We start from the raw sequence: 66,594 nt of genomic DNA, 5'->3' as shown, positions 1-66,594 counted from the left end.
ATCATTTAAAGAGTACACCTCTTGCACAGAATTACCCCAAAACTGTGCTTCTTTCATTATTTTTCTACCTTTTAATTATTCCTTATGTGGTGTGATGTGGAGGTTGCATAGGAGAACAGGTTTTTTTTGGGACAAAGAAGGCCAAGGAACAGATCCCAGGTCAGTGCAAAGGCCCAAAGGAAGCCAGAATCTTTATGTGTGTGCACTGACACACACTGTCACCTGCATTTCCAGTCTCTGCAGTCCCAACAGTGCCGCAGAGTCTGGAGTTCTGAACTCTCTCATCTGCCCTGTTTGACACGTGTACAATGGAACTACCCCAGTCCAATGGCTGGTTTTGATTCTCTTCACAGCCTGAAGGACCACATGGGTCAGGAGACAAGCCAGGATACCCAACCAGGACTCACATACCCTTCACGTAGATTTTAGGTGTTCCCTGGCATCTCAGCAGACATGTCACACTGATATCTGGGTGCAAGGAGCTGGTCAAGTGCCTCATCCCCATTTCTGTAACGGTGGCTTTGCTGCCTGGCTGGTGTGCAGACTCTGTGCGTGGATGCTGACACCTGTTGAACAACCTGCTCTGAAAGGACGAACAAGGTGGTGTGTTCCTTCTGCAAGGGTATTAGGACAGCAAAAAAGACTCTGGGTTTGGGCAAGTGAGAAGGGATGCAAAAGTTGTGGTCAGGGCTGTTTGGGGGCACTTGTAAAGCAGCCCTGCACTTCATGTGAATTATTCCTGTGGTCAGAGAGAACCCGTGATCTTTGTCTGAATTGAAAACATGAGGGGGATGAAAGGACAGCATTATTCAGGTTTAAAGGGAGTTTGGAAGATGTCTTGACCAACCTCCTCCTCAAAACAGCATTAGACCAGATAACTCAGTGCTTTATCCTACCTTGGCTACAAAAATATTGCAGGAAATGATGCTGGATTCCTTGCTGACTTTCAGGTAACAGACCACCACTGCTCTGCCCACGTCCACAACCCTGTCCTTTCCTCATAGAAAGCAAAGAGGATGGACAGGCACAACCTGCCCTGGGCAAACCCCATCACCTTCTCTTCCAGACACCCAGAAATGGGGTCCCAGTGGACATGCTCTGGGGCACAGCCCTTACTTCCCCTGCTCACCCATGGGCCATTTTGAAAAGTGCACACACTGTGTGAGAGCTGCCAGTGGTCAGGGAGTCCCCCCAGTCTCCATGAGCTTTCCAAGATGGTGGAGAGTGGCCTCACTGTGACATGGTCCTGTTGTCCCAGCTCCTGGGATGCTGCTCCTGCTGTCCCATAGACTGGAGAGGATTGTGTTAGTTCCGGTGACCCCTGACTTGATCCCCATCTGCTACTGGTTGTTCTCCAGACTCCTGCCTTTAGTCACAGAGAACTGAGAAACAGCAATTTCTCAGAAGAAAGATTCATCCATTCAGAGTGCTGGTAGGAAATATATTTTGCGAGTAACTGGACACAATCATATATTTTACTATATATTTACCAAAGATAAATATATTTTTTTTTCCTTATGATCACGTACAAACACAGACAACACAGATCTGTTGAGATCACTGTCAACATGGCCATCTAAAAAGAGAACAGCTCAATTAACCTTTTTATCCCTCTTTCCTCCATCAGTCAAGAGTGGCCAACAGCTTCCAGCATGACTCACTGTGTACCAAGGGTTAAAAGTGGCACTGACAGCCCATGGCAGAGGATTGTTTGGTGCCTTCGACTCTCTGCAAGACACAAGGATCATCTTTCTTTATGTTGTAGGGTTTGGTAGGAGAGAAATCTAGAGAACATATAATAAAAATGGAGGGAAAAATAATCCAATTGAAAGATGTAGAGTGAAGAAAATGTGTTCTTGCAACTTCAAACATCAAATGTTGTTGGTGTTGTAATTCTCCTTTCTTTGTTTTGAATACTTTAAATATCAGTGTTTTCCCATTAGATCAAAAGGAGACTTTTCAGGATGTGCATTAAGAGCAAGAGGAGAACTTCTGATCCTGCACTAGATTTGCCTTCTCAGCACTCTCTCTGTTATCTGTGCATCTCATCTCCCTCATCCTGCAGGTATTTCCTCCTGCCCTGACTAAACTGACCATGTCTGAAGTCCCATTTCTAGCAGCTGATCTGCACACAACCCTTGTGATTGCTCTCTGGGTTTCCCTTCCTCTTACTGTTTGATCACTCAGACACTTGTCAACAGCCCAGTTGCTGCTTTCAGCCTCAGGGAGTTAAAAGCTTCCTTGTCTTTCAGTAGTCTGTCTAATTCTGTCTTTAGCCAACTCCCTTATTGTGTTTATTTTATAATTTCCTTTCCGTCTACAACATTCCTTGCATGGTTCTGCCTTGGAGAAGGTGAACCTCAGTGGTGGCAGCTTGTCCTTGGTGTACAGTTGAGGGGTGTATTTACTTTTAATCATGACTCTCATCAGTTGTATTTTGTTTGTTCAGGGGTAAAGCAAAGTCCCTCTTTGCTGTGTGCACTTGGGTCTGCAAGGAGAGCAGGTGGGAGCTGGTGCAAAGGAGATGGCACATCCAGCTGCAGACTGCGGTGACGTCTGGTGTGAGGAAAAGGGATGCAAGGCCCTGGGGGCCCATGAGAGAAACAATGGGGTTGGGGAGGTGAGGAGCAAGGTTGTCCACATGGTGTGAGACCTCAAGGGACAGCTTCTCCGGCCAGTCCAGACCTCCTTAGGAGAGATCCTGGATCAACATCAGACAATGCTGCAATCACATCTCCAAACTGAAAAGGATTAAAATACACCCTTTACAATGGAAAGACTTTTTTATCAGAAGCTTTTTGAAATCTTTCTCCATAATTACACAAAGAAAACTCTCTAATTAACTAGACAAGATTGGAAGGACATTACAAGAAGAGACATGGTTTGTTAGAGCTTTCTTGAGTGTAATGAGCCCCATGGTGCATTTGGTGCCGAGTCCTTGGACATTACTCAGGTGCTGAGAGGAGATTGCACAAACCTTTCCAGAAGTCAAAGCCAGAAGAAAAAAGTACTAAGTTCCTTGAAGTGTTAATGAGTTCCACTGAGGGCAAGTACCAGCAAAGCCTCCCCAGGGACTCGATAGAGCAGAGAATTGGAGGCCATGATGGCAGATAAAGGGAAACGTGCAGGCAGCTGAGGTGCTGAGAAAACCCTGGTTTAGTTGGATGAAGCAGAGAGGCCAAGATCTGACCCCCAGCCCCTGGGAAGGCAGATCCTGTCCCTCACACGTTGCTCAGGGCTCTTCCTGGGGCAGGGGATGTGGGCTGTGTGGTGCTGAGTGAAGGACAACGGTGTGACAGTTCCCAGCCTTACTAGGGGTGTGCAAGGAGGCCATGAGGTCTCCCAGTGCCTGAGGACAACATGTCTCCTCACAGGCCTTGGTGGCAGAGGCGATGGCCATAGCCAAGGGGACAAAGACTTGGGTTCTCCTGGTGACATCCAGCCTTGCCAGTGCCCTTTGCCATCTCCACCACAGGTTGTCCTACACTGTCCCTCAGCTGCTGCTGTTTCCCTGCAGGCTGTGGACACCCATCTGGCTTCCTCCCCTTGCTCTCACCCTGGTATTTCCATACATTGACTGATGTGTCTCCACTCTGTTCCTGGAAACACAAGTACATGGACGGATCTCCTGCTGGATGATTTCTTGTACCACAGCACTGCCCTTTGAGTGACATTTCTTCCTCCTCATGTCCAGTCTCCACGTTTTAACCTGCGATGTGTGGCAGTGTTTCTCTGCTGTAGAAAGAAGGACCCTGAAAACTACTGACCTGTCAGCCTCTTACCTGTGCCTGGGAAGATGATGGAACAGGTCCTCCTAGAAGCTGTGCTAAGGAACAAAGAATAGTGACACAACAACTTCCCCAGGCAGCCTGTTCTACTGCTTCACAACCTTTTCCATGACGAAATGTTTCCTAATATCAATTCTGAACCTTCTCTGGCACAAGGTGAGGCCATTTCCTCTAATCCTGTCACTTGCTACCCAGGAGAAGACCAACACCTCCAGCCTTGTCCCCCTCCTCTGCACTCACTGCAGCACCTCAAGGTCTTTCCTACAGTGGGGGGCACAAAACTGAACCAAGGATTTGAGTTGTGGCCTCACCAGTGCCGAGTACAAGGGGATGATCGCTGCTCCGGTTCTGCCCACTACACCGTTCTTGATGCACATCAAGCCATTGGCCTTTTTGGCAACCTGGGCACACGCAGGCTCATGTTCAGCTGCTGTCAATCAACAACCCCAGGTCCTTTTCCATCAGGCAGCTTTCCAGCTACTCTTCCCCAAGACTGTAGTGTTGCAGGGGATTGTTATGACCAAAGTGCAGGACCTGACACTTGGCCTTGTTAAACCTCAGACAAATGGCCTCAGCCTAATGAAGCAGCAGCTCCAGATCCCTCTGTAGAGCCTTTGTACCCTCCAGCAGATCAAAACTCCCACCCAATTTGGTGTCATCTGAAAACATAGTCAGGGTGCACCCGATCCCCTCATCCAGATCATTGATAAAGAGATGAGAGAGAACTGGCCCCAATACTGAGCCCCGGGGACACTACTCATGACCGGCCACCCACTGGATTTGGCTCCGTTCGCCACAACTCTTTGGGCCCGACCCTCCAGCCAGTTCTTTACCCATCAGAGATACACCATCCAGGCCACGAGCTGCAGCTTCTCCAGGAGATGCTGTGGGACACGGTGTCAAAGGCTTCACTGCAGTCTAAGGACACAACACCCACAGCCTGTGTGGCGGATTCACTCCCCACGACAGACTTTCCCTCATCTGCTCAGCGGTCACCTTGTCACAGAAGGAGATCAGGCTGGTCAAGCAGGACCTGCCTTTCATCAAGCCATGCTGATTGGGCCCCATTGCTCGTCTGTGTGTGTGACCTCACAGTCCTTTCCCAGCCGTGTTCCTGCTGTTGGCCAATCCCCTGCAGAGGCAGAAGTGACCTCACAGTGCCCTCCACACCCATTGGTTCCTACTGGACAATGAGTTCCTGAGACACAGGTGACCACACGACATCGTACACACCATCACCCTCCTTGTGGTCCAGTGTGTGAGCAGATCAAACTGAGCTGCTTTCAGCAAATGTATCTGATAGATTTCCTGTCAAGGGTTTGAGTGGAGAAATGCTCTTCAGAGGAGCTGCTGTATTTACTCTGGGGCATTTTATATCTCCAAGGAAAAGATTAATGGAATCCTACAATAACGCAGGTTGGAAGAGAACCCTGAACACCATCTCTGTCCCACTGACCTTTATGGCACCCCAAGGAATAGCTGATATCATTTGTGCTCACTTGGGTCCATCTCACCACATGCACACAGTGGACATGCACATGATGTGGGTGTTTACATCTCATCTGGACAATGAAAACAGGGACTTTTGACCTAGTGTTTCATAAAATCATAGAATGTCCTGACTTGGAAGGAGCAAGAAGGATCATGGAGTCCAGCTCCTGTCCCTGCACAGGACACCCCACAGGTCACCCCGTGTGTCTGAGGACGTTGTCCAGTCTCTTCTTGAACACTGTCAGGTTGGGGCTGTGACACCTCCCTGGGGAGCCTGTTCAGTGTCCAGCACGTCTGGGGGAAGAACCTTTTCCTCATGTCCATTCTAAACCTCCCCTGGCACATCTTCCTGCCATTACCTTGGGCTCCTTCACTAGTCACCAGAGAGAGCAGATCAGTGCCTTCCCTTCCTCCTCCCGTTGTAGGAAGCTGTAGCCACCATGAGGTCTCCTTTGAGTCTTTTCTTCAGCTCTGATAGTGAGAAACTCCTTGGTTTGCTTTCTGAAGCAGAAAGGAGAAGCCATGACCTCCATTCTCTTTCCCTGCAGGCTGCAGACACCCATCTCGCTTCCCCACCTGCTCTCACCCAGCATCTCTCCACCTTCACTGCTGTGTCTGCACCCTCACCGGCTGCTCTTTGGCACACAAACCATGGGCTGATCCAGCTCCCTCTGGGTCACCTCTTGCACCACAGCACTGCCCATCCAGTGACATTTCTTACTCCTGATATCCAGTCCTCACCTTCCAAGTAGACTTCTTTTTTCTCTTTCCTGCTTTTTCCCACTATCAAGAAAAGCTCGACCATCTCATAAACTGCCCTTCATGCAGGGAACCCCACCCATTAGGCTTCTTGTGGTCTTTTACCTGACCAGAGAGAAGTCACCTCACCATGACCTTCTAAATCCCATGAGTGCTGCTGGCCTTTCAGCTTCTCTGACAGACACGACCATGTCCCTGCCACTGTCCCGTCATGTTCTCAGGTGGGATGGACACGACAACCCGTCTCTCTTCCTGTGTAAGACCTGTGGGCCTTTGGGCAGAGGTTCTTTCCCAGCCATGTCCCTGCTGCTGGGCTGTCACCTCCAGACACAGAACTGACCCCACTGTCCCCTTCACAGTCACATGATTCCACATGGATAATGAGTGTCTGAGACTTAGCTGACCTCATAATACAGAACCCATCCATCCCCCTCCCCATAGCCCAGGGCCTGACCTGATATTAGTGTGCTTGTTGTATCAAATTAACCATACGTATTTCCCTCTAAATGTTTGAGTGGAGAAACTTTCTTTGCAGTAACTGTTGTTTTTATGTTGACATCATTTCTATCTCCTCTTCTGCCTCTTTTTTTGTTTTTCTTTTCTGCAGATATTCTATATTCAAAAAATGTGTCCAGGGGAAAGACTCATTGAATCATAGAGTCAGCCAGGTTTGAAGAGAGCCCTGAACATCTTCTTGCTTCACTCTCCTTCCCAAAGCAGGTGACCAGGTGAGGTTCTTCAAGGTCTTCGCTCAGCTTTACATCATCTGCATCACAGCACAGAAGGGAGAATAAAGACCTTCAGCAGTTTTGGCCCAAATGCTGGTCACTGGGGGATGACACACTAACTGCACAGAGGACACTGCATCACAGATGATATTTGGGCTTGATGTTTCAGTGAACTTCCCACCAAGCATCCACTTCTTCAGCACAACCTGCCTCAATCCGTCTATAAGGACACCACAAGAGACCATGTCCAAGGCCTGGCACAATTTCATACACACAACATGCCTGTCTTTCCCCTACCCATTTTGGTTCATAAGTCTCTTTCTTGTCCTTCAAGTGCCTGCAGATGGCTGCAGGAGGACTTGTCCCATTACCTTCCCAGGGACAGAGACAAGCTGAGCAGCCTGTGATTCCCCCATTCTCCTTCCTGCCTTTCTTGAAGATGGGTTTGACGCATGCCAGGACCTCCTCGATTACACTGTCATTTTGAAAACACAATCCAGAATCACAGGGCAACTGAGGTGAATCTCACTGGATCAGTGGGATTTGTTCCCAGAGTCACACACACAAATGTCAGGGTTGTGGCAGGTGTCCATAACTGAGTTGGCTTTGTGGACTCTCATCTGAGGCAGAATCATAGAACCATAGAATACTCTGATTGGAAGAGAGCCTTGGGATCATTGAGTCCAACCATAACCCAGCTCTCACACTAAACCATGTCCCTGAGAACCTCATCTAAGCCCCTTTTAAATCCCTCCTGGGATGGTGACTCCCCCTGCTGCCCTGGGCAGCCTGTTCCAATGCCTGACAATGCTTTCCGGGAAATATTTTTTTCCTAATATCCAATCTAAACCTCCCGTGGTGCAATTTGGGGCCATTTTCTCTTGTCCTATCACTTGCTACTTGGAGAAGAGACCAACCCCCTCCACGTTCCAACCTCCTTTCAGGCAGTTGTGGACAGCGAGAAGGTCTCCCCTCAGCTTCCTGTTCCCCAGGCTGAACAGCCCCAGCTCCCTCAACCACTCCTCATCACACTTGTGCTCCAGACACTGAACAGCTTCGTCGCCTCCTCTGCACTCTCTCTAGTGCCTCACTGTCCTTCTCAAGATGAGGGACCCAAAACTGAACACAGGATTTGAGGTGCAGCCACACTAGTGCTGAGTGCAGCGGCATAATCACTTCTCTAGTCCTGCTGGCCACACCATTCCTGATACAAGCCAGGATGCTGTTAGTCTTTTTGGCCACCTGAGAACACGCTGGCTCCTGTTCAGACACTGTCAGTCAACACCCACAGATCCCTTTCTACCAGGCAGCTTTCCAGACACTCTTCCCTGAGCCTGTAGTGTTCGTAGAGTTGTGACCCAAGTGCAGGACTCAGCACTTGACCTTGTTAAACCTCAGACAACCGGCCTCAGCCCCATGATCCAGCATGTCCAGATCTCTAGGTATGGCCATCTTCGTGTCCCACGTCATGAGGGATGGACATGGGGACCTCAGTTCAAGGCAGAACATCCTAGTGCTGCATTCAGGCCTTCATGGAACCTGCAGGAATAGCTGATGGCATTTGTACTGAGTCGGGTTCATCTTATGTCCATGATATGCATGCTCATATCTCATCCATACAGTGGAAACATTGGCTTCTGACTTACTCATTCAGTGTCCTTGTGTTGAGGGATGAACAACCTCTCTCAGCTGGGGTGAAGGGCCAGTGCTGGAAATGGTGGTTTTGAGGGGCTGGTCTGTGGTGACTGTGCTGGGCCAGTTTCCCCAGGTTGTCCCATGAACATGGGCACACAGCAGCCCCTGCTCTGCTGGTGCTTCAGGGCTCTCCCAGGAGGCCTGGCTGGGAGAGGACCCTGCTGTGTGCCAGCCCTGCACACTCACACACTTCAGCCCTTCACTGGTATTTTCTTCTCTGGGGCATTTGCCAGTTCAGCCCTCCCACCCCCTCCTGAATTGTGCCACCCCCTGCCCTCTCCCCAGCCGAGCCCGCAGAGCAGCCACACTGGAACTGGAACTGGTCCCACAGCAGTGGGGACCAGTGAGAATGAAGGACAGTGAGAATGTCCATCCAGCCGGCAAGCTGAGTGGGTCTCCAGCACAGGCATCTTGCAGACCCAGGTCCAGACTGGCTTCCCAGGACAGCACGAGGCATTTGGCCTAGAGGATCCTCAGGAAGGTCCTCCGGCCACAGTGCCAAAGCCACCTGCCCCAAGCTGCCACCTGCAGCAAAGGGTTTCTCTTTCCATGTTTTTTCTGCACACATACAGTGCCCCACTCTTCTCCTGGAACATCCCATCTCCCCACAGAGCCCTTTCCCAAGAGAGCTGAGCTATGCTGACCTGGCCAGCTGTTCCTGCCCCCCTTCCCACGCTCCATACAGCTGTGAGCTGGCGGTGCTGCTCTGCAGAGCAAGTGGACTGTGGTGTCCAGGGCCATGGGGTGAGTCCGCAGGCTCATGCTGGTCAGGGTGGGAGGAAGACCCAGCTCAGGGTGACTCCTGCTTACTCCCCCTCAGCACACAGACATGGCTCCTGCAGCCCCAGAGATCCCAGAGAGAGGATTCTGGGCAAACAAGGCAGTGCAGGGTCCTTCATTTCATTTAAACACACAGAGAGTACAGCTCTGCATTTACACAAAGATTATGGGTCACATAAGAAAGGTAGATATGGACATAGACATAAGATGATAAATGATTTTGCTTGTGGAGAGCATTAATAAAACCAAGAAAAGCTAAAACCAAAGAAAACAAAAAAAACCTGCAAAGCTCAGGCTGAACTGTTTATGAGTTATATTACAGATAACATGCAGAAGAAAGAGGTCAGCTCATGACTGCTTTTGGAAAGCAAACAGTCATCAGTTTCCTTATGGCATCCTTGAGCTCCTGGTTCCTCATGCTGTAGATGAGGGGGTTCACTGCTGGAAGCACCACTGAGTACAGAACTGACACCACCAGGTCCAGGGATGGGGAGGAGATGGAGGGGGGCTGCAGGTGGGCAAACATGCCAGTGCTGACAAACAGGGAGACCATGGCCAGGTGGGGGAGGCAGGTGGAAAAGGCTTTGTGCCGTCCCTGCTCAGAGGGGATCCTCAGCACGGCCCTCAAGATCTGCACATAGGACACCACAATGAATACAAAACACAGAAAAGCTAAACAGGCACTGACCACAAGCAACCCAAGTTCCCTGAGGTAGGAGTGTGAGCAGGAGAGTTTGAGGATCTGGGGGATTTCACAGAAGAACTGGCCCAGGGCATTGCCCTTGCACAGGGGCAGTGAAAATGTATTGGGCGTGTGCAGCAGAGCAGTGAGAAATCCAGTGGCCCAGGCAGCTGCTGCCATGTGGACACAAGCTCTGCTGCCCAGGAGGGTCCAGTAGTGCAGGGGTTTGCAGATGGCAACGTAGGGGTCATAGGACATGATGGTGAGCATAGAATATTCTGCTACTATCAAGAATGCAAATGAAAAGAGCTATGCAGCACAACCCAAGTATGATATGGCCCTGGAATCCCACAGAGAGTTGGCCATGGACTTGGGGACAGTGATGGAGATGAATCCTAGATCGAGGAGAGTGAGGTTGAGCAGGAAGAAGTACATGGGGGTGTGCAGGTGCTGGTCCCAGGCTATGGTGATGATGATGAGGCCGTTGCCCAGGAGGGCAGCCAGGTAGATGCCCAGGAAGAGCCAGAAGTGCAAGAGCTGCAGCTCCCATGTGTCTGTGAACAGCAGGAGGAGGAATTGGGTGATGGAGCTGCTGTTGGACATTTCCTGCCTGTGGGCATGAGGACCTGTCATAAGAGGAAAAGACAGTGACAAGTGAGAGGAGAATAAACAGGCTGTTTCTCATGGAATAGCGCTTCACCGATGGATGGAGGTTTCAGCTCATTTTTTATTTCTACCAAGTGAGAAAAACAGGTCATCACACTTTAAAATGCAGCTTGGACATTTAATTTCTATGAACACACCTCTGGGTGAAAACCCCCTAAATTGGTGTCAGAACAAAAACTGACCCACACTCCCACCCCAACCTCAGAGAGCAAGAGCACCAGGGACAGGTGGAGAAACAGAAAAGAACACTGTAGCGTTCCCGAGAAATAAAGCAAGGACAGAAAGGCAGACAAGCATGCTGTGGAACCTTCTCCTGACCCGGCTGTGCTGCTGCCACTCACATAATGACACTGGAGAGCAAGTACTTTTAGCACCTTTTTTGTTTACCACGTTCCAGGAACCCTTCACCTGGAGGTCCAGCTGCTGAGGTGGAGACTTGTGACCTGGACCCCATGGCTTTGGGGCAGAGGGTCTGCTGGGGAGGAGAGGAGACCAGGGGTTGCACTGGGAAATGTGTCTGCACTGGAAAGGATGTGAGAGACATTCCTAACTCCCACCCGCAGCATTTCAGGTCCATCTCCCTCTCCCTGCCCATGTCTGTGCTGCCTGCAGCTGTGTGTCTGTCCCTGGGTCTGCTCCCTGTCAGTGTCACGGATCCCGTCCCACCCGCTGTGTGCTCAGCTCTGTCCTGCTCACACCTCCTGGCACTGCCCAGGGGCAGCTCTGTGTGTGCAGGGGCTCAGGAGCAGCTCAGACACGTCCTAATGAGAACTGGGGTCTCAGTGTCTGCTCCAAAGAGAGAAATAAATCCCCATCTCCCACTACACACCCGGACGAGCAAGAGTGGAAAACTGAAAGCAAAGACTCCGTCTGACCCACACAGTCCCCTTCAACCCCACAAGCTCCCTGCTTGCCCTGCCGGGGATCGCTCCTTCCACCCACAGCTGCTGCCATGGGATCTCCCGGGCAGGCTGAGCACTGACCCTGGCAGGCAGCAGAGTCCCTGCCCCAGCACAGCCCTGGGGTGCAGGGATCCTGCTCTGCAGGACAGCCCTGGGCACCCCTGGGTGCTCCCCCTTCACTCATGCTCAGCAGAAGGGGCCATCATGCCCTGTCCCTCTGACAATGCAGCAGGGAAGCCCTGCTCTGGAGTGTGTTCTTCACTACAACAGAGATACTGTGAGAGAGACCTGACAGATCCTTCAAATTGTGGGATGTATCATCTTTAGATCCCTCCAGGAATCACACCACATAAGAAATAATTAAAAGGTAGAAAAATAATGAAAGAAGCACAATTTGGGGGTAATTCTGTCCAAGAGGTGTACTCTTTAAATTATTAAAACAAAACAGAAGTGAGAGAAAAAGCATTGTTCTAAGAACTTCTTTCAAGATCAAACTGCTGAGGTGTAGTAGATGCTTGGAAAAGCAAGAATGACTGTTAGGAAATTAAAGAGATTTAGGTCATCATGATCATCAGTGAGAATGAGGAGTTCCATGTTACTGTTATCAGTGATAGCACCACTGTTCACAAACAGCCTTCAGAGCATCTCCATTTTTCCTGGGCTCCAAAGCTCAGCGTGCCCAGAGTTTGACAGGATTGCTGCAAACCCCTGTGACCCAAATCTCTGCAACTGTATCTGCTCAAAAGCCTCTTACCCCAGGAAGGGGAAAACTGCCAATGCAGGAACCAACCCAGAGACCAACCTGCCTGGAGAGCCAGGACAGTTGTGCCACAAAACAGCCGCCTCTGAGGGAAGCTGGAGGTGATGGAATTGCAATGGTTTCAACCCAAATCATAGAATCATAGAATCATTTAGGCTGGAAAAGACCCTTAAGAACATGGAGTTCAACTGTAAAACAAACATTGCCAAGACCACCACTAAACCATGTTCCAAAGTGCCACGTCTCCAAGTCTTTTAAACACCTCCAGCCATGGAAGCTCCAATCCTGAGCTGGCAGGACACCATTGGCTGCAGTTGGACATAAGATACTGGTCATGGCTGTGAGTTCAGCCCTCGCTGGCAGAATGTCTCACACCCTCACTGAGGAGGGCAGGGGGCTGGGAGATGGGAGCACGTTTCAGTTTCCAGATCCCAGCACAGAGCCCAAACCATCCTGCCCTTGGACTCTGGATCCCATTTCCTGAGATGCAAAGCTGGTAGACTTCTGAGGATAATCATGTTACAGGCATGAATAGTCCTTCCAGTGTTTGTGTAATATGTCTAGGAATGTCAGTCGTATATGCTTATATTTAAATAACTGTAAAATAGTACACTGCATCTGTGGCAGCCCCTCTGGCAATGACAATTACATAGGTATTTGCACTATAAGGCTCCATACCCATTCCACAAACACACATCTAAGTGGTTCAGATGACGGGTGGTCTGGCAAACGTCACCCTTTGTGTCCCCAGGTGATGGACACAGCACATGTGCCTCTGCAGAGAGTGGCAGGAGCTGGATCCCCTTCTCGGGACAGACTCCTTCCAGGAGAGACACAGACACAGGGGGAACTCATCGGGTCTTTACGGCATTTCACTCGGCATCAGTTTTGACATATTGGGTGCTGTCCTGTGACTGCCCTTTCTGCACAAATGATCATACAAACACAACCATTTAGTGAAACATGGTCATAAAGGGGCTGTTATGGACAAGAAAGCTCACCGTGAACTCTGCAGAGAGCGAGGAAGTTTATAATAAGCAGCAGGAAGAACCAAGAAGCTCGAGGCCTCTTCTGAAGAGCGGGAGGCCTGAGCAGCCGTGATTGGCCATTGTAGGTGTGGGAGAGGGTCAGGGCATGTCAGGGAGAAGCAATGAGATGGCTGATGGCTTCAGTGAACCCTTCCAGCCATGTCTGAGCCCAGAAATGGAAAGCAGTCGATGTCTGCAGGTGGAGGAAGAACAGGAGGAAGATTTTCCTGGGAATATGGAAGGAAGAAAGGCCTCTCTTGGGCTAATCATGTATGGCAGTGCCATTTGCATGCTGTGGGCATGGCTGTGCCTGGGAGATGGGGAACGGCTGCTGCTGGGGTGGCTGTGCTCAGTCATGGCCCATGAGCTGACCCTGCTCTGCTCCTCTCTTACACTGCCCACACTGGGATGGTCCTCAGGAATCATCCATGAGCCTGGTGGATCCATGAACCTTCTGGAGTGATGGGTGCGAATCCAAATAGAGGATTCAAGCAAGTGTGTGATTGGAACATTGAGGTGATTGGTGACCATTGCCAGTCGTATGAAAGAATCTGGATGAGATGTGAGGAACTCACAGGCAATTCCAACTCTATAGAAAACCAGATACTTGCAGTTAAAGCAACATCACTTGACATAAAACTCACAACTAAAACAGAAAACACTCACACTGACCACAGGAAAAGCCTTGAAAAACATTTGAGAAAAATCTACCAGGTCCCAGGGGTGAGGGCTCAGCCATTCTGGTGATGAACAAGCATCAAGAGCTCACATGGCAGAAACTTGGGGTTTGCTTCTGCCTTTCACTTCATTGGAGATTTGTCCTTTCAGTATCTGCAGTTCAGGATCATGGCATCAGAGGGCTCATTGACTTCTAAAATGCTCTTAAATGCCAAGGCTCTGTGAATCATTTTCCTAAAGGCTTCAAGTCTGGTGTGGATGATTAGAGAGATTTCAGGAACAGCCAAACAGAGACCATTTCCATCATAAATAGCAATAAAGCCAAATTCCTTCTGTTTCCTTCCCTGCTTTCCCTTCCCTCCCTTTCCAGAACAGGTGGCATCAGCAGCTTCTAGTTCATATTGATGTGTTGCATCTCCTAATAAAGACTGAATATCTCAGAAAAGTGGGTACCAAAATCACCATGTGAGTGAGGAGACAGGTCAGGACACCTCAAGACGAGTCACACTCCTCTGGACCAAGAGGTGGGTGTTTCTGGCAATCTCAGGTGCCACAGCACAGTGATACTTGTGTTCAGAGAGCTGGTCAAGTGACTCATCTCCTGTTCTGTAATGGTGTCTGGGTGTGCTCAGGTCACCCCTGACTTGAGCCCCATCCACTGCTGGGTGTTCTCCAGACTCCTGCCTTCAGGAACAAAGTCCCAGGAGACCTTGCTGGTGAAGATGGAGGCAAAGAAGCCATGAAGAACCTCAGTCCCGTCTGATTCTACTCTTATGAAGTTCAGCAGCAGACCCACGTTCACCCTGTGTATTCTCTTACTGCAAGTGATGCTCTGTCAGCTCATCTTGCTGCCCTTCCCGTGCAGGTATCAAGTCCAGCGCAGCTTTGGCATCATCCCCACATCCATGGACAAGGTTTCTAAATTCCTCCTTTGCAGCTTCCCCTGCTCCCACCTCCTGTGTGCTGCCTTTTTACCCTGGAGGTCCATCAGTTCAGAGGAGCAGCCTCACGAGATAAATGCTTCTTTTCATGTGTCCTTGGGGAGATCATTCTTGAGCTTTGAGCAGGATGTCCTGTAAGGATTATCAGATTTCCTGAGCTCCTTCACCCTTCACACCTACTTCTATGTCACTACTTTGCCCACCAACCCCCAGTATGTCAAAGTCTTCTCCTCTGGATTCCACCAGCCTGTGCTCTGCTTCCTCCCTCCCCTCTGGTGCCTGGGGACCCCACTGCTTCCTGGTCCCGACAGATAAGGTGGACACTGATGTTCACATCCCTCACCAGGGTTTCCTTGTTTCCCAGATCCCAGTTCAGGTGAGCATCACCCTTGTTGGCCCATCAGGCAGCCATGTTAAGCAGTTGGCCCAAGATCCTTTGGACTGTTGGCAGCTGCAGCTTTGCCTGGCCAGTGAATGTCAGGGCAATTACAGTTCCCCATAGGAACGTACTCATTCACTGGTGAGTTGCTCGAGTTGCTGATAGAAGATCCATTTCTTCTCCATGATCAAGTAATTTGTAGCACACAACATGTTGTCACCCTGTAATGGGATTAAATGGCAAAGACTTGGAACTTAGGGTGATTGTGGCTGTGCTACAGTTGTCACCTCTCTAAGAAGACAACAGGAGTTTGACTGATGTCAGAGAGGGCCAATTTCATCTGCTCCAAGTTGGACCCACTCCTTGCCCAATCTGAGCCACTCAGTGATGCTGGCAGCACCTCTGGGATATTGTATTTGAGAAAGGGTTAAAAACGCTGCACAACAGCAGGTGGGAGAGAGCAAGGAGGAAATGGGAGAGAAAAGCTCTGCAGACACCAAGCTCATATCCCATAGGGCCCAGCAGGTTCCTCAGCAGGCCAAATCCTGCTCTCCTGAAATCCTGCTCTTGGCCTTGTTCTCATCTCCCAGGAGCCTCAGCTCCACTTTCCCATCCCTGACTGTTCCATCCTGACCAACTCTTTCTGGTTTGTAAGTGTGAAGTCCCACAGGGCACCTCACCCCACTGACTCCTCAGTCACCCATGTCAGGAAGATGTTGTCAATGAACTCCAAAACCTCCTGGATGGCTGGTACCTTGCAGATATTGTGATATCTCAGGTCTGCCATGAGGACACGGCCCTGGAAACATGCGGCTTCTTTCATTTGTCTGAAGGAGGCCTCATCTCATTCCTCTTCCTCATCAGTGAGTCTGTAGCTGATGGCCAGTCACCACAACACTGCCCATGTTGTTCTGCCCTCTCATGCTGACTCCTCAACCTTCAGCTGACATTGTCTGTCCCCAGGCAGAGCTCCACGCATTCCTGCTGCTCTCCCACCTGAAGGGAAGCTATCCCTTTGACTTCAGACCTCTGGCAGTATGAGTATCAGACACTCAAGACCCCACTTTTTCCCCAGGAGATGATATTTATAGTGTCCTGTAACGCCTCATGCTATTATGGTGGGAGAGACACCCTCATCAGGATAAGCCATCTACGTGCAAACTTTAATACCTGAGCAAATGGAACTTCAGTCAAGGGAGATTCCAGACCTTGTGAATATCTGGTGTTCGCCCATCAGAAATCTCTAAATTGTGACAAGATGAAATGACGAGTTCTCAGTGACCCTGAGGAGAAGGGCCTGGGCACTACAAGGTCCCCACACCAGCCCGTGGTGCACGCTCACCATGAACAAGGCAGCTGCACACGGGGCTGCATGAGGAGGAGCGTGGGGACCCAGACACCTGCAGTTCTCATCCCATTCGGTTCAGCACTGGTGTGACCCACACACACGGGTGTGTGCCAGTGTGCAGCTTCCCAGTTTGGAGAAGCAGGGAGGAACTGGAGAGTGCAGGGCTGTGCCAAGGCAGGTTCAGCACCTTGTGCACACGGTGTGGGGTGCGGAGGGACCTGGTCTGCTTTGGCCCAGCAGCGCTGGGGAGGCTGCAGCAGCGCAGGAGTAGCCTGAGAGTGCTTGAAGGGCGGTTTCAGAGGTGGTGGAGGTTTCTGCATAGTGGGAAAGAGCTTGAGAAAGAAATAATGTCCCAAAGTGCATCTGGGGAGGTCCAGGCTGGACATGAGCAGAAAGGAATGTGAAGGAAGGGCAGTGCTGTGGTGGAGCAGGTCAGCAGAGGGAGTCTGCATCAGCCCAAGGCTTTGTGCTTCAAGGAGCAGCTGGGGAGGATGGAGAGATCTCAGCAAAGGAAGGAAGATGCTCAGACAAGAGCAAGGTGGGGCAGCAGGGGGGATGTCTCCAGCCTGCAGGGACAGAGGTGCAGGGGATGCCACAGCACAGGACAGGCTGTCGTGGAGATGATCACGGGATGGAAAGAGGCTGAAAGCCCCACCAGACATGAGCTCCTTCTCCCCTTGGCTATGGCTGTTGTCTGCACCTCTGATGCCTGTGAGGAGACACCTTGTCCTTGCAGCACAGGGGCCTCATGGCCTCCTTGTTCCCAGCCAGGAACCTGGGAGGGGTGGGACCATAGTCCTGCCCTTGGCCTTGCACAGCCCCACATCACACTGTCCCAGGAAGGGCCCTGGGCAACGTGGGAGGGACAGGATCTGACTTCCAGGGCTGGGGGTCAGGGCTTGGCACGTTGATTAAGTTAACATATCCAGGTTTACTCAGCATCAGAGCCACATTTACATTGCTTTTCTTGACCTGTCATCTCTGTCTCCAGTTTTCTTCTCTGACCAGACCCCTGGGATGGTTTCTCAGTTGTGTCCCTCAGGGTGACTTTACAAGAAACTTTGGAGTTTGAATCTGACTTTGACTTCTTGAGAAGTTTCTTCACCTTCCCCCAGGGTCTGAAGTTCATGGACTCAGCACCAAACCCACCAGAGGGGTCATTAAAGCGCCTTGTGCTGCTCCTGTTCTGCTGAGCTGGGCTGGGCTCCTGGGACACAGGGAGCTCATGGCAGCGGCAGCGCTGCAGAGAGACAGCTCTGCCCAGGAGCAGCTCCTCTGCACACGCAGCAGGGCTGAGGGCTCTGCCTGGGGATCTCAGCAGACGAGCAAGGCAGAGAGAGATTAAAGGTCGTCAGGACTGGGAGGATGACTGAGAGCTCACTGGAGGAGAAACCTTTGCAGCCCTTGCCATGGTAAGTCTCTGGTGCAGGGCAGTGCAGCTGTAGCTCCTGGAGGCATCTCCTGAAACTGGCACACGCACAGCGTGTGGGATCTGTAAGGACGGGGCTCTTGTCAGGCCATGTTGAACAGCTGTGAAGCCGGGGGAGCACCTGGGGTGCCCAGGGCTGTCCTGCAGAGCAGGGTCCCTGCAGCCCAGGGCTGTGCTGGGCAGGGACTCTGCCGCCTGCCAGGGTCAGCGCTCAGCCTGCCCGGGAGATCCCATGGCACAGCTGTGGGGGGAAGGAGCGACCCCCGGCAGGGCAGGCAGGGAGCTTGTGGGGTTGAAGGGGGCTGTGTGGGTCAGGGCTGCTCAGAGCTCCAGATCCCCCCACAGACATGGCAGAGGGTCCTTCTGAACAACAACATCAACACAGGAACAGCTGCAAGGGAAGGAGTCTGTGCTTTCAGTTTTCCACTCATGCTCATCTGGGTGTGCAGTGGGAGATGGGGATTTATTTCTCTCTTTGGAGAAGACACTGAGATCCCAGTTCTCGTTAGGACATGTCTGAGCTGCTCCTGAGCCCCTGCCCACACAGAGCTGCCCCTGGGCAGTGCCAGGAGGTGTGAGCAGGACAGAGCTCTCTAGGGTTGCGGTGGCGGTGTCGGTCACTTCTTGTTCTGACACAAACTCAAGGGGTCTTGCCCCAGAAGTGTGTTCATGGAAACCTGATGCCCAAGCTGCATTTTAAACTGTGATGAACTGTTTTTCTCATTTGGTAGAAAGAGAGTATAAGCTGAAACATCCCTCCATCAGGAGGGGGTTTTCCATGAGAAATAGCCTGTTTATTTTTCCCAGAGAAATCTCCCCTAACTTGTCACTGTCTTTCGTCCTTGCACAGGTCCTCATGCCCACAGGCAGGAAATGTCCAACAGCAGCTCCATCACCCAGTTCCTCCTCCTGACATTCACAGACACACAGGAGCTGCAGCTCTTGCACTTCTGGCTCTTCCTGGGCATCTACCTGGCTGCCCTCCTGGGCAACGGCCTCATCATCACCACCATAGCCTGGGACCAGCACCTGCACACCCCCATGTACTTCTTCCTGCTCAACCTCGCCCTCCTCGACATGGGCTCCATCTCCACCATTGTCCCCAAATCCATGGCCAACTCCCTCTGGGACACCAGGGCCATCTCACACACTCGACCACAAGGAGGGTGATGGTGGGTACGATGCCATGTGGTCACTTGTGTCTCAGGAACTCATAGTCAGCAGGAAGCCAATGGCTGTGGAGGGCACTATGAGGTCATTTCTGCGTCTGCAGGGGTTTGGCCAACAGCAGGAATAGGCCTGGGAAAGGACTGTGAGGTCACACACACAAGACGAGCAATCGGGCCCAATCAGCATGGCTTGATGAAAGGCAGGTCCTGCTTGACCACCCTGGACCAAAAGAATTGTGGTGAACTGAGCCAAATCCAGCTGGCGTCCGGTCACAAGTGGTGTCCCCAGGACTCAGTATTTGACTCAGTTCTATTTAAGCTTTATCAGTGATGTGGATGAGGGGATCGAGTGCACCCTCATGAAGTTTGCAGATGACACCAAGTTGGGTGGGAGTGTTCATCTGCTGGAGGGTGGGAAGGCCATGCAGAGGGATCTGGACCCGCTGGATCATTGGGCTGAGGCCATTTGTATGAGGTTTGACCAGATCAAGTGCCGAGTCCTGCACTTGGGTCACAACAACCCCAGGCTCAGGGAAGAGTGGCTGGAAAATTGCCTGGTGGAAAGGGATCAGGGAGTGTTGATCGACAGCAGCTGAACATGAGCCTATGTGTGCCCGGATGGCCAAAAGGGCCACCAGCATCCTGGCTTGTATCAGGAATGGTGTGGCCAGCAGGAGTAGCGTGATTGTGCCACTGTTCTCAGCGCTGATGAGGTCGCACCTTGAATCCTGTGTTCAGGTTTGGGCCCTTCATCATAAGAAGGACATTGAGGCACCAGAGAGAGTGCAGAGGAGACGACGAAGCTGCTCAGTGCCTGGAGCACAAGTGTGATGAGGAGCGGCTGAGGGAGCTTTTGGATTCAGCTGAAGAACAGGAGGCTGAGGGGAGACCTTCTCGCTGTCCACAACTGCCTGACAGGAGGTTGAACATGGAGGGGGTTGGTCTCTTCTCCCAAGCAGCAAGTGATAGGACGAGAGGAAATGGCCTTAAATTGTGTCAGGGAAGGTTCAGATTGGATATTAGGAAAAAATTCTTCCTGGAAAGGGTTGTCAGGCATTGGAACAGGCAGCTCAGGGCAGTGGTTCAGTCACCATTCCTGCAGGGGTTTATAAGATTTTAGACGAGGTTCTTAGGGACACGGTTTAGTTCTAGATTTAGGTTGTGGTTGGACTCAATGCTCCTGAGGGTCTCTTCCAACTGAATTAATTCTATGATTCTCTGTTATCAACCGGAATATTCTTCTATCACATCTTCTAAGTGTTCTTCACATATCTGCCTCTTCAGCTACAGTCGTGAAACTTATCTAATTAGATGCACAAGTGTTGACTAGTAATTGTAAATGATGAAAGCACCATCACTCTGTCAGTCTGGTCTGATACCTGCCAGTCCCAGGCAAACACCTCAGGTACAACCTGGTACCCCTGGGTGCTCCCCCTGCAGTCACCCTCAGCAGAAGGTGCCATCATGCCCTGTCCCTCTGACAGTGCAGCAGGGAAGCGCTGGTCTGGACCATGTTCTTGTTTTCTACATAAGAAATACAGTGAGAGAGCCCTGACAGCTCCTGTAAATTGTGGGGTGTATCATCTTTAGGAGATCCCTCCAGGAAATGCAGCTGCATTGTCCTACAGCCAGAGACTTACCGTGTTAGAACTGTGAAGATTTGTCTCTCAATGAGCCCTCAGCAACCAACCCCCTACATTGCCTTTCCCCTCTCTGTGTCTGGCTCCTGTGCCCTCGGTGCTGCAGGCAGAGCCCTCAGCCCTGCTGCGTGTGCAGAGGAGCTGCTCCTGGGCAGAGCTGTCTCTCTGCAGCGCTGCTGCTGCCATGAGCTCCCTGTGTCCCAGGAGCCCAGCCCAGCTCAGCAGCACAGGAGCAGCCCAAGGCACTTTAATGACCCCTCTGGTGGGTTTGGTGCTGAGTCCATGGACCTCAGACCCTGAGGGGAAGCTGAAGAAACTTCTCAAGAAGTCAAACTCAGATGCAAACTCCAAAGTTTCCTGTAATATACACGGGTCCCACTGAGGGACAAAACTGAAGAACTGACCCCAGAGTTTGGTTAGCACAGAAAACTGGAGGCAGTGATGACAGGTCAGGAAAAGCAATGTAAACATGTCTCTGACGCTGAGTAAACCTGGATGTGTTTCATTAACTGAAGGACTAAGCCCTGACCCCCAACCCTGAGGAGTCAGATCCTGTCCCTCCCACGTTGCCCAGGGCCCTTCCTGGGACAGTGTGATGTGGGGCTGTGCAAGGCCAAGGGCAGGACTATGGTCCCACCCCTCCCAGGTTCCTGGCTGGGGACAAGGAGGGTGTTGGAGCTCATTGACAACATCTTCCTGACATGGGTGACTGAGGAGTCAGTGGGGTGAGGTGCCCTGTGGGACTTCACACTTACAAACCAGAAAGAGTTGGTCAGGATGGAACAGTCAGGGATGGGAAAGTGGAGCTGAGGCTCCTGGGAGATGAGAACAAGGCCAAGAGCAGGATTTCAGGAGAGCAGGATTTGGCCTGCTGAGGAACCTGCTGGGCCCTATGGGATATGAGCTTGGTGTCTGCAGAGCTTTTCTCTCCCATTTCCTCCTTGCTCTCTCCCACCTGCTGTTGTGCAGCGTTTTTAACCCTTTCTCAAATACAATATCCCAGAGGTGCTGCCAGCATCACTGAGTGGCTCAGATTGGGCAAGGAGTGGGTCCAACTTGGAGCAGATGAAATTGGCCCTCTCTGACATCAGTCAAACTCCTGTTGTCTTCTTAGAGAGGTGACAACTGTAGCACAGCCACAATCACCCTAAGTTCTAAGTCTTTGCCATTTAATCCCATTACAGGGTGACAACATGTTGTGTGCTACAAATTACTTGATCATGGAGAAGAAATGGATCTTCTATCAGCAACTCGAGCAACTCACCAGTGAATGAGTACGTTCCTATGGGGAACTGTAATTGCCCTGACATTCACTGGCCAGGCAAAGCTGCAGCTGCCAACAGTCCAAAGGATCTTGGGCCAACTGCTTAACATGGCTGCCTGATGGGCCAACAAGGGTGATGCTCACCTGGATCTGGAACTGGAAAACAAAAAAACCCTGGTGAGGGATGTGAACATCAGTGTCCACCTTGACTGTCGGTCCCAGGCACCAGAGGGGAGGGAGGAAGGCCAGCAGCAGAGCACAGGCTGGTGGAATCCAGAGGGGAAGACTGACATACTGGGGAATGGTGGGCAAAGTGGTGACATGGAAGTAGATCTGAAGGGTGAAGGAGCTCAGGAAATCTCATCAGCCCTACCGGACAGGCTGCTCCAAGCACAAGAATGATCTCTTCAAGTACCCATGAACAGAAGCATTTATCTCATGAGGCTGCTCCTCTGCACTGATGGAGCTGCAGGGCAAAAGGCAGCACACAGGAGGTGGGAGCAGGGGAAACTGCAAAGGAGGAATGGAGAAACCTTGTCCATGGATGTGGGGATGATGCCAAAGCTGCCCTGGACTTGATACCTGCACGGGAAGGGCAGCAAGATGAGCTGACAGAGCTTCACTTGCAGTAAGAGAATAGACAGGGTAATCATGGGCCTGCTGCTGAACTTCATAAGAGTAGAATCAGACGGGACTGAGGTTCTTCATGGCTTCTTTGCCTCCATCTTCACCAGCAAGGTCTCCTGGGACTTTGTTCCTGAAGGCAGGAGTCTGGAGAACACCCAGCAGTGGATGGGGCTCAAGTCAGGGGTGACCTGAGCAAACTCAGACACCATTACAGAACAGGAGATGGGTCACTTGACCAGCTCCTGAACACAAGTATCACTGTGCTGTGGCACCTGAGATTGCCAGGGACACCCACCTCTTGGTTCAGAGGAGTATGACTCCTCTTGAGGTGTCCTGGACTATCTCCTCATGCACATGGTGATTTAGACACCCACTTTTCTGACATATTCAGTCTTTACCAGAAGACGCTCCGTATCAATATGAACTGGAGTCTGCTGATGCCACCTGTTCTGGAAAGGGAGGGAAGGGCGAGCAGGGAAGGGAATAGAAGAAATTTGGCTTTATTACTATTTATTACGGAAATGGTCTCTGTTTGGCTATTCCTGAAATCTCTCTAATCATCCACATCAGACTTGAAGCCCTTAGGATAATGATGCACAGAGCCTTGGCTTTTAAGAGCATTTCCGATGTTAATGAGCCCTCTGCTGCCATGAACCTGAACTGCAGATACTGAAAGAATGAACAAACCTCTAACGAACTCAAAGGCAGAAGCAAACCCCAAGATTCTGAGGGTGTTTGGACCCCATGAAGGGCCATCACTGACACAGCTGTGAAGGAAACAACCATTGCAGGTCCCTGTCCCTGGAGGCTGGTGAAGGAAAGACTTGGAGACACTGTTTCCAGGTGGTGAGGGCCATGTGGAGGTGGCTCTGGTGCCATGTCAGCCCCTGATGCTTGTTCATCACCAGAATGGCTGAGCCCTCACCCCTGGGACCTGGTAGATTTTTCTCCAATGTTTTTCAAGACTTTTCCTGTGGTCAGTGTGAGTGTTTTGTATTTTGGGGGTGGGTTTTATGTCAACTCCTGTTGCTTTAACTGCAAGTATCTGGTTTTCTATAGAGTTGGAATTGCCTGTGAGTTCCTCACATCTCATCCAGATTCTTTCATACGACTGGCAATGGTCACCAATCACCTCAATGTTCCAATCACACACTTGCTTGAATCCTCTATTTGGATTCGCACCCATCACTCCAGAAGGTTCATGGATCCACCAGGCTCATGGATGATTCCTGAGGACCATCCCAGTGTGGGCAGTGTAAGAGAGGAGCAGAGCAGGGTCAGCTCATGGGCCATGACTGAGCACAGCCACCCCAGCAGCAGCCGTTCCCCATCTCCCAGGCACAGCCATGCCCACAGCATGCAAATGGCACTGCCATACATGATTAGCCCAAGAGAGGCCTTTCTTCCTTCCATATTCCCAGGAAAATCTTCCTCCTGTTCTTCCTCCACCTGCAGACATCGACTGCTTTCCATTTCTGGGCTCAGACATGGCTGGAAGGGTTCACTGAAGCCATCAGCCATCTCATTGCTTCTCCCTGACATGCCCTGACCCTCTCCCACACCTACAATGGCCAATCACGGCTGCTCAGGCCTCCCGCTCTTCAGAAGAGGCCTCGAGCTTCTTGGTTCTTCCTGCTGCTTATTATAAACTTCCTCGCTCTCTGCAGAGTTCACGGTGAGCTTTCTTGTCCATAACAGCCCCTTTATGACCATGTTTCACTAAATGGTTGTGTTTGTATGATCATTTGTGCAGAAAGGGCAGTCACAGGACAGCACCCAATATGTCAAAACTGATGCCGAGTGAAATGCCGTAAAGACCCGATGAGTTCCCCCTGTGTCTGTGTCTCTCCTGGAAGGAGTCTGTCCCGAGAAGGGGATCCAGCTCCTGCCACTCTCTGCAGAGGCACATGTGCTGTGTCCATCACCTGGGGACACAAAGGGTGACGTTTGCCAGACCACCCGTCATCTGAACCACTTAGATGTGTGCTTGTGGATGGGGTATAGAGCCTTATAGTGCAAATACCTATGTAATTGTCATTGCCAGAGGGGCTACCACAGATGAAGAGTACTATTTTACAGATATCTAAATATAAGCTTATACGACTGACATTCCTAGACATATTACACAAACACTGGAAGGATTATTCATGCCTTTTAACATGATTATCCTCAGAAGTCTACCAGCTTTGCATCTCAGGAAATGGGATCCAGAGTCCAAGGGCAGGATGGTTTGGGCTCTGTGCTGGGATCTGGAAACTGAAACGTGCTCCCATCTCCCAGCCCCCTGCCCTCCTCAGTGAGGGTGTGAGACATTCTGCCAGCGAGGGCTGAACTCACAGCCATGACCAGTATCTTATGTCCAACTGCAGCCAGTGGTGTCCTGCCACCTCAGGATTGGAGCTGCCATTGCTGGAGGTGTTTAAAAGACTTGGAGACGTGGCACTTTGGAACATGGTTTAGTGGTGGACTTGGCAATGTTTGACTTACGGTTGGACGCTGTGTTCTTAAGGGTATTTTCCAGCCTAAATTATTCTATGATTCTATGATTTGGGTTGAAACCATTGCAATTCCATCCCCTCCAGCTTCTCTCAGAGGCGGCTGTTGTGTGGCACAACTGTCCTGGCTCTCCAGGCAGATTGGGCACTGGGTTGGTGTCTGCATTGGCAGTTTTCCCTTTCCTGGGGTAAAAGGCTGTTGAGCAGAGACAGTTGCAGAGATTTGGATCACAGGGGTTTGCAGCAATCCTGTCAAATTCTGAGCAGGATGAGGTTTGGAGCCCAGGAAAAATGGAGATGCTCTGAAGGATGTTTGTGAACAGTGGTGCTGTCACTAGTAACAGTAACAGGGAACTTCTTCCTCTCAGTGGTGATTATGATGATGAACTAAATATCTTTAATTTCCTTCCTAACAGTTATTATTACTTTTCAAACCATCTCCTACACCTCAGTAGTTGATCTTCTTGAAAGAAGTTCTTAGAACAATGATTTTCCTCTCACTTCTTTTTTGTTTTAATCATTTAAAGAGTACACCTTTTGGACAGAATTACCCCAAAATTGTGCTTCTTTCATTATTTTTCTACCTTTTAATTATTCCTTATGATGTGTGATGTGCAGGTTGCATAGGAGAACAGGTTTTTTTGGAGACAAAGAAGGCCAAGGAACAGATCCCAGGTCAGTGCAAAGGCCCAAAGGAAGCCAGAATCTTTATGTGTGTGCACTGACACACACTGTCACCTGCATTTCCAGCCTCTGCAGTCCCAACAGTGCAGCAGAGTCTGGAGTTCTGAGCTCCCTCATCTGCCCTGTGTGACACGTGTACAATGGAACTACCCCAGTCCAATGGCTGGTTTTGATTCTCTTCGAGCCTGAAGGACCACATGGGTCAGGAGACAAGCCAGGATACCCAACCAGGACTCATATACCCTTCATGTACATTTTAGGTGTTCCCTGGCATCTCAGCAGACATGTCACGCTGATATCTGGGTGCAAGGAGCTGGTCAAGTGCCTTGTCTCCATTTCTATAATGATGGATTTGTGTCTGGCTGATGTGCAGACTCTGTGCATGGATGCTGACACCTGTTGAGCAACCTGCTCTGAAAGGGTTAACAACATGGGCTGTTCTTTCTGGAGAGGCATTAGGACAGCAAAAAATGAGATCTTGGGTTAGGGCAAAAGAAAAAGGATTGAAAATATGTGGTCAGGCCTTTTTGGGGGCACTTGCAAAGCAGCCCTGCACCTCATGTGAATTACTTCTGTGCTCAGGGAGAACCTGAGAGTTCTCCCTAATTTGAAAGCATGAAGAGGAAGGAAGGACAGCGTCATTCAGGCTCCAAGGGACCTCAGGAGGCATCCTGACCAACCTCCTGCTCACAGCAGGGTCAGACCAGATTGCTCAGGGCTTTATCCAAACACATCTTGGTCACTTTCTGGGACAGAGTGGGTGCGCACTCCTGGGAAACAGCTTCCAGTGCTGGACTGTCCTCATGACTGGAAAGTTTCTCCCTTTCTACAGCACCTTTCCAAGCCCAACCATCCAGATGGCTTTTTACCCATCTAATTGCACACTAACATAGATCATAATATCCCACCTTGGACACAATAATATTACAGAGGGTGACACTGAATGCCTTGCTGACTGCCAGGTAACAGACCACCACTGCTCTGCCCACATCCACAACCCTGACCTTTCCTCACAGAAAGCAAAGAGGATGGACAGGCACAACCTGCCCTGGGCAAACCCCATCACCTTCTTTTCCAGACACCCAGAAATGGGGTCCCAGTGGACATGCTCTGGGGCACAGCCCTTACTTCCCCTGCTCACCCATGGGCCATTTTGAAAAGTGCATACACTGTGTGAGAGCTGCCAGTGGTCAGGGAGTCCCCCCAGTCTCCATGAGCTTTCACAGATGGTGGAGAGTGGCCTCACTGTGACATGGTCCTGCTGTCCCAGCTCCTGGGATGCTGCCCCTGCTGTCCCATAGACTGGAAAGGATTGTGTTAGTTCCAGTGACCCCGACTTGATCCCCACGCACTGCTGGTTGTTCTGACTCCAGTCACAGAGGCCTGGGAGACCTTGCTGGAGAAGAGGGAGAACAAGAGGACGCAGAGATTCTCACCTCTTATTAAATTCATCAGTGTCCACACAGTGTCTTTGTTTCTCCTTTAACTGTTCCTGCAGTAGTAACAGCTCATTATGTGGCCCTTGAATTGCCTTACATGTCTGGACTGAGTTCTGATCTGGGCTGTTGCTGTGCTTGGAGGCTGCTGTCCTTGAGACGAGATGAACTCACTCCTGCCACCCTGCCTGGCAGTTCATTCCATCCGTGTCACAGCTCTGTCTGCAGCACTGACAGCTCCAGCTCCCCAGTCAGGTCCCTGGCTGAGGACATGGCCTCACATCTGGGCTGAGCCACCCCAGCTGTGGCACCAGCCCAGCTCTGACCTGCCACAAGAAACCTGGTACCAAGTGTCCAAGAGCCCATGTGTGCAAAGGTTTTGAATCAGAGCACAGACGTGACATGGCCAAAGATTGATGAATGTCTCTCTAGACCTGGGAGTGTAAAACCAGAACAAAATGCCTGAATTCCTTTAACTGAAGATATTCCTTCCCTAGCCTGGAGTGATTAGATCCTTTGGTGTAACCTTCGTGGTGTCCTGTCTAATGATGGGAAAAGACGATTCTCATACCGATTAATTTTTTAAAATGAAAAATACAATGCTGGAAAGAAGTGTCTCTGAAGAGGAGAGAGAATCAACATCACTGATTACTTCAGCTTCAAAGTTGTGCCCCTGGAGCCCCAGGGACACCTGGAGGAGCCCATAGGGGACAGAGCAAGGGACATCAAGGGCTGCTCCTGTGCTGCTGAGCTGGGCTGGGCTCCTGGGACACAGGGAGCTCATGGCAGCGGCAGCGCTGCAGAGAGACAGCTCTGCCCAGGAGCAGCTCCTCTGCACACGCAGCAGGGCTGAGGGCTCTGCCTGCAGCACCGAGGGCACAGGAGCCAGGCACAGAGAGGGAATCACAGTCTGGGCTGGGAGGATGCTGAGAGGTCACTGGAAATTAAATCCTCTCAGATATGAAGGCTGTGGCTGCAGGGCATTGCATCTGCAAATCATGGTAGGATCTCAGAAAGCTGTCACATTGCAGAGTCTGCGAGAGATGTAAGTACAGCTCTCAGAGGTTCTCTGATCAGAGGGGAGGATGTGCTGCAGAGCAGGGATTGCCTTCTGCACTGTCAGTGACAAGACGTGAATGCTGCGTTCTCCCCAGGGTGGCTGTGGGGTGTAAATGTCAATGTGCAGGCAGGGGTGCCCAGGGCTGTCCTGCAGAGTAGGGTCCCTGCACCCCAGGGCTGTGCCGGGCAGGGACTCTGCCGCCTGCCAGGGTCAGCGCTCAGCCTGCCCGGGAGATCCCAGCAACAAGGAGGGGAGAAGCTGTGGTGGAAGAAGCAAACCCTATTGGGCAGGAAAGGTCCTTCTGCTGTGGAGAGGGTGCTGTGTGGGTCAGGGCTGCTCACACATCCAGATCAAACCCAGGATTTTTCCAAGGGGATGCCTCAATGAGAAGATCAATGCAAGGATTACCAGACAGATAAGGAGCTTTGCTGAGTCTGTCTTTTCAGTTTCCTCTCACAAGGGGTGGGGGGTACAGGAAAGGATAAAATGAAAATGAGCTCTCACACTGAAACAAGTCACTGAGACAACTGAACTGCAACTCTCAGTGATCAGCACATCTGCCAGAAGGCTCATGACATCCCTTCCCCACCCCTCTGCCTGTGCACAGCACCTGCATCACCTTGGCTGGACCCGTCAGCCTTAGTCTGACCTGTCCTGTTTTCCAGCCTGCAGACAGGAAGATGCCCCCAGGCAGTGCCTATGAACAGGAAGGATCTGTAGGGCCAGGGGGAGGGCACAGAGGGTGGGATGGTCTGTGAGCACTGACAGGGAAGAGACATGGACAGGGAAACACCTCCCAGGGGAGAATCTCCAGGCAGCAGGAAAATGATCAGAAATGAGAGGAAATCAAACCGGGAGTTGTTACGGGAGGGAGAAGAGAGAAAAGTCCCTGTGACCCCCTGCAGGTCAGATCCCTCCTGTGAGCAGCCCCCTGGCCTCCTGTCCCACCCAGCAAAGCCTCTGCCCTCAGCGCCGGGGGCTCCAAGGCACGAAGCAGCTCCTGTGCAGCCAGAGCTCCAGTTCCTCTGCAGAGCACAGGGGCTGAGAGCAGCTGCCCGGCAGTGTTGGTGTCTGGGAGGTGGCTGCACAGCTGGGGAAGGGTGACGCTGTCTGAGTGCCCGGCTGCCTCTGCCCTGGCCTCTCTCACACCCACCCTCACCGCATTTTCCTTCTTGCTCCCCTGCTCTGGGTCACTGCTGTTGGGATCTTGTTCTTGCTGTCAGGCTCTCTGGGGATGGCAGTTTCAGCTGCAGAGGCACAGCCTGATCTTGGGGGTCCTTTCCTGCAGGTGTGTCCATGGGCACACGTGTCCCAGCTTTGCTCTGACCTGTGGGGCTGGGGAATGAGCTGTGTGTGTCCTGAGACCTTAGGAAAGGGTGAGACCTGTCATGGTCTGAGGAGGATCCCTCTGCTCTCAGCAGTGCCTGGTGGCTTTTCAGGGTAACATGGGAGTGTGATCAGCCTCCATCTCAGAAAGGTGCCAGCCCAGGGCAGCTGGAGCAGGACAGAGGGACAGAGCAGCTGCCCTCACTCTGCACTGACCCACAGGCACCCTCTGGTCTCGCAGGACTCGCTCTGTTCTCCCTGAGTGCAGCAGAAATGCTGCAGGTTTCTGGCACCCAACAACACTGCCCAGGGTGGGAGGGGAGAAGGAGCTGTAGAAACACCAAACCTCTCAAACTCAGTTTCTCAGGCCTGGGGGTACAGATGCTGACAGTCCCTTCTGCACCGGGAGCGGTTCCAGCTGACAAAGCTGAACCCCAGGACTGGCCCCTCCCCACCCGATCACACAGGGACAGGCTGAGTCCCAGGAGCCCCTGGGCAGAGACCCTGCTCTTCATTGCACACTCACCAAGCACAGACGAGGGCTCAGCCAGGACGTTCTCCTGGAAAAAGAAAAGTGTCTCTGTGTGTGATGGGGTGTGAGGGTCTGTGGGAAACGGTTTTGATTATTCCCAGAAAAGTCTCATCTAAACCTTCACTATCTTTTCCTCCTATGACAGGTGCTCTTGCCCACAGGCAGCCAATGTCCAACAGCAGCTCCATCACCCAGTTCCTCCTCCTGACGTTCACAGACACACAGGAGCTGCAGCTCTTGCACTTCTGGCTCTTCCTGGGCATCTACCTGGCTGCCCTCCTGTGCAACGGCCTCATCATCACCACCATAGCCTGGGACCAGCACCTCCACACCCCCATGTACTTCTTCCTGCTCAACCTCGCCCTCCTCGACTTGGGCTCCATCTCCACCATTGTCCCCAAGTCCATGGCCAACTCTCTGTGGGGTACCAGGGTCACTTCCTATACAGGATGTGCTACACAACTCTTTCTGTTTGGCTTTTTAGCTTCAGCAGAATATTTTCTTCTCACCATCATGTCATACGACCGCTATGTTGCCATCTGCAAACCCCTGCACTACGGGACCCTCCTGGGCAGCAGAGCTTGTGTCCACATGGCAGCAGCTGCCTGGGCCACTGGGTTTCTCCATGCTCTGCTGCACACGGCCAATACATTTTCACTGCCCCTGTGCAAGGGCAATGCCCTGGGCCAGTTCTTCTGTGAAATCCCCCAGATCCTCAAACTCTCCTGCTCACACTCCTACCTCAGGGAACCTAGGCTTCTTGCGGTTAGTGTCTGTTTAGGATTTGGATGTTTTGTGTTCATCATGCTGTCCTACGTGCAGATCTTCAGGGCTGTGCTGAGGATCCCCTCTGAGCAGGGACGGCACAAAGCCTTTTCCACCTGCCTCCCTCACCTGGCCATGGTCTCCCTGTTCCTCAGCACTGCCATATTTGCTGACCTGAAACCCTCATCCATCTCCTCCCCATCCCTGGACCTGGTGGTGTCAGTTCTGTACTCCGTGGTGCCTCCAGCAGTGAATCCCCTCATCTACAGCATGAGGAACCAGGAGCTCAAGGATGCCCTGTGCAAACTCATATCCCTCTGGTTTCTGAAGCAATAAACTGGCCATCTTCTTCTATACAGGAGTTTTAATGTAGCTAATTACAACCCCGGCCTGTCAACTGGATTTTCTGGTGTTGTTCATTGTTTTCTTATGGTGATAATGTTGTCAACCCCTTTCTAATTCACTGCTGGCTTTTCTTTTATAACTGTTGGCTGCTTAAATGAGCAGCAGTGCTCTCCTTGTCTCTAGAAAGAATAAAAGGCTCTTAAGTGACTTGTTTTTCACTATATCCTTCCTGCAAAGGCTTTTTGGAGCTGCAGGGACAGTTCCTGTGTGTGGGTGGAGGGGAAAAAAGCTCTGGCGTGTCAGCCCTGCCAGGGAGCAGCAGTGCTTGTTCTCCCAGAGCTGTTCTGGTTCCACTCCACACTCTCCTTCTCATCCCTGGTGTTGGTGCAAGGCCTGAGTGCTCTGGCAGCTTGGTCACCGTCCTGCTGTGTGTCAGTGCTGTGGGCGCAGGCAGGGACAGGCAATCGGCACTGCTGTGACAGAGCTGGCCTCAGTAACTGTACTTGCACAAGGAAAAGTGATCTTCTTTGGGCAGTGCATGATGGTTTATATCTTCTTGCAAAGTTTCTCTCAAGCTTATTCCTACAGAAGTGGCCACAGATGAAACATCAGTGTGCAGCTGAACAGTGTGTGTGCAGGGCTGGCACACAGCAGTGTCCTCTCACAGCCAGGCTCCTGCCAGAGACCTGCAGGACCAGCAGAGCAGGGGCTGGGCTGTGCCCCTGTGCACTGGACACCCCGTGGAAGGAGCCCCAGGTCAATCACCATGGACTGGCCCCTCACAACCTCCTTTTCCAGCACTGGCCTCTCACCCCAGCTCAGAGGTCTTTGTCCTTCCATGGAATTACACTGAATGAGTAGGTCAGAGGTTCATGTTCACATTGTACAGATGAGATGTGAGCATGTTCATCATGTATGTGAGGTAAGATGAACATGAATGAGAACAAACACCATCAGCTATTCCTTGGGGTTCCATGAAGGCCTGTGAGACAGACAGTTCATTGAGGTCCCATCATGTTGGGACTCATATTCCATAGGAAACTACCAGAATGCAGCACTGGGATGTGCTTCCTTGAACCAATGTCCACTCTTAATTATGAGGGACATCAAAGATAAATGTAGAACATGGTGACACACCACGGGGCTGAGGTGCCTCCCAGCCTTTGGGAATAGAAACAGGAGCCTAGAGAGACACTGTGACTCCTGCCTCTGTGTGTATAAAGGAAACTGTCTGTCCCTGAATATCTCAATGTGATTTAAGAGTCCACGAGGCCAGCTCAGATGTGGACACCTGACAGAACCGTGGTATTTCTGTGTGTGACTCCAAAGACAAACCCCAGCGGCACAGTGAGATTCATCTCAGCTCCCTTGGACAGGCTCATTGCAAGTGTCCCTATTTGCTACCTCTCCTTTGCTATTTTCATCCTGGGAGAATGACAGGATGCTCAGCCTACGTCTGTCCCCGGGAGGGTGACGGGCCACATTCTCCTGCAGGCAACTCCAGGCATTTGAAGGACAAGGAAGGAATTGCTGAACCCAAATGGGCAGGGGAAAGAAAAGCATGTTGAGGACATGGAGTTTTGCAAGGCCCCAGACATCATCTACTGTGGTGCCTTAGAGCAGATTGGTGAGACAGAAACTGTCCAGGGGTGTTTGTGACACACACTGTCCAATGGGGTTTGTGACACACAGACTGTCCATGGGGGTTTGTGACACACACGATGTCCAATGGGGTTGGTGACACTCACGCTGTCCAATGGGGTTGGTGACACACAAGCTGTCCAATGGGGTTGGTGACACACAAGCTGTCCAGGAGCGTTTGTAGACACACACGGTGCCCAGGGGTGTTTGTGACACACACAGTGTCCAGGGGCGTTTGTGACACTAACGCTGTCCAATGAGGTTTGTGACACACACACTGTCCAATGGGGTTTGTGACAAAAATGTTGTCCAGGTGGGTTTTTAACACACGCTGTCCAATGGGGTTTGTGACACACGGGCTGTCCAATAAGGTTTGTGACAGACACGCTGTCCAGGGCCGTTTGTGACACAAACGGTGTCCAGGGGTGTTTGTGACAAACACTCTGTCCAATGAGGTTTGTGACACACACGCTGTCCAATGGGGTTTGTGACACACACGCTGTCCAATGGGGTTTGTGACACACACGCTGTCCAGGGGCAATTGTGACACAAACGGTGTCCAGGGGTGTTTGTCACACAAAATCCTTCCAATCGAGTTTGTGACACACACGCTGTCCAGGGCTGTTTTTGATACACATAGATTCCAGTGGGGGTTGTGACAAACGCATTCCAATGGGGTTTGTGACACATACACTGTCCAATGGTGTTTGTACCACACACAGTGTCCAATGGGCTTTGTGATACACACACTGTCCGGGGGGGCCTGTTACACACACCCTGTCCAATGGGGTTTGTGACACACACAGCGTGCAATGGGGTTTGTGACACACACAAACTCCACCGCGGTTTGTAACACACACCTTGTCCAGGGACGTTTGTTACACACACACTGTCCAAAGGGGTTTGTGACACACACGCTGTCCAAGGGTGTTTTTGACACACACATTGTCCAAGGGTGTTTGTGACATACATGCTGTCCAATGGGGTTTGTGACACACACACTTTGCAATGGGGTTTGTGACACGCATTCTGTTCAGGGGTGTTTGTGACACACACCCTGTCCAATGGGGTTTGTGACACACGCCGTGTCCACTGGGCTTTGTGACTCACACGTTGTTCAATGGGGTTTGTGACATGCACACTGTCCAGGGGCGTTTGTGACACACACGCTGTCCAATGGGGTTTGTGACACACACGCTGTCCAATGGGGTTTGTGACACACACGCTATTTAGGGGCGTTTGTGACATACACGTTGTCCAGGGGTGTTTGTGACACACACAGTTTCCAGGGGGGGTTGTGACACATGCTGTCCAATGGGGTTTGTGAGACACACCCTGTCCAGGGGCGTTTGTGACACAAACGGTGTCCAGGGGGGGTTGTGACGCATACCTGTAGGTAGTTAGGGTCTGGAGGCCGGAAGATCTCGCGCTGTACAGAAAGATAGTAGCCCCTCCCTAGGTAGGTAGGAGTATGTGAGGCAAGCAGATGGACGTGACGTTGCAAACCTAAGGTATATAACGCTGTGTTACTTGTTAATAAACGCCATTTGCTTTCCACCACAGTGGCGTCTGTGTGCTGATGGACCGAGCGACCTGGGATGTGGTCGCCGTGCTGTCTCTGAACCAGGTCGTCACTGCCCACTGAGAGGCAACAGGAAGGGAAGAGAACAAAGGGACTGAGAAACAAAGCAAAGTTTAGATCAAAATGAAGAGACTGGAAAGGGAAAACATGCAGCAATGAGCTGGAGGAAGAGGAAAAGAGGGCTGAGGAGCAGGAAAGAGGATGAGAAGACAAAGAAATGGCAGAGCCAGCTGGACAGGGAAGATACAGCGAGAGGGGATGGGGCTGGGAACAGGCAAGGAAGACAGAAAGACAAACAGGACAGAAAGACATCAAGAAGGAAAAGGGGCAGTAATCTGGACAGAGATGGAGAAAGAAGCAGCAGGGAAAGGGCAGACAGGCAGAAAGACAGAGAGGGAGCAGGAGAGAGAAAGAACAATAAGGGTTGGGGCAGGATAGAGATTGGGAAAAAATCCTGGGGTGGGCAGCAAGAGGAAGAGGGAGTAAAAAAGAAGAGGGGCAGGAATAGGCGCAGGGAGCAGGACAGAGGGATACAGTGAGAAATGATGGGGCACGGAGCGGGACAGAGCAACAGACAAGAATGACGACAAAGAGAAACCGGGGATGATGAGAACACAGAGGGGTGGAGACGGAGAGGGAGATACGAGAAACCCTGCACAGAGATTCAGAAGGGTGGGGGAATAGGTGAGGAAGTAGCAGAGGGCCAGAGGGAGAAGAGATGAAGAGGAAGAAGGGCACAGCAGGAAAGAGGAGGGAGCAGGGAGGGACTGAGACACAAAACAGGGTGAAATGTCCCCAAAGGCCCAGGACTCACCGCACTTCCTGCTCTCTGCACTGCCAGGCAAGCTGTGGAGATCAGGCACTTCTGTCTGTGAGAAATGCAGTTGTGATTTTGCTGAGATGTTTGATGTTTACAGATACAACCAAATGAGGCTCGGGCTCTGAACCTGCAAAAAGGAAAAGGTGGGTAAGTTCTACATAAAAATTTTGAAACTTGTTTATGAGGTTATATTGATAGAGGGAGCTAACATTTTCAGGGTTAACCAACCACATAATAAGGGCCTACTAACGAACTAACACCCAGCGCTGTTTTGCTTATGGTCTAACGAACAAGTGTTTAAGGAATACAATTAAGGAATTGAATTAAACGTTGTTTATCCATAGAAAAAGCCTAAGTTATTTATTTCATTGCTTTACAACAAGCGATTGAATCTGCTATAGAAAAGTTCAACCCCCTCCTCTATAGCAAAGGACAAAAGAAAGTATGGATTTTTGTTGCATCTAATCCATAATGCAAGTACCAATTAAAACGTGTCTGCTGGAGTGGATATCCTGGACACGAACAGGCAGGTTCCTGGTGTTGTGCCCATGGTGATTCATCCACTGTGGCCGTGGGTGTCAGGCCTTGATACAACAGACACAAAACCTTGGGAGAGACGTGATCACAGTAAAACGCTTAAAGATAATGAGCTAGCACACTTGATTTAGTCTTTATTTAAAAATACACACGGCTGCTGTCTTTTTCCAGTTTAGCTACGATGGGCTCCAATATCTCTATTAATTCTAACTACAACACGTGACAAAAATTAAGGGGGGAAAGCTTTGTTTTTACAACAGTAAATACAGTCTAAATCGTAATTTGGGAAACAGATAAAGGGGTGTAGCAGATGAGGCACAGACTCTCTTTAAGATGCAGAGAGACATTTAATATAAACTCAGGTTTGCATTTGAAACATCACGGACCTCTGTCCTTGATGTACCGATCCTGTATCAATCCCTCTGTCCCTGATGTACCCACCGCGTATCAATCCCTCTGGCCCTGATGTACCAATCCCTCTGTCCCTGATGGTTTATGTCCCACACAGTCCTTGCTGCTTGTGTTGTTCCACCAGCGCCTGTTCTCACACTGTGACTCTTGCAATTTCTCATGGGCCTGATGTCACAACCCTGCCACATCTCCCCTTCTTTGTTTAACAATTGCAGCCATAGCAGCGTGTCACTGCACAGCCATTGCACCATTAAAGCTTTTTTCAACCATTCGTTGTGCACAAGAGAAGACACATAGTACACAATCAATAAGTACAGACTCCACATACAAACATTCTAAGCAGCAGGTTAAAGGGCCGTGTTTCGCAATTTTTGTGGCTCCCATAACTGTTACAGAATCGCTACTTAATATTCCCTGCATAGTGTTTAACACAGAATAATGAGCTCCCAGTCAACTAAGAATTCTCATTCTCTGTTCTCCAAGTCAGGATCTATATTAATATATTACTGAGCTGTCGGTTTAAGAGGGTGTAAAAACTCCGTGGGAGACTCCTCACGATCCTGTTTAATCTCAGAAGGTTTTGGCGTATTTACAGCTTTAGGCGCAGCGTGTCTAATCCCGTATAAAATGCACTGGCGATACCAATGCAACCTGTGCCCCGATATAAGGATATCAGGATCCCACCCTGGACTGACCAAGGGACAATTTTGATCTCATGTTCTCTGTGTATTCTACACCAATAGCTGTTCTTCAACAAACCTTTTACTGGTTTGCATTTCTTTCCCTGATTATCCTTTCTCAAAACAAATGGATCTGAAGGGGACAAAGACAATGCATATGTAACATTATGTATTGTGTAACATGCCTTATGTAATAGGCAATATATGATTTAAAATAGATATCTTACTACATATTACATGTAGCACATTACTATACTACAGATCTCAAAGTATACCCACCTAGACCTGTGAAGCATATTAATATTATTTACAGTGGCCACCATTAATTACAATATTCAATCAGATTCTCCCTGGTTGACGCCCTGTTGAACAGCAAACGATCCTTTTCCAATGTCAGAAAACACAGTCTGGGGGGGATTTCTCACGAATCCTCCTGCCGATTGTCCACTACCTACTTCACAATCACAATAACAGACAATTGGTGAACCCTAAGTACTGGACTATAAAATCCCCCAAGACACAAGTAACAACAACAACAAACCACTAAAGCCAGAAACAATTATACAATTGCTAAGGCACAAACAGCAAAATCATTAAAGGTACCTTTATCAAATTGCTGTTCCCTCGTTTTTCTCTTTAATTTATTGTTTTCTCATTTTCCTCTTTAATTTTTTCTTTCTTTCTTTTTTTAAGTTACCCAGTTTACCAAAATGCGCAGACGCGAATGCGCAGACCCAACGCGCTGGTGTTGCCCACGTCTCGCGCAGGCAGCGTGCCAACGTAACCAGACAATGAAAGTGCCTTATCTCATTGATGGGGTTTTACCCGCGTCCCGAGCTGGTCCGAGGAGCTGTGGTCCCTTCCAGGAATTCCCCGGTGCCGGCACAAGGTCCCAGAGATCCTGGGATCCACGGGAGGTCAGGCAGATTATCCCATCCTCGTCGCCAGAAATGATACCGAAAAGTCGTCAAACAGACTCTTTAACACTGTTTTGAAAGTGTTAAAAAGCAGGCACTTCTATTACAGTGCGCTGGGGGATCGCTCCTCTAATCGAGTGTGCGTTCCGCTTTCCTCTGGTTTTACAGATCGTGGAACTCCTCAAACAGCAAAACATGCCAACCAATGTTACAGACGTCTCGTGCTCTTTCACCAGCGCGTGCAGCAGCAACGAGAAATCTGGAATGAGCGTCTACAGAAACACGTACGTATTTACCCAATTCAGAACAATGCGTTACATCCGCTGGCTGTACTTCATTGGCAGTAACCCCTCCTGGATTAACACCCTCTGTGGATGGCGCGGGTGCCAACTGTTGGCAATCAGGGCAGGACATAAGAACGCTCCTGGCCTGATCCACTGTCATTTGAAGTTGTCGTTTTAACGCCTTTGCACTCTGGTGAAAGAATTTATGTGATCATTTAGCTTGCTCCAAGGCTTTAGGCACAGTGAGCGGCACAGCTCGTGCATCGGCCCTCCTACTGCCTTCCGCAAGTGGTCCTGGAAGGGCCACCGCGAGAGCGGGTGTGCATTGCATAATACCTATGATGTCTATGATTTATTAGAAACCATAGCATTCTCAATTCAGCCATCAAAAGAGGATTATCCTCTTCCTTAAGAAAAGAAGCTTCCAGGCGGTTAAGTATGCCAGCCGCATAATATGAGCCAGTTACAACATTCAAAGGCTTGTTACAGAACACCTCAAAGCGATCCTAACAGCTGTCAGCTCAAGAACTTGTTTGACTCTTGGTCTCTTTTTCTACCTTGTGTTTGCAGCACTGGGTATCTGAGTTTAGCCATGTAATTACAACTTTATGTGAGCGACCAGAGGCATCAGTAAATAGAGTCTTGTCGCTTACTGGTCGTTGCTGACAGCAGCATGTATTGCGAATTCTCCTTCGTTGTAGGAAGAAATACACCTTCAGGTCTACCCCATACATAGCATATAAACATTCTCTGCCTTTAATTATTGGTTTTGCATACATTTCTTTTATTATCCAAACTGTTTTCATTGGTGTGTGAGCTAGAAAAACCCATACGGCCACAGTCACCTTTCTCCCTCCTTGAGCTCTCCTGACCTGCGGTTCCACCACTGGTGTCTTCTTTCTTGATCCCTCTTGACTGGCAGGTGCCCTCCAACCCTCTTTATCCATCACTCTTCCTCATGGGTTCACCTCCTTCCTTGCTTTTCCTTTGCATGCTGCTCCCCCTGAAGAGAAACACACAGAGGACTGAGCTACACCAGCCCAAGGGCACTACAGTCAGACAGGGGCTGAGTCCGGGGCTGACACCTCCCCACACCCCACAGCGCGCCCACCTTGCCTTGGCACCAGCCCCTGGCACAGCCCTTCCCCTCAGCTCTGCCTTCCCTGCAGCACAGCTTCCGCACGTGCCCTGCTCAGGCTGGACCCCAATGTCACGAGTTAGAGATGTCACAGCTCAGTACAAATGCCCACGGTCCTCACCTGCTCTTTGGTACTTGCGGAGGGTCACGTCGCTGTGCCCCAGGGCACTGGCCTGCACGGCCCTGCCCGGCAGCGGGAGTGTCTGGAGCTGCCAGTTGGTTCTCCAGCTTTAGGGTCACCCGCAGCAGCCCGCTCTCCTCAGCTCTGCACACCCAGCCAGTTGTGCCGCCCAGGCAAAGTCAGCTTCACCCTCTGCCCTACACCTCACCTGCAAACAGCCAACTCTTCAGCTGACAACCGTCCAAAACCCACCGACAAACCCTCCAAATCTCAGCCTTTCACTTTCAACTGCTGCCTCTAGTGCATCTCACAGACAAGCCTCCAAAATCCCCTCATCCTGCAATAATGCTCCAGCACTCATCACCCGCGGGAACAACCACCACAATACCATGCAAACACCAACCAGTTCTGGCACGGAAATATCGCTTTCTCCTCCAGATCCCACCTACACCAACTGCTGACAAACACGCGCTGTCCTCACCAAAGCCAAACGCTGCAACAACCAGCGACAACTCAAATGTGCGTGTGCGGCGCAAAACCGCAGGTGTGAGCTAACGCAGAGCTGGGCTTGACAGCTGCACAGTGTGCACCCTGTGGCTTAACGTGGCCGGTCACTGCCATTCCGCCTTCTCCCTGGGAGAAGCGCATGAGCACAGGCTGCTTCAAGGCACGATGCGAACGGTTTGGATCTCCGGGTCTCTGAGGGCGAGAGCGATAAATGTGATCTGTGTGTGGCGCAGGAACTTCCCGTCCACTTGCTCCTCCATTCAGTCAGGTGCTGCAAGAGAGGGACAGACAAAGAAACAGTTAGGACCGGATTAACAACCTCGTCATCCCTGTCCCCAAACCTGCAGGCGTCCTAGGAGGCCTGATCTAAGTTTGGCTCTTCTCCCACTCTTTGCTGGAATACTTCACTGCACAAATTTCTCCCACGAACACTCTCTTAACCAGTCTGATGTGTTCATAGCTCCCAGCCCAGCGTCCATTCCTCAAGGCACCTCAGCATTTCCCTTTGAAACCAGACCTGAGTGCCATCCCGTCCTGAGCTCCCTCAGCATTGCCCCCTGCAGCCTCCCCGACGCCATCTCCTCCCCGAGGTCCCTCAGCCTTTCCCGCCAAAGCCCCCCCGATGTCACCCCCTCCCTGAGGTCCCTCAGCCTTTCCCACCAAAGCCTCCCCGATGTCACCCCCTCCCTGAGGTCCCTCAGCCTTTCCCGCCAAAGCCCCCCCGATGTCACCCCCTCCCTGAGGTCCCTCAGCCTTTCCCGCCAAAGTCCCCCCGATGTCACCCCCTCCCTGAGGTCCCTCAGCCTTTCCCGCCAAAGCCTCCCCGATGTCACCCCCTCCCTGAGCTCCCTCAGCCTTTCCCGCCCAAGCTCCTTCCGCGCCGTCCCGCCCTCAGGCTCCTCCGCCGCTCCCCCCGTTCCCGGCCCCTCCCGGCGGCGGCGGCAGCGCCGCCCCCGCCCCTCGCGCCCCCTGGCGCCGCCCCCTCCCGCTCGCCTTCCTCCCTCTGCCCTGTGGCACCACGGGCTCCCCCCTCCGCCCCACGGCCCCGCCCGAGCCCCGCGCAGCGCTCAGCCCGGGGCTCCCTTCCCTCACAGCCGCCCGCGTGTTTCCCCCTCGCCCCTTGCTCGGCCCGGCCCGGGGCCGCGCTGTTGCGGCTGCCTGCCCCTCGCCTTCCTCCTGCCCAAACCAGCCCGTCCCTCCCTCTCCAGCCTCCCCCCTCAGCCGGGACCGGGGCGGCCCCGGCCGGTCTCCCCGGTGTCCGCCCGCCCCTCGCTCACCGCCGGCCCCGCCGCTCCTCGCGCGCTCCTCCCGCCGCCGCACCGGCGGCACGCACTCCTCCGCCCCCGCACTTACGCAATGTGGCCCCGCCCATCCGGCGCAGGAGCCAATCCCGTCCGCGCCCGCCATCGGGCCCCGCCCCCCCTCCCGGCCCGGAGCCGCCGGCGGCCGCAGAGCGGCGCTGTCCGCCCGCAGCGCGGCCCCGGCCCCAGCGGGGCAGCGGCAGCGGGGCCGGGAGCGCTCGGGCTGCGCCTGACCCGGGACGGCCCGGGACCGAGGGCTCCGCCGCTGCAGCCCGTTTCGTGCCGCTTGCACCCCCGGCTTACACGGCTGCAGCCTTCCTGCTGCTTTAGCTCACACATCTTTCTTCCTTCTACCTGCACAGCAGTTCACACTCACAAACGTTCCGTGCTCGTTAGCATAAGAATATCTGCAGAAGAATCTCCAAACATTACAAAGATAGACCACGGACCACAGCTTCCTGAGCTTTCGGGTTAAAGTTCCTGTAGATCCCCATGTTTCAATCAAACAGACACCACCAGTAGAGCTGCTGCCTCTGCCATCTTTGGTCAGAAAGAAATGACAACAACAGAAAACACGTTGGCAGCCGGTGCTTTGACCAGTGAAGGTGGGATCTACAAAAGTCTGATTAAACCAAACAGCCTGAGGTCTTTATCAAGCTGCAGACCTGCCAGGCATGCTGAAATGCCTGAAATTTACTCCTGCAATATTCCACAATGGAACAGCCCTTCATCTCAAATCTCATCTCAAAGTTCCAAACCAGTACATTAACAGCTGTCACTAGGTATTAGAAGACCACTGCAAGATCGTATTGCTTTTTGAGTTCAATAAGAATTTTTCAATAAACCAAAACGCAAGCAGTTTCTGCAGTCTGTTGCTCATCCTCCTGTTCATTCCTTAGCACTGCAGCAATCGGTTTTTATACGACGTGTCAGCAGAGGCGTTTGAAAAACCCCAAACAAAACTTATTCCAGTCCACGGACCCCCTCGCTGCCCCCCCTCACCCTGAGCCCCACGATCAGCACTTGGTGTGGGAGAGGAGCACAGCTCGACATGTTGTATCTGGGATGCTGTATCTATTACGCTGTACCTAGGATGCTGTATATGGGATGCTGTATCAGGGATGCTGTATCTGGGATGCTGTACCTGGGATGCTGTATCTCGGATGGCGTATCTGGGATGTTGTATCCGGGATACTGTATCTAGAATGCTGTATCTAGGATGCCGTATCTAGGATGCCATATCTAGGATACTGTATCTAGGATGCTGTATTTGGGATGCTGTATCCGGGAAGCTGTATCGGGGATGCTGAATCTGGGATGCTGTCTCTGGGATGCACCCGACCAGGTGCCTTTGTGTGAACATGAAACAGCCGTCTATACAGAGCTCCCTTGAATCTGTCCGCGTGAGAAATGCAGGACTGGGCAACGTCGTGCAACACGCGGAACCTTGCCAACAAACGGTGCAGCTGTGCACTCACTCCAGCTTAAGCACGAATGGAACCTGCATCAAGGCACACGCATGTGGACAGACAATCATTTGTAGACACACACGCTTTCACGCGCACGGTCGTCCAAATACAGGGACGTATCTACAGGTACCCTGCAAAAGAATATTCTCGTGCAGCCACGTATGCGTGATGCAGTACGACAACCATCAACGCACACCTGTTTACCCTCAAGTACGTCAGCACGTTTCGCGTACGTCTTTCAGTCCATAGATGGGAGCGGGCGCGCTTGCGGATGTGTCCATGTGTGTGGCCAGGCATTTGCTTAGGCATCAGTGTGTGAAAAGGTAGGTGCTTTTCTCTAGCTGCATTCGCGTGCACGAGGTGGTGGGTGCACCTACCTGGGAGCTTGTGGAATGGTTTCTGCTTGGTTTTCAGTGGGGAATCGTGTGTGTTCACGTGGACAAAAACAATGCGTAGCAACTAGGTTCCATCTCAGAAAACGCAAGTTTTCCGATGCGCTCTCTTTCTCTCCCTATATGGATTCCTGTATAGAAACCGCTAAGCCTGCAATCGGCAAGTAAGCTACCACGAAACATGCCGTACGGAGTAAACACCAACAGATCCTCGGTTCACACATTGTTTGTGATACTTGCTTGAACGCAAATACGTTCGTAATGCTATGGCATAAAAGACGTCCATCAGAATATGTTACGAGCGCACCGGTGCAATTGCTTCGTTCTACATTCAGTCCTGGTGTGCGGAGCTTTCAGAACTGGCTCTGTGGAGTCGTCTGCGGAAATGCCGCAGTCGGAACACGCACCCTCGATTGTTAACCAAAATATAGGCAGACGCGTTTTACCACGTCGTTCGGCATGCAGAGAGCTACGTCTGTTCCGAAGAGACAACGGAAACGCGTGTGCACGCACAGAAGAAAAAACAGACTAGATGCATTTGTGTGAACGTGAAACAGCCGTCTATACACTCGCAGACACGGGAACGTGCATCAATGCAGTCACACAGCCACCAGCTTTTGAGCACAGGCTCTGCTGGTTTTCGCACTTTTCAGGCACAATCCCGAAAGCCGCGCACAATGCCCTTCATTCGCTAAATGTCATCTAGGGAAGCATTTCTCCGGTCGATCTACCGCTCAGCTTTCTTCTGCAGTTACTGAGAAATGTCATCGCAGGGAATCCGTCTCTGTCGAGCACACGTCAATCCTTCTTCGGTTTTCATTTGTTGACTCTGCCTAGATGATTTCCCTGGTCTCTCTTCACCGAGGCAGTCGTGGCTGTGCTGCGTTACACACAGGCACAGCCAACGAACACCAAGTGTCCAGAGACACACTCCGCTGAGCTCAACACTAGCACAGATGCACATGTGCGACGAAATCAGCACACATGCTTGTGGAGAGAAAGACATGGACTCACATGCGTGTGGAGCGACGGATCGATACAGCAGGCGCCAGGAACACAGACTGACCTACAGACACATTGTCCTCACACCAACAGGGACCGCTCTGCAGCTATCCTAGACGTTGATTATCGAAACAGCCACACTGACCTGCCCCAAACTCCCAGACACTTACAGGCAAGACACAATCTCTCCGACAAGCACACAAGTGCTCGCTCTCAGCTGTAGATCAGGGATAAGCTTGCGCAGTGACGCCCTGTTGCTCCTTCGCATTAAGGCATGATCTGTTTCGTTTCTCTTGTACATCGGCTGCGGAAAGCTATTCCTCGCGCCACTGTGAAGCATTTGCCAAGGGTGAGAAGTAGCTCGGAGCAGCATTCAGTTCTGCCTGCGACTGTCTTTGCTCCTTTACTTAGCAGAGCTCCCCTGCATCTGTCCGCGTGAGAAATGCAGGACTGGGCAACGTCGTGCAACACGCGGAACCTTGCCAACAAAAGGCGCAGCTGTGCACTCACTCCAGCCTAAGCACGAATGGAGCCTGCAAAAAGGCACACGCATGTGGACAGACAATCATTTGTAGACACACACGCTTTCACGCACACAGTCGTCCAAGTACAGGGACGTATCTGCACGTACCCTCCAAAAGAATATTCTCGTGCAGCCACGTATGCGTGATGCAGTACAACAACCATCAATGCACACCTGTTTACCCTCAAGCACGTCAGCACGTTTCGCGTACGACTTTCTGTGCATAGATGGGAGTGGGCGCGCTTGCGGATGTGTACTTGTGTGTGGCCAGGCGTTTGCTTAAGCATCAGTGTGGAAAATTAGGTGCTTTTCTCTAGCTGCGTTCGTGCGCACTAGGTGGTGGGTGCACCTACCTGGGAGCTTGTGGAATGGTTTCTGCTTGGTTTTCAGTGGGGAATCGTGTGTGTTCACGTGGACAAAAACAATGCGTAGCAACTAGGTTCCAGCGCAGAAAAAGCAAGTTTTCCGATGCGCTCTCTTTCTCTCTCTATGCCGAGTCGTGTATAGAAACCGCTAAGCCTGCGATCGGCAAGTAAGCTACCACGAAGCGTGCCGTACGGAGAAAATACCACCAGATCCTCGGTCCACACATTGTTTCTGAAACGTACTTGAACTCAAATACCTTCGTGCTACTGTGGCATAAAAGACGTCCATCAGAATATGTGATTGCGCGCACCTGTGCAATTGCTTGGTTATACATTCAGTCCTGGTGTGCGGAGCTTTCAGAACTGGCTCTGTGGAGTCGTCTGCGGAAATGCCGCAGTCGGAACACGCACCCTCGATTGTTAACCAAAATATAGGCAGACGCGTTTTACCACGTCGTTCAGCATGCAGAGAGCTACGTGTGTTCCGAAGAGACAAGGGAAAAGCGTGTGCACGCACAGAAGAAAAACCCGACCAGGTGCCTTTGTGTGAACGTGAAACAGCCGTCTATACACTCGCAGACACGGGAACGTGCATCAATGCAGTCACACAGCCACCAGCTTTTGAGCACAGGCTCTGCTGGTTTTCGCACTTTTCAGGCACAATCCCGAAAGCCGCGCACAATGCCCTTCATTCGCTAAATGTCATCTAGGGAAGCATTTCTCCGGTCGATCTACCGCTCAGCTTTCTTCTCGTGCTACTGAGAAATGTCAGCGCAGGGAATCCGTCTCTGTCGAGCACACGTCAATCCTTCTTCGGTTTTCATTTGTTGACTCTGCCTAGATGATTTCCCTGGTTTCTCTTCGCCGGAACAGTCACGACTGTGATGCGTTACAAACAGGCAAAGACAACGCACACCAAGTGTCCAGAGACACACTCCGCTGAGCTCAACACTAGCACAGATGCATATGTGCGACGAAATCAGCACATAGGCTTGTGGAGAGAAAGACATGGACTCACACGCGTGTGGAGTGACGAATAGATACAGCAGGCGCTAGGAACACAGACTGACCTACAGGCACACTGTCCCCACACAAACAGGGACCGCTCTGCAGCTATCCTAGACGTTGATTATCGAAACAGCCACACTGACCTGCGCCAGACTCCCAGACACTTACAGGCAAGACACAATCTCTCCGACAAGCACACAAGTGTTCGCTCTCAGCTGTAGATCGGGACAAGTTTGCGCAGTGACGCCTTGTTACTCTTTCGCGTTAAGGCATGATCTCTTTCGTTTCTCTTGTACATCGGCTACGGAACACCATTCCTTGCGCCACTGTGAAGCATTTGCCAAGGGTGAGAAGTAGTTCGGAGCAGCATTTAGATCTGCCTGCGACTGTCTTTGCTCCTTTACTTAGCAGAGCTCCCTTGCATCTGTCCGCGTGAGAAATGCAGGACTGTGCAACGTCGTGCGACACGGAGAGCTTTGGCAACAAACGGCGCAGCTGTGCACTCACTCCAGCTTGAGCACGAAATGAGCCTGCAAAAAGGCACACGCATGTGGACAGACAATCGTTTGTAGACACACATGCTTTCACGCACACGGTCATCCAAGTACAGCTGCGGGGTGCGCGGCCCCTCGGGCAGGGTGCTCCCGGTCTCTTGGCTGCAGGCTGGGGCTGGCAGACGGGTTCAGGTGCTTTGGCCTGCTTTTTTGCCAGCGCCGCCTTCTCGGTGCCCTGAAGAAAATCCCGCGCGGTTGTTTCCGCTCGCTGCTCAGGAGATTCCGCGTCTGGGGCCGTGGACTGAGGAAGAATGTTTGCGAGTTGGAGGACGCTACAAGATATTCCCCGTGGAAGCCGGAGAAGAGGCAAATTGGCTGCCAGTGGAGCTGTGTTCCGTGCAGTCTTCAGTTTAGGACGTTCAGTTTGTCCTTCCAGAAAAGGAGCAGTCATTGGCAGGCCTGGGAGAGGCCATTAAGTGCGTGATCAGAATTGAAGCCAGATTGCACTCGACGTTGCTGCTGTCAGTCTTGGCTTTCGGTGGTTTCCCCACGGCTGTCTAGTGTTTGGGAGCTCGGAGGGGGCGTTTTTTCTTCCCCAGGGAGAGGCTGTGCTTAAAAAAGAATTTGTTTGCTCAGAGAAGTGCAAGTCCGTGTGTGTAAGCCAGCCAAAATCGCCAGCCTAGTCAAGTTCCGAGTGTGCGTCTGTCAGACGGCCACTTGACGTTGCCGAGTTCCCAGCTGTGCAGTTGTACTGGCGAAGGGCAATGCAGGACGGAAGGGTTTTTTCTGCTGCGGGGACCCAGCCGCCCCCCTTTTCAGCGGAAAGCAAGGGAGCGCGGTTTATTGTTCCCTTTGCAACGCGGCTGCTGGCGCGGGAGGGCTGGAGGGCTGGAGGGGCGGAGCGCTGGTTGGCTGCCTAGGCACGTCAGTCGCCACTCTGTCCGCCTATCAGATTGCCAGAGGGGCGGGCGTTGAGGTCTCCGTACTGCGCATGCCCGACTCGCGAGCGCTGCTAGGCGGTGAGAGAGGTGATTGACGTGTCCTAGGCAGCCAACCGAGACGCGGCAAGGGGCGGGTGCTGCGGTCTCGCTACCGCGCATGCCCAAAGCACGAGCGCCTGGCGGGAGCGGAGCGACGAAAGAGGCGGCAGGTGAGTGCGGCCGCGGCGGGGGTGACCGTGCCGGTGGAACGGGGCGGGCGGGATTTGCCGGCGCGGCGCGGAGGCGTTCGTCTCCGGTTCCCCCCCGCCGAGCGGGCGAAGCTGGCGGGAGGCGTGTGACCCTGCGGGCAGGTGCGCTGAAGGCTGGCGGTCTGGAGCCGTGTCTCCCTCCGGCGCAGCGCCCGTGCCCGGTCCGGCGGTCCCTCCGGGAGCGGCGCAGCCCCCGTTAGTCGAGGGGACGTTGAAAAGCAGAGCTGGTGGCGTGGCGAGTGGGGCGCCGCTTCGGCGGGAGCTCGGGACGAGGCGCGGCGGGTTCTGTGTCCTGTGGGCGCGGCTTTCGCGCCGCGGCTGTCTGTGTGCTAGACGCCCTGAGTCCTAAGGAGATGTATCTTTTGGGATTCGTTCTACAAGTCAAAGAGAGGAGCCGAATATGTGCTGAATGTTATAGTTAGAACTGATATTTTGTGAAGAAGTGAAGTGGTCTGAAAAAAAGACACATTTCTTAAAAGCTAGTGCAGAATTGTGTATCTTCACATGAATCGACTCAAACGTCCCCCCCGTAAATAAAACCCAGCTCCCCCCAGAAACAACATAGAAGAAACGAGCTAGCAGAGCTCCTGTGACAAAAGGAGGTCAGTATTTTTCCCTCAGTTTTTTCCTTATCTGAAGAAATCAAAGAGAATTTTAGATCGTATTTTTTCCGTCTAAATCAAGTGTTGGCGTAGACTTTTGTGTTCAGATAATCAACATTGTCTGTAAAGAATTGTTTAACAAAAACAAGCAGAAACCAAAACCAAGTTCAGACCTGTAAGAAGCATAGAATAATTTCGTTTGTAAGAAACCATCTAGGGGGGTCACCTTGTTGAATTGCCTTCACAATGAGATCAGGTCACTGAATGCCTTGTCTACTGAAATTCTGAATATCTCCAAGGTTGGGGATTCCATGGGCTCCCCGGGAAGCTGGTGCTTAACCATTTGTGTCACCAAACATGCTAAAAAAATACCTCACTAGTTAGCTTTGTTTTACCATGAGAAGCTTTTGTTCTCTTCATAGGTGTTGCAACCATCATTATTGTGGATGATGAAGGAGCTTCTGGGGTGGTTGGGATAGCACATTCATCCCAGCATGTTCTGATTGGAGAACCTTCAGGAAATTATAATGAGACTGCTCTTATTAGGTGAGTACATCACTCATTTATCCAAAACAGCTCTGTTTCAAAAGCTATGAGGCTCCACATTTGGCAAGAATTAATTGAATGCTGCATTTCATTATCACTTCTAAAATCATAAGTATTTTTAAAATTAGATGCTTGTTTTTTAAGAAGGGCAGAACATACTACGTAGGTGTCTTTTCAGTATTGCTGAGGAGCTTTAGATATGTCTTCCAATTATTTACAACATAGATTCATTAAAGGAAAGAGGATTCTAATCAAAGGAATAGGGGAAGGCAGTCAATTATATTTGAAGATGCTTTGTGCTTTTCAGGATTCAGTTCAGGATTGGTGCTTGAACTGAAATTCGGTACATTGTTACGATGATCAGCATAACCAAAGCAGCACTGGGTCTTAGTTGAAACAAGATGCAATTCTTTCACTGCATTCAGTCAGCTGAAAACAAGATGAAGAAATCACAATGTTACCATACCTTCTAACAGAATTGGAGAAAAAGTATTACAACACTTTCCCTTAGTGAAACAGCAAATAGAAGCAAGAAAACAGATTCTCATGCTGCCCTGAGAATCCCAACAGACAAAGGGATGCTTTGTGCAGCACCACTTTAGAACATGTACTAGATCATGGTATAGACAATTTCTTGCCATGCTTCAGTTCACCGACAATGTCATGAGTAGGATTAGCCTCTAGCTTTTTAGACAAGCAGCACACAGAACATTTCTCAAGTGATCTCATAGTACTATTCTCGTATCTTTCTGCCTTCAAAACCAAATTACCTCTGGGTGCTACCCGTAAGTTCCATTTCCCTTCTGTTTTGCATGTCTATTTCCTGAAAAGCAGAAAGACAGCTCAGTTTTCAGCTGCCAACTTTGGGCTGTATGCACAAAGAAACTATAAAGTGCTCTGGGTAAAAATACAGCTCAAGATGCCTCCCAACACGGGGAAGTAAATCAGAACTGCAGACACGTTATTGCTCTGAAGAGGTTATGGTAAAGATCTTAATAGTGACTTAATAGATTAAAATTCAAGCTTCACAGTGCTGGTAACATTTCTTCCGTGCACAACAATATCTATGCTTTATATCTCTGGATTTGGTATCAAATATTAAAGGTAGAAGATTAAATCTGTGTTTGCATTCTGCAGCCTGACACGTGGCCCAGGGATTTTTGGTGAAATCATAATATATTGGAATATAACACCCCGTCATCACACAGAATTTGTTGAGACGTCGGGGACCTTGACAATGCGAGACAGGCAGTGTGCAGCAGTGGTTCTAATACAGGTACAAGAGATTTTACACCAGTAGCTCTTTCAGGTTCTTCCTTTTATCTAGCAGGCATCTTGATTAGAAATTAGTTATACCTCTCTACCTGGAAATGGTTAATTGGTTCTTCTCCCTAGGCTGTCGATGATAACCGTCCTGAGGAGAAGCATTACTACACATTTGAATTAACTGGGATCAGTGATGGAGGACTCATAAATGAATCTAGCAGCACAGCAAATATTACCATGGCCGCCAGTGATTTTCCATACGGAGAGTTTACATTTTCACGAGAAATATTGCTGACAACAGAAGAAGAAAAATGGGTATATGGTTAAAATTCCTTCTTACGTAAAATATCGATAGATATCAATATTGTCGGTAGATTTATACTTAACTTTAGGGAAAAAAAAAAAAAAAGGCAGAGATTTATTCTGCATTTATCATAGCATAGTCCATCTGAGGCTTTTGGTGTTTTTAATACTCTGAGAAAGATGCCTGTCCGTTAAATTATGTGTATTCTGCACTTACTGCAGCAAGTTGTTACCTGGCAGAACCGTTGAGAAGGTGCCTATAGAACAGTCTCAGAATGGTAACAGAAAAGCAAAGCCATTTTTTAAAGCAAATGTCCTCTCTCCCTCAGGTTAACATCACTGTTTTGCGTTCAAGGGGATCCTATGGCAAAGTGCGTCTTTGCTTCCAGAGAATAAATGGGACTGCAGAGGAGGGAGTTGATTTCACCCCCACAGTAAGGGAACTGTTATTTGAAACACATGAGGAGAGTAGAATGATTTCGGTTGAAATTCATGGTGACGACTTTCCTGAAGGTCCTGAAGACTTTTCAGTGATGATTACCAAAGTGGAACTCCAAGGAAGGTCAAGATAAAATTAATTATAAGATAAAATTAATTAAAAGCAGGAGATCAAACTGTATTTGGAATCTGACCTACCTGCATAAAGGCACCGCTGGATTTCAGGTGTTTTACTGTAAAATTTCATATGGCAGCTATAATAGTAATAATAATACAAATTGGATGTATGGCAATCCAAATTCTTTCAACATTAATTTTAAGATTTTGCTGATTCAGATTTATTAAAGCTGAAAGTCCATCCATTACATAGAAGTTGTCAAATCACATGAAACTCAAAGAAGAAGATAAAATGTGAAAGAAAAAGCGAAAGATCCACATTTCTGTGAAAAAACTGCCAGTTTTGCAGATATAGTTTGAAAAAGTGTGACCAAAAATCTTCAGTGGTAACTGTCAGAAAATAAAAGTATTTGTGGTAATTGAAAATTGTCATACTTGCATTACAATACTTTTGCAAGAGTTTTTTTTAATGTAATATTCCTTTTTATGTTCTTGGAAGTGGATTTGATTTCACCGTAAAGGAAAATGATCTACAGATAGCTCAACCCCCAGTAATAGGAAATATCTCCACAGTACGAGTCACTATAGCAAAAAGTGATAATGCAGAAGGCATCATAGAATTTGATCCACAGTATATCCTTCTACAGGGTAAGTTTACCAGAGGTTTTCACTATGGTTTAGAGGATAAGCCTGTGGCTCTCTCACAAATTTTGAAATAAAATAACTTTTTTTCCCAATTTTTCTTGAAGTGCAAGAGGATGCTGGATTTATCCTGATTCCTGTTGTGAGAAAGCGTGGAACGTATGGCGATGTAACAGCCGATTTCCTTTCTCGAAGTATTTCTGCACTTCCGAACGTTGACTACATCATCCATAATGATTCTGTCATTTTTTATCGTGGCCAGAACCAGACTTTTATCTATATCTCTATCACAGATGATGAAGAAAGGTAATTATTTTTTTCAGATATTTATTCACTAATCTACTTCTGAGAAACCGTTTTTTAGCACGTGCAGTGTGCCTGTCAGCAGAGTTTGAATTGAAAAGCAAATTTCTGCAGCCCTGAAATATTTAAAGGAGGGAAAAGAAGCTATTATTGGAGTTTCATAGTGCCTGTTAAATTTTATGCAAACAACTACATTCTTTTTACCTAGATTATCAGAAAGTTTGGGTGTTAATAGTACTGCTGTGAATAATAAAATATTTTACTGATTGGTTTGTTTTTTTTTTTAAATTTAGCACATGTGGAAAATAAAACAATATTTTTATTTCAGATATCACCATTCTCTGCAAATGGGGGGAATCTTCTGCTGTATGCTTACAGAGATGACTTCTGTATACCTTTAAACAGATCCAGCTGGACGCATGGTTGAATGACAAATCATAATTTTAATTTTTTGTTCTTGTGTGTCTCAGAAGGTCTTTTTTTCTGTTTTTTTTCCATGCAGCGAATTTGCAGAGCAATTTGAAATCCAGCTGACGGGAGCCACTGGTGGAGCAGCCCTTGGGCTCCATCTACTGAGCCAGGTCACCATTGCCAAAAGCGACTCCCCCCAGGGCATCATCCGATTTCTCAGCCAAAGTCGAATTACTCTTCCCAACCCCGATACACCGACAACAGTGTCGCTGGTGCTGGAAAGGACAGGAAAATTGTTTGGGGAGACACAGGTGGGCCCTGGTTCTCAAAAACTGAACGTTTTCCAGTGACAAGGCCAAAAATCTTCTTTTTTTGCCGTCAGGGGCTTCCTTGTGACTGATTTCTAATGGGACAGTTGCAGCTTTTCATTAAGTGTGAATTCTGTATAGTTGCAGAAGAACAGAAAATATTGTTACTTTTTTGATCTTCTCTTTGTCCTCCTGCTTTTCTCCTTTTATTATGGTCTGGTGTACTTTATTTTGAACTATCTCCCAATCCCATTGAAAATATAGTTAATTTCATGCACCACCGCTAATTTAATTGAACTCAGTTGAATTACTTCCTGAAGCTGGTCAATTTATTTTTATTTTCAGTAAATTGTTTACTATGAGGCCTCTAGACTTTTTTTTAGTCTGTATGTATCACTGCCAAAGTGAAAGTATAAATATGAACCAAGATAAGGCTTCCACAGTCTGGGCAAATGATTGGAAAATTGGCATTAAAGGCCATGAGCTACTGCTCTCCTCATGTGAAAACTGCCGTGATCTTCTTGGACTTTTCCTAGAAGTCATTGAAGAAAACTGAAAAACAATTAAGTGTCAAAATAATAATTTTAAGATGCTGAATAGGACCCCTTCAAAACCGATCTAATTTGTGGGAAATTTTGAAAATATTCTAGCTTTTAATCAGCCTGAGGAAGTGTGGATCGTGATTTGAGGCATTAAAAACTTCTGTTGCAGAAAATATTTGTCGTTCTCAGTCTTGATATCACACTTGCCAGGGAATGTTTCTGGTCAGGATACTTATTTGGTGAGCTTTTCAAAACAACTTGTGAAAGGAAGAGAAAAGTAAACTGGCCTGTGCATTTCCTGTTACGTGCTACAGAAACCTCAGTTTATTTTCTTTTCTGTAACTAATATCTAGAATTTAATAAAATGGCATTGTGGCTAACTAGCACTTCAGAATTTCTATTTTGAATGTTTATTTTTCTCCAAAGGATTCTATATTTTCCCACATATAATCAATTATTAATATGTTGTGTTCTGTAAAAAGAGCACATATTTAAATGTAGCTTGTTAGCAGATGCAAGAATTTTTATGTTGCTTGTGTTACTCTGTCACTTCCCCCGACCTGGGAGGCAGTTATAATATGTCACTACTGTAAATCTGAAACTGGTATCTTCCACAGATTAATTGGGACATCTTGGGACCCAATTCAGAAGAGGTTTTATCTCCCCTGAATAGTGACATTGGTGACCCTGTGAACGGATCATTCTATTTTGGAGAAGGGGAAGGAGGGCTGAGAACTATTAATCTACAAATCCATCCTCGTGAAGAAGTTGAAGTTCAGGAGATCTTCATTATTAGGCTGAGCCTTATGAAAGGTGAAGCAGAACTAGATCCTAAGGCAAACAGCATTACACTAATAGTAAGTCATTATTGCTTTTCTTCCTCTTGAGATCTCTGTTATTGGTATTTATCCTGCAAAACTTTGAAGGGTAATCATAGTGATTGAATAGCTTGTCATTTGCCTCTTTTTCTTTTGCCTCCCCTACTACATGGGTTTGATGGTCGTGGTCAACGGGGCAGAGTCCAGTTGAGGCCTGTATCTAGTGCAGTCCCTCAAGAGTCAGTACTGGGGCCTGTATCATTCAGTATATTCATCAATGACTTGGATGAGGGAACAGAGTGACTGTCAGCAAGTTTGCTGATGACACCAAGCTGAGAGGAGTGGCTGACACTGGAAGCTGTGCTGCCATTGGGAGACCTGGACAGGCTGGAGAGTTGGGCAGGGAGAAATTTAATGAAATAGAACAAGGGCAAGTGTAGAGTTTTGTGTCTGGGCAGGAACAACCCCAGGTTCCAGTATAAGTTGGGAAATGACCTATTAGAGAGCAGACTCTCTCAGACTCTCTTCTAAATACTGATGTACTCGTGAGTCTTCTTAAGAGGAGAAAACTCAAGAGGAAGAACTAATTGATACATTCCCTATAGCATCTAGCAATGAAAATCTCCATGTTTCAAACAAGAATACTATTCACTTTACATTTCTGATTGTTTAATTTTTTTTTTATTCAATTACTTCCTTAAAGATACAGAAGTTTGGTGATCCCAACGGAATGGTACAGTTTGCTCCTGAATCGTTAACTGAGAAAAACTTCACAGAACCCTCTGCAGTGGAAGGGCCACAAGGTATTACACTGTTTGTCAGACGAATCCAGGGCACCATGGGAAACATAACGGTATTCTCACTCTCTTCCTAATCAACATTATAATCTGAAATAATCCTCTATGTCAATGCATGGAGGGAGATCTTATTCTGTGCCTTTCAATTGCGTATTTCTCAAATTTTGAAATGTCGCCTTTTAGACTGAGTTTAGCAAGGGCTCAGCTCTAGTAGTTGTGGTTTGTAGAGTCAGATTCAGTCTCCCCTGGTCAGTGAAAAAAACAGAAAACCAGCACTGGAGTGCTTGTCTTGCTTTCTCTCTCCCTCTGCTCCTGTGCTTTTGATGGGAGAACAGGAGAGACCAGACTTTCATAGTGAGCTTTCTTTGAGATCCTCACAATTTACTCTTTTTCAGCCATATGTAAAGGTAAGAATCAGACATTTTGGAATCATCACTTACATTGTCTTTACCTAAAGTTGTTTGCGAGTCAGCATTTTCACAAGTACTCATTTATTTAAAAAAAAAAAAAATTAATAAAAAGCATCTAATGTGTTTAATGAGAACTCTTCACACCTTTCTGTTGTGAGGAATTCTGGAAACTGGAAAAACAGCAAGGATATCTTGGTGTAAAAATAGAAATAATTTCAAGCAATTGTTCAGAGATTCCGTATAGTTTTACGTAGGTGTCCAGAAGATATACAAAGGTAATCTTTGCATTCACAGTACTGCTGGAAGAACAACACACCACTTTGTAAGATAGTCTATGTGCTTCTTTCTATGCATACTTAAACAAATTTGTATTTTACCCATTTAAACCCAACCTATTCCGTATGCAATCTATACTGAACCATGAATGTGAAAGTTTCCGACTCTGTGGGTGATATTGCCTTCATTTTGTGCATTTTCTAAATAAATTTCAGGTTTACTGGGAAATACGTAGTGAATCTGACATCACGGGTGACTTTCTTAGGACAGAGGGATCTGTTGTCATTGCTGACCAGGAGAGCACAGCTGAGATAATCATCTACCTGTTACCTGACGATGTTCCAGGACTGGTTGAGAACTATGTGGTGCAGCTGATTTCAGTAGAAGGTGGAGCAGATTTAGACCAAGAGAAAAGAATTTCGGAAATCAATGTGTTTGCAAATGATGACCCCTATGGAGTGTTCGCCCTGTACTCTGACCAGCAGTCAGTACTCGTAGAGAGGAACCTGGATCGTCGGTATGTTCAGATCAATGTAACTCGGCATGCTGGGGCATTTGGAGAAGCAATTGTGGAGTACCATATCACATCTCATTGTGAAGAAGCACTAATTGAGCCTGAGAATGAGGTGCCAATAAAATAATAAAAGACAATAAAAGACGATGCCAGCTTTGGAGTGAAAAGAGTGCCAATAAGCAACCAGGTCTGTATTATCCTTTTAAGTCACGTGGTATCTATTGTTTCCATTTGTGTTCATCACAATACAAATGTGCTGGAATAAGATACTAAACTCTCAATACTGTCCACTGTCAAGAAGCAGAAAAGAGAGTTTTGGTATAATGAATTTCCTATTTATGGACTAGAAGTGGGTTCAAATATCACATTTTCAGGTAATAACTGCAAAATCACTCTATGCATGCGTTCAAATATCCAGTGTTTCCTTCCATCATTGCTTTGTGTTACTATCAGTTCAATATTTTGTTATTTTATGTATTCAAATATTCTTATTAACCCTAAGAGTTAAGATCAAGCTGAGACCCGCTATGTTAGATACAGTTCAGTAAAATGGCAATACTTACTCTATAAACTCATCTTTCAATTAACTGCTGGTAAATTACAATCACAATATTGCTGTTTTAACTGTATTTCTTTATAGAAAGATAATCAACAAAACGCTTGACTTGAAAACACTGCTTTTTCATGCAAACAAGAAAATCTACTGATTTTTCTGCCACTTAACTCTTTGAACTGGTGGTTATCGTGTTTTCAGTGGAATTACATTGCCACCATTTTAATTGCATTCTTCCTCTCAAAGGCGTTTATTGTACTGGGCTTGAATTTTACCCTGGAACTGACTAACGTAAGCCTGGTTGGGACAAGTGCCAAGGATGTGCCAAAATATTAGGAAAAGCGAAGTCAGCCATTCTGCTTGTTCCTGAGGAAGCTGCCAATTCACAGGTCAGTAGACTGACTGCAGTGCAATTTTCTACCGCAGAAGGAAGGTACACTTCATTACAAAAGGCAGCCGCTATAAGAATTCAGTTTGCTCCTTAAAGTTTTCATCATTGCAACCAATTTAATGACCGACAAGACTGTTCCAGTTATTACTTGTACTGTATATTGTCTTTTCTCTGATACAAATTCATATAGAGATGTGTAAATGCAGTTTGAAAAGGTCTCTTCATCTATAAAATGTAAATAGCATAAATATGATGATTTACTTATACTTTTGTTTACATGAAGTGGAAGTTCTGAGACTTAGAGGAAAATAGCTAGTTCTGGACGATGTTATTCCTGTAAGTACAGCAGCCCCAAAGTAGATAAGAGCATGCATGCAGTCTCATGTGCAAAAAGAAGTGGAGGTCATGCTGCGTTTTAGTGCAGTTGACAGTACCTTTGACTAATCACTGAGTGGGGAATTTTCCATTTGTCTGCTTTGTATGAGACAGAAAAAATATACTATACTTCCAATATGGCATATGTGCTACAGTTCCCTTTTTATGTGGCAAGCAAAGACAACAGCATGCTGAGTGCATGTGAGCATTAAGGGCAGGTTGGTTTGTTTTCCTTTTGAATGACAGACACAAAATGCTATAGTCAGTGTTTTCAGTACCAAAATGTCATTCATACTGGTTCCTTTTTTTCCCTGATATCTAATTCTCAGAAGTCTAAGATTTAGAAATGTTGAAGAGTTGTGAAGAAAGCATTTTTTTATATATATATATACACAAACATATATAGACATGTACATACATATATTTATATGCATGTGTAACTACTGTTAAGATGCCTACCTTACAAAATATAGTACTCTTTCATATATGTTATTGTCCACTTTTATTCCATTTTCTATAACAAAATCCATTATGTTTCCACAGGTTGGCTTTGAATCTGTGATTTTACGACTTACAGACATTATAGCAGGGACAGGCCAGGCTGTCATCACCAGAAAAGGAGTTTATGGCTCTGTCATCGTGAGCTGGATCTCAGGATACCCAGCAGACCTGATCACCGACTTTGCTCAGTCAGGCAATATTACTCCTCTGTTTGGTGAGTAACAGTCTGAGGAAACAGCTACGAAAGTTGCAGAAGTGATGATACCCCCTTTTAGTTATATATACCTCTGTATGCTCTCTCTATTAATAAAGAGTCATTAGATTGAAATGGTATGGTCTAATTTTTAGCTATAAGGGATGTGTTCATTTTATAAGCAAAAAAACCCTTCAACTTCATAGATCCATGTCTGGGAGGCAGGCACGATGCTGTGGCCATGAAGGACAGCTTCATATAGGAAAGACCCTTATCCAGTTTTCTTCTTCCTAAATGGAGTGGAATTGTGGTTAAAGTCTGTACTTTAGCGCATTCCCAGATAAAAAGAGGATTCCTATTGGATTATTTTGACTTTTGCTCTCTCTCTCACTCTCTTTCCTTCAGGTACTGTTGCATTTTCCTCTGGTGAGCAAAGTAAAGTGATTTCATTTCAGGCCACTCCAAGCCTAAATAAATGTGAGTCATTTGCCATCACTTTAACAGCAGCGCACAGCAATGTGTCTGGTGGGGCTCGCCTGAGGTAAGGATGCTACTTGTATTTTTGAGTCGCACCAATGCCATAAGAATTATGACCTGTGTACAGATACAAAACTTATACAAATCCCTGTTGTTATTATTCTAGGCAGCTAGTAACTTGTAGTCCATTCTTTGATAAATTTGTATAGCTTGTCTCAGGTGAGAACAAAGTGATCTAGATCTGACCTGTTCAGAACTGAGGCTTTTATCCAACTCCAGTCTATTTCATAGGTGCCTAGAATAACGGAGACAGTCAAGACAATGAAGATCAACAGTTTTAGCCGGGAAGCTGAAGACTGAAAGCAACTCTTAACAGTTTTCATTCGTGTCCCTAAAAATCCATATTTAGAAGGTCTTACATAACAAATTATTTATAATAAGAAAAATAAAACAAGAAATGTTCTGAAAATACCTAATTTATATAAACCTCCTTTTTATTTTTTAAAAAAACAAAACCATTACGTTTAATGTAGTTTTCCATCTCAGATAAGTTATCTGTTCTTCAAGCTATTTTATTTTCATTCATCCTTAGCCATTGATAGCTAGAAGTGGTATAAAAAGAATGGACATGGAGTAACACCACGTATGGAGAAAGGTTTTGGCTTCGCCATGTTACAATTACAGTGGCAAATCTGAAGGAAGTCAGGAGTGAAATGGATGGATAAATCCTGAGATTGAGCCCTTCTCCTGGGCTTGTCTGTCCTGTGGACTGGTGTCCTCAGAGCCCCTATTTACCCTGTGAATCAAGTACATTAAGTATGTGAGAATGACCTTTCCTAGAAAACTGAAGATGACATCCCAGGGAGGGTAAAGGTGACTTTGAAGAGCTTTTGGCTCCCTTAGTGGTGGAAATGGTCTAGTTTTTTGACCAAAATCACTGTAATTTTAGTGCCATTTGATAGCCTCTAGCACTGAATAATAGGTCAGTTCTGCAGACAGGTATCAGACACAAGATTTAACGAAGAGTTTTGCCTCTATGCTTATTTTCTAATAAGAAAGGGATCTATTTAATATGAATGAAGTAGAGCTTAAGTTTATATTGATCACAGGGCTCAGATCTGGAAAAAAAATTCCTGTGAGGGGGCAGTTAGTATTTCAAAGCCCCACTGTAAGTTTTAAAATAACTTCCTCTCATTCTCTAGCTTCCTGGCTCTAACTGTAGATCTGTTAGGATCTGTCTATCCCTCAGTTTTCCTTTGAAATGGGAAGTTTGTTCTATAGATAAAACTGGTATTACTCGGGGTGGCTGTATTGTAATGTATCTTCTTTCATTGTGTCCAGAACGGAAAAACATCATACTTTACTTTGCTTCTCCATTTTCTCAGGAAGACTTTATTTTATTTAAACTTTACTCTGTATCCTGTGCTGATTTGGGTGCATTGCATCTGAGGAGGGCTGTTCGATCCTATTATTACAAAATCATTTTTCAGGCAATCATGTTACATCTTGCTTTGGTATGGTTGCTATTTCTTCCCTCTGCTATTAGACATTTGTTTGATCCGCTTTCTTACAGCCATCATTGATTGTTCACTGGAAATTATTCTGCTTTAATGTTTTACTTTTCTTCACGCTTCGTATTTCCTCTGTCAACTTTGGTGTCTTTTCTGTTTCAGATCGGGTTTTACAACAGCTGAAATTGAGCCAATGGGGATCTTCCAGTTTGCTCTTAACTCAAGGTCTGTTTCAGTTGAAGATGATGTTTGGGCAGACACACTACATGTCCAAAGATTGTTTGGTTTTCAAAGTAATCTCACTAAATTGACATATCAGACCATTCCAGGAAGTGCCAAACCACTAGAGGACTTTGTACCCATCTACAATGGAGAGCTTATGTTTTTACATTTTCAGACAAACGCTGTGATAGAAATATCAATAATTGATGACTCTGTCTCTGCAATTGAGGAATTTTTTTTTGTAAATTTGACTTGTGTGGAAATTTTGGATGTTCAACCTGTGAACCTTGCCTGGAGTCCACGTGTGAATCCAGCTTTCAGTGTTGCAACCGTTAATATCCTCGCTAATGATATTCTTCATGGAATACTAAGTTTGGGGCCAGAGTTTATTTATGTTGAAGAAGATGCCAACAACAGTACCCCCAACACAGCGATACTTCATATCAGAAGGACCAAGGGTTTTACTGGTGATGTTGAAGTAACCATTAAAACCTTTGGGGGAGTGAGTGCACAAAGTGGAGCAGATTCATATCCTTTTATGAAGGATTTCCTTCCATTGATGGAAGATCCAACTTCACTTGGGCAATGGAAGGCGAAGATTTTGAGGAACAGTCAGTCTCTTTGACTTTGCTGGATGGACAAAGAGAAAGCAGGGTGTCCATAAAGATTTTTGACGATGATGAGCCTGAAGGACAGGAATTGTTTTATGTTTTCCTCTCAAATCCTGAATATGGAGCTCAGATTGTAGAAGGAAAGGATGAATAGGGATTTGCTGCTTTTGCAACAGTAATTATTGCAGGTAAGATTATTTCCCTGGGAAAATTAATAACAGTACATGACTATGTTTTCATAGCAATTTTCATGTAAAGATTGGCAATCTACTTGACGATAAGCAGGGTATTCTATTGTGAAATCTTGAGTTTTCCAGAGCAGAGGAAGCATCTAATGTACAAAGCTACTACGCGTCCCCTAGCAACGTAGCTCAAAATACATTTAGAGATTATGCTTCTCTCTGTTCTTGCCCTGTTTTACTCTTTAAGGGAAAAGACTAATCTTGAGTAGTTTTTATGTAGATCCAGTAGCATTGCAGGCATTTTAGATTTTTACTTTTGCCATTTTGTCACTTTTACATACAATGGGGTTTGTGCAAAGTATCAGTCTCTATATTGACATTCAGCATGCACTGGTAAGTAAAGCCATTGCTACCTGTAAAGGAGAAATCCTTTAGTAACAAGATTTAATGGGGCACTGTGGAGACATTAGCTTCCCCTCATTAAACCTGGATTTTTTTTCCATACACTGCTGTTTTGCCAAAGATGTTTACATTCCCATGAGAACAGTGAAGTATTGTGCAGCTCCATACTTGCACACACGGAATTAAAGATGCAGAAGAAAAGCTGATGTGACAATTTGGAAAAATTAATGGGTTCAACAAGAGTATGAGTGGGACGAATAAGAAAGCTGTCCTTGGAAGCCCATCTTCATCCCGTACCCTACTATATCTGCTTTCAAAAGTACTTATTCTACTGGTTAAAATAAAATTTAGAAATGCCAACATTTAAAGTTCTGGATAACTATGTAGTGTAAATTAAACCCAGAAATATTATAATAAATTTTCTCAAGGTGTCCCCAGATGATACTTTGTAGCATTGTTTTGATACCCATTTTAAATTTTTTTTAGTGGTTATTCACATGAAGGTTATAATTTAGTCTCAGCTTAACTTTCTTGCTTACTTTCATGGACTGTTTCCTCTATAGGAAGTGATCTCCAGAATGGCATTTTGGGATTTGTTCCAGAAGTACAAAGCGCTCTCGTACTTGATGAAGACTCGGAGAACAGAGAGGTGCTGCTGATTGTCACAAGGCAACCAAACAGGTGCAGGCAACAGCCGATTCGAATGTGCTTCCCACATGTTGTAACATGCTGTGTTGTTAACCACAGGAGCTGCTGTTAGTGGAAGAGTTTATCAAAGAGTTTTAAAATAAATCTGCCTTTCAGCTGCTTTAGTAACTTCTCAGAAGTTGATGAACTGGCTTTAAGTTGTGAATGTGATTAGGTCTGTCACTCTATTGTGATAAAGCAGAGACAGGAAAAACAAGTATTTTCCAACTTACACTATAAGGCTACAAGTGTGAAAGATTTGCTTGAGTTAAAATATTTGCCCTGCTCGAGGTGTAATTCAAATTCTCAACTCCCCGTGTAGTACAATGTAGGTATGAATACTAAAATGAGCAATTAAGAAGGCACCTGAGTGTCAGCACTATGATAATGTTTTCAGTCACACAGACACTATATTTTTTCTAATTAGCACATATCTATATCTCTATATATCTATATGTTGCACATTGATGTGTACTTTTAATCAAATATGCTCAAGTACTTCACGTTCCTTAAACTTAGAGGAAAGACAAATCCTACCTGGTTTTCCAGGCGAACGGTCACTGTAGTATTAAGGAAGGTACACGGGCAACTCCCTTCCAAGAACCAGTGTCTCTTATGCAGCTAATGTCATGTTTTCTGAAATAAAAATTGAGAATAATCTATCTCCGTGTAATTGCTTTATTTTCTTCCTGTGTGATGTTTTTGTGATCTAAACACATGTCAGGTGAAGGAATTTAAATTAAAAAAGAGAAGTTTTCATCCTACAGCAGTTTGTTCCCTGGTGATAAGCTTTGAATCATAACAGAAAACGTGTGTTACCTCCGTGGTTTATGTTTCCTAAAACAATAGTGATCTCCTTCAGTACATATATACTCTCGATTTGCTTATCGGGCTTTTGAAGAGGTGAAGATCTTTTGGCGTGTGACCTTTAATAAAACAGCTGTTGTCCTTCTGAAGGATGGCGTGAACTTGGAGAATGAACTTGTATCCGTGGTGGGATCCACTACCTGCATGGCAGGTCAAACGTTGTGCAACATCTCCATTGAACTAAAGCCTGAGAATGTAAGTAATTATTACTCATTTGTGTATAGCCCTGTGGTGTTGAATTGCAGCTTATCAAGACTGAAAAAACCCTCTGATCTGGAGGAAGTGATGTGTGGGACACAGTCTGGAGATGGTAACTTGACATCTGCTCAGCTCCTCTGCAAATACATGTTTATTTACAGGCTTGTGCTGCGTCCATGGTGACTGCTAAAAACTTGGGAAGATGAGTATTTAATTTGAAGAGTAAAATGCAGATCTTTTATAGAACCATAAGAAAAAAGAATGGAGTTATCTCAGTGAGATGTGTGTTCATTTGCTGCATTCTTATCCTCCACACAGTAAATTTTTAATCAGTTAAAGGACTTCTTAGGGTGTTTTATAGAAAGCATATCCTGCGACTAACACCACCTCATTCTACAAAAAAAAAAAAAACAAAACGCTTTTATTGCAACAATTTTTACTGGAAACAAAAGGAAACAATAATTTTGTTTGAACACCTGGTGCTTAGAACAGTCCCTTAAGAAAGGAAAGATTAATATTTGTCATTCTTTCAGAGTGAAGAGTTTGAAATTTTCCGATAAACTATCTGAACCGTCAGGCTAGTGGCAAAGCTGAGGTCTGGGGAATGGGAAAAAGACAATATGAGAAGCTTTCTACAGTTTGTCTGACTACACTTTAGAAAACAACGCAAGATGTAGGATGTGGGAAACAATTATTTCCCACTAGGGAACTGTGTGCATTCCCTTAGCTCAGAGGGCTATTTTCCTTCTGCATCTTCGGATGTAATTTTTAAATTACAGAGCCAAGGAATAAAATATATGCATGAGTGGATCACAGGTGGCCTCGCTGAGCAAACTGGGATTTTGAACCTGTTTATTCCAGAGGAGTGTCTCCATTATTTAATGACAGCGGACTGGCAGCGTTAGAAACATGCATTTATACCACATGAAGCACAAGCGTGTGCCACTCAAACAGGTGCTAATGGAAGGTTAGTTCCCTGTGGCGCTACAGTGAATTTGTGCCTGTCATCCATTAGTCAAGATCATTCCATGTAAATAATTACTTGATGACTACTCGATTAAAAATATATGCTGTTTAGCCCCCCCAAATATTCTTTAATTCTTCTTCCAGTTCTTCTTCCATAAAATAGCTTATAAATTAGCAACAAATACATTATGAAATGATGAAGTAATAAATGCATTCAATAAATATTTTACGTTTTTATGGCGTACGGTATGACATCTAGCTTTTAGAAAGTTTTTGCTTGGTCAGTTGCACTGACTTCATTTGCTAAGAGCTGGATCCTGCTTTCCTAGAATTACAGTAGAATTTCCAAAAATCCAGACCCGGAACAAAAATCTGTACTTGAAATCGTCTTCAATTACCAACTTTTTTTTATAATGCTGTTGTCTTGTAAAGAACTATGGAGGTTTTTTTGCTGGTTTGCTGCTTCCTCAGTGCATCTAATAGGTTCGGATGCCATATTTCCAATTATTTATGGAATCTCAGGAATCGGATATCTATTTCTAAACATGTTATATCTGTAGTGTAGATAGAAAATCAAAGGTAGGGCAACACGTCATAGTGTAATTTAATATTGCTACCTTATTTTCAATAAACAGGCATTCAGTTTGTAGAAATTCCTAGACTAATTCTTTGACATGTGAACGCTGAAATTCAATAGCCTGTATTTCCAGACTATTCAAAACTGTGGTTAGCAGAGTTCAATATAAAAATACAGTCAATATTAACTGAAGATTCAAAACTGCATACTCACTCTTCTATGGAGTTTTTTACACAGGTAAGTAGGTGGGTATATGCCTTTTCATAAGGCAAAAATTAAGTGAAAGAGCAAATTCCTTACAAAATGTACAGCTGTGTAACTCCATAATCTGGAAAATTGAGCTCTTAAAGCATTTACCATCTTGTCTTATGGCAAATTGACGGTAACAATACGTGTAGTCTACAAATAGCTGTTTTACTGCGGTAGAGTCCCATGCAAAAATTCACGATGTCATTATTGCACGTGGCATTGCTGCAACATTATTATTTTTAGGATATATTAATACTTCCTTGCACTTACTGCACATTTCAAGAGGCATGCTTATAGTGTTAGTATCCATTGTGCATACAAAATAATGCAAACTTTTTAAAAACAAATAATTAGTGGGTCTTATAATGACATGAAAATCATCCCTCCTTTACAGGTACCTGAATTTGAGACGTATTTTTTTGTTGAGCTTTATGCTGTAAGCACAGGAGCTGCATTGAACAGCAGTGCCAGATTTGCTTTTATAACCGTCCTTGAAAGCGACGCTCCTCGTGGTTTAGTGTATTTTGCTGTGGGATCTCGTTTTGCTGTGGCTCACAAGAAGACAACTTTAATCAGCCTGCAAGTGCATAGAGATTCTAGTACATCGGTCACCACAGTGGTCAGCTCCAGCATGCAGGTAAAGCGTCTGTTGATGTTTTTATAATTTAACTTATTTTTTTGCTAGTAAATCGTTCATTCTGTAAAGTGAATCTGGCTGTCATTAGCATTTTTTTCAGGAAGCAGTCAAGCATTTGCTGGGCCCATACATTATAATTTTGTTTGTTTTCCACTAGTAAAAAGGCCTTGTTCACTCTTGTATTATCAAGAGTGATTTGTTTCATAGTACCTTTCAGTTACCTCAAAGACAATGGGCAGGCAGGCATTAAATACATTTCTTTCTTTGTCCTAAAGTTCTTGAAACACTCAAATTTTTGAGGCTTTTTTCTCTCAAATTAAGTTTTTATTATGCGTATGCCTGTCAAGATTCAGATGCCAACACACTTGCTGTTTTAGGTGGAAAATGTATTAATACACAGAGCACACTGAGGAAAAGAGAAGGAGCGCTTTCATCAGATTTTATTGCATTTTCTTGAAGTTCTAAACTAAAATTATCTGATTAAAAAATCTCACGTGCTTAAGCCTATTTTACCATCCCCTTTCATTTTTTGGGTTATGTTTACAGCTGTAACATCAGACACTTCTAACTTGGGACCCTTTTATCTCTAAATGACTACCTCATTATTAACTGACAGATTATGAAGATTCTCCTTTAGCAGAAGTAACACAACTGCAAAAACATGATTCCTTCCTTGCTTTCAACGTCAAGGAACAGGCTGCAAGAGGGGTGTAATTCCATCAACCTTTACAATAAAATGCTTTGCATTCTATTGCTGTATTGGATGCATATTTATTTCAACTGCATGGGATTACGTGATATTTCCATCCATTTCTTATAGCTGACCAGTGCAATTTTTGTTGAATTGCGTGATAACAAATTTTCACATTCTTTCCAGCCAAAAGTTCATTATAATTTAGCTGTTAAATGGAGAAGAAATTGCTA

At 47.8% G+C, this 66,594-nt stretch overlaps 1 protein-coding gene across 1 annotated transcript; it reads left to right on the top strand.

The window, feature by feature from the left end:
- Positions 1-30,623: 30,623 nt before the first annotated feature.
- On the top strand, positions 30,624-31,388 carry LOC308048423 (olfactory receptor 14J1-like; the record flags this gene model as incomplete). Its single annotated transcript, XM_080357576.1, has 1 exon — positions 30,624-31,388. One exon carries the CDS (start codon positions 30,624-30,626, stop codon positions 31,386-31,388), a length of 765 nt encoding a protein of 254 aa, XP_080213702.1.
- Between the last annotated feature and the right edge of the window lie 35,206 nt (positions 31,389-66,594).

This window comes from Nesoenas mayeri (assembly GCF_963082525.1).
Source record: "Nesoenas mayeri genome assembly, chromosome: 21".
NCBI classification, from domain to species: domain Eukaryota; kingdom Metazoa; phylum Chordata; class Aves; order Columbiformes; family Columbidae; genus Nesoenas; species Nesoenas mayeri.
Note: the sequence above shows the minus strand (reverse complement) of the source record. Positions and strands in the feature narration are given on the sequence as shown.